The 66459-nt window shown below is 38.5% G+C and overlaps 11 protein-coding genes across 15 annotated transcripts; 6 read left to right on the forward strand and 5 right to left on the reverse strand.

Moving 5' to 3' along the window:
• Positions 1-796: 796 nt before the first annotated feature.
• On the reverse strand, positions 797-20238 carry LOC108975655 (serine/arginine repetitive matrix protein 2). Of its 4 annotated transcripts, XM_018944325.1 has the most exons (7): positions 18477-20238; positions 13194-13581; positions 10154-10588; positions 7060-7203; positions 1951-5738; positions 1804-1900; positions 797-1743 (listed from the first exon to the last, which is right to left on the reverse strand). In XM_018944325.1, exons 2-7 carry the CDS (start codon positions 13437-13439, stop codon positions 1672-1674), a joined length of 4782 nt encoding a protein of 1593 aa, XP_018799870.1. In that variant the 5' UTR covers positions 13440-13581; positions 18477-20238; the 3' UTR covers positions 797-1671. The 4 variants fall into 4 exon arrangements, with proteins under 4 accessions (XP_018799870.1, XP_018799871.1, XP_018799869.1 ...); XM_018944326.1 differs by lacking the exon at positions 18477-20238 and having other exon boundaries at positions 7060-7182; positions 13194-13667; XM_018944324.1 differs by lacking the exon at positions 18477-20238 and having other exon boundaries at positions 13194-13667.
• Positions 20239-20333: 95 nt separating this feature from the next.
• LOC108975657 (alpha-tocopherol transfer protein) lies at positions 20334-24270 on the reverse strand. 2 transcript variants are annotated; one of them, XM_018944328.1, is made up of 7 exons: positions 23514-24270; positions 23233-23324; positions 21442-21601; positions 21179-21260; positions 20831-21121; positions 20622-20758; positions 20334-20559 (listed from the first exon to the last, which is right to left on the reverse strand). In XM_018944328.1, the coding sequence occupies exons 1-7, from the start codon at positions 23765-23767 to the stop codon at positions 20433-20435; spliced, it is 1143 nt and encodes a 380-aa protein (XP_018799873.1). In that variant the 5' UTR covers positions 23768-24270; the 3' UTR covers positions 20334-20432. The 2 variants fall into 2 exon arrangements, with proteins under 2 accessions (XP_018799873.1, XP_018799874.1); XM_018944329.1 differs by having other exon boundaries at positions 23486-24270.
• A 146-nt stretch (positions 24271-24416) lies between these two features.
• LOC108975659 (protein will die slowly) lies at positions 24417-26007 on the forward strand. Its single transcript, XM_018944331.1, has 2 exons — positions 24417-25546; positions 25615-26007. Exons 1-2 carry the CDS (start codon positions 24680-24682, stop codon positions 25801-25803), a joined length of 1056 nt encoding a protein of 351 aa, XP_018799876.1. The 5' UTR covers positions 24417-24679; the 3' UTR covers positions 25804-26007.
• Positions 26008-26206: 199 nt separating this feature from the next.
• LOC108975663 (ATP-binding cassette sub-family F member 1) lies at positions 26207-29266 on the forward strand. The gene is made up of 2 exons (XM_018944334.1): positions 26207-27377; positions 27447-29266. The coding sequence occupies exons 1-2, from the start codon at positions 26327-26329 to the stop codon at positions 29063-29065; spliced, it is 2670 nt and encodes an 889-aa protein (XP_018799879.1). The 5' UTR covers positions 26207-26326; the 3' UTR covers positions 29066-29266.
• A 326-nt stretch (positions 29267-29592) lies between these two features.
• Positions 29593-35485, forward strand: LOC108975664 (copper-transporting ATPase 1). The gene is made up of 4 exons (XM_018944335.1): positions 29593-30916; positions 31963-33209; positions 33269-34045; positions 34098-35485. Exons 1-4 carry the CDS (start codon positions 29794-29796, stop codon positions 34821-34823), a joined length of 3873 nt encoding a protein of 1290 aa, XP_018799880.1. The 5' UTR covers positions 29593-29793; the 3' UTR covers positions 34824-35485.
• A 673-nt stretch (positions 35486-36158) lies between these two features.
• LOC108975666 (nardilysin) lies at positions 36159-40711 on the reverse strand. Its single transcript, XM_018944336.1, has 9 exons — positions 40072-40711; positions 39798-40018; positions 39011-39747; positions 38740-38946; positions 38072-38685; positions 37888-38011; positions 37658-37818; positions 37377-37596; positions 36159-37314 (listed from the first exon to the last, which is right to left on the reverse strand). The coding sequence occupies exons 1-9, from the start codon at positions 40338-40340 to the stop codon at positions 36427-36429; spliced, it is 3441 nt and encodes a 1146-aa protein (XP_018799881.1). The 5' UTR covers positions 40341-40711; the 3' UTR covers positions 36159-36426.
• Positions 40712-40811: 100 nt separating this feature from the next.
• On the forward strand, positions 40812-44806 carry LOC108975667 (myotubularin-related protein 10-B). The gene is made up of 2 exons (XM_018944337.1): positions 40812-41557; positions 41698-44806. Exons 1-2 carry the CDS (start codon positions 41492-41494, stop codon positions 43966-43968), a joined length of 2337 nt encoding a protein of 778 aa, XP_018799882.1. The 5' UTR covers positions 40812-41491; the 3' UTR covers positions 43969-44806.
• A 442-nt stretch (positions 44807-45248) lies between these two features.
• LOC108975668 (glutaredoxin-related protein 5, mitochondrial) lies at positions 45249-46124 on the reverse strand. The gene is made up of 2 exons (XM_018944338.1): positions 45648-46124; positions 45249-45589 (listed from the first exon to the last, which is right to left on the reverse strand). Exons 1-2 carry the CDS (start codon positions 45949-45951, stop codon positions 45384-45386), a joined length of 510 nt encoding a protein of 169 aa, XP_018799883.1. The 5' UTR covers positions 45952-46124; the 3' UTR covers positions 45249-45383.
• Positions 46125-46488: 364 nt separating this feature from the next.
• LOC108975648 (GPN-loop GTPase 1) lies at positions 46489-48138 on the forward strand. Its single transcript, XM_018944304.1, has 4 exons — positions 46489-47085; positions 47150-47379; positions 47446-47584; positions 47641-48138. Exons 1-4 carry the CDS (start codon positions 46489-46491, stop codon positions 47824-47826), a joined length of 1152 nt encoding a protein of 383 aa, XP_018799849.1. The 3' UTR covers positions 47827-48138.
• Positions 48139-50273: 2135 nt separating this feature from the next.
• Positions 50274-55387, reverse strand: LOC108975639. The gene is made up of 3 exons (XM_018944284.1): positions 52712-55387; positions 51955-52092; positions 50274-51883 (listed from the first exon to the last, which is right to left on the reverse strand). The coding sequence occupies exons 1-3, from the start codon at positions 54011-54013 to the stop codon at positions 51812-51814; spliced, it is 1512 nt and encodes a 503-aa protein (XP_018799829.1). The 5' UTR covers positions 54014-55387; the 3' UTR covers positions 50274-51811.
• A 919-nt stretch (positions 55388-56306) lies between these two features.
• On the forward strand, positions 56307-59878 carry LOC108975638 (probable methylmalonate-semialdehyde dehydrogenase [acylating], mitochondrial). Its single transcript, XM_018944283.1, has 3 exons — positions 56307-56474; positions 58032-58386; positions 58462-59878. The coding sequence occupies exons 1-3, from the start codon at positions 56445-56447 to the stop codon at positions 59637-59639; spliced, it is 1563 nt and encodes a 520-aa protein (XP_018799828.1). The 5' UTR covers positions 56307-56444; the 3' UTR covers positions 59640-59878.
• The last annotated feature ends 6581 nt before the right edge of the window (positions 59879-66459 follow it).

Consider the following 66459-nt stretch of genomic DNA (forward strand, 5'->3'; position numbering starts at 1 on the left):
ACTGTATATATAGTATGTGATCGGAAGCGGATTCAGAGTGCAATATTGGGAACTCAGAGTCCGTCTCTTCGCGGAGTTTCACTTATGATGGCAATAATGTACATATAACTTTTAACTTTTTGGAACCATGTATCCGCTCCTGCATATTATGAACAGAAATCAGTTAGAAAAAGTTGTTTCGAAATGGAAATATTGACGACAATGGTGAATAGTGGTAGCATAGTTAGCCAGTTAGCCAAAATATAGCGCTAGAAAGCTGAAAATTTCTCGAAGTTTAAGTAAGTGATTATCAGTCACAGTAAATACCAAAAGCTTTATTTAGTGGCCTCAAACGAAGCTTGGGTTACTTGAACGGGAAAGAACTGGTTTATAACACTAGTGCACATTTTTTACTTGTTTGCGCTTAGTGATTTAACGAGAAGCCGGTCAGTGTAGGCTTTTTCACTTTAATTTGCGGGAGGATTTATGGGCGTCTAGTACTCCTTCGGTTGCTTGTACGCTAACGTTACGGGGGTTCAGGTTTTATATGTTGTTACAAAAATACACGCATAAACATCTAGAACTTTGAATAGGATCTCTTTTGCTTACACTCTATTGCAACAACAACAACAACGCTTACTTATTGATATTTTTCAAATAACTTTATCGGGTTCCGCACAATTCCTATTCCTAAAGGAGCCAGTAATATCATAAGAAGTTTTCAAATCTTAGTTTAAAATTCCATTTGCTACTAATCTAATTGCTAATACTTTGGTACTTTGATATTCTGCTATCTAATCCATCGAAGTTACTTGTGAAACTGGATGCGAACACCTTGGGAAACGGTTCATTAGCATTGTGTTTGTTTCAAATTTTCGAAAGCATTCAGCAAGGTGTAATACCAAGCACTTGAATATTTCATTCAAAATATTTCTCTGTCTGTTTGGTTTTAGTGTCTGTACACCAAAATTCTTTAAAATTCTCAATTAACTAAGCTTAATCCATGTACTTATCGGCAAGTAATTGGTACAATATGTATGTATGTATGTATGTATGAATGTAATTTGAATATGTATTAATGTATGTATATACTTGTAGTTGTAATAGTTATAAATATGTATGCAAGCACTAGCTGATTTCATATTTGTAAAGTGATTAATAACTTCTGATATTAGAGCATAAACAATGTTCATCTTATAAGTCTCTTTGTTCACAAGAAAAAGTATTCGATTTTCTATGTCACGCAAGGAACCCTGCAGAGTTAACAGCAGGAGCACGAAAATAATAAAATGAAGCGTGAAATTAAAAATTCCAAATATTGCCTGCTGTCCTTTCAATGTGCCTTGGTCCGATAACGATAGATGGCATTTTGAAATGATTAATAGCTTAAGTTAATATAAACAATTAGTCCTCAAGTAGATGTGTTTTTATACAAAAAGCATTAACATATTCTAAGCATCTGGTCGCCCCAACAAAACCTCACAAATTTAACTATTTAAATGTAGATATATATTATAATATTTTACTAGCTGATTTTAAAGGAAAACTACGAGTTAAAACCGCGCTAACAAAACAGAAAGGCATTCGAGTGTTATCTAAGTAAGCTAAAAATTCCTCATAAGAAATTTAACTTAAGGACCTAATACGCGTGAGAGGTGAATCCAGCAACACGTTGTTGAATCGTCAACGGCCTCACTTGCGATTGTCTGGAAACTTTCGATTTCGGGGACTGTGCGAAACATCACGCCGCGGAAACTCGTCCAACTGAAAATAAAAGGCATGATCAAGCTCGGATTCGTGAAAATAATTTTGATCTGTACATACCTTAGAGGAACTCCCTTTTGAGCGACTTGAACTTGCCCGTCGTATTGGCACGTCCATCTCGTCATCCGTGTAGCAACTATACTCACGCGACGAGTCGCTAAAAAGAACAATGAGTTAATGGTATATAAATTCATTTCGAGAAGTTACCTTGGTTCAATTCCATCTTGAGTGTCGGGATCCAGTAATGGCAACATGTCTTCTCCTTGTTGTAGCAGATCAACACTGGTTATGGATTTGCTGCTTGTGACACCCTCCACCTCATCTTCTGCAGCTGCTGCGCTCGCGTTGTCGTCTGTTCCAGCGCCTGTGCCACCTTCACGTTTGGCTTCATGACACTCACATTGACAATCCTCCGGCTTTACATAGTTGTAATGAATTTTGCCATCCATTGTGACATCAGGTTGTGCTTGTTGATGATCATGTCCATGTCCATGACCATGTGTATGCGTTTGGGGCTGCGATATATGTTGAACACTCGATGTGGTGGCATGAACTCGGCTGCTGCTATTGCTAGTTACTACACCATCTTTGGGTAAAGCCGTGATTCGTTTTGGTGGCTTGCGCTTTTCTGGTATATTTTCGAAATCTATCCAATGTCCGGAGAGTTTTCGTTGTGTTGTTGTATTGCCCGACGTTGGTGTGATTTGTGTTTGCGTAGTCTGCACGGTAGTTGTTGTCGCTTTGCTTACAGCAACTTTGGTTTTGATTTCCAATTCGGGTTGTGTCTGCTGCTGTAGCAATTGTTTATTGGAATCCTTACGTTCCAAATTAGACGAAGTAGCACGAAGACCTTCCTCGGCAAACTCAAACCAGGACTTGCCGCTGGTATTAGAAGGTCGTCGAGGGGACTTTGCGCTTTGTACTCGTTCTTTTGTAGAGTCTTTTCGTGGTAAACTTATTCGGAGTTTTTCACCACGAACTGGAACTGAACCGCTAAGTTCGTATGTTTGTTCCTGAGGTGTAACTATTCCACAATATTCCTCTAAGTGTGAGGGATTCAGCGGTGTAGTTGAGCGTGGTCGCTCCACGGGACATGTTTTCAATTCCATATTGGCTCGATCTTTCATGGAAACAAGTGGCACACCATGTGCACGTTCCTCTGGTAACGTGGTTGGCACATAAGGAAGCTCGTCAAAAGACTCTTGCGACACGAGTCCTGTGCTTTCGTGATCTTCAATTGTGCCAACATGACGAGGCAAATGCCGGCGCTTAAGATCGGCTGCAGCTGACGAGCCGCCAGCTAGGTCCGAGTCTCGTTCGCTTTCAGATGATTCGACTGGTTCATCGGTTGAAGGCATTGATTGTCTTTCTGTTACGACGTGAGAGCCTTGTGAGCGACGTGTGGGTGTAGAGGTTCGAGGTGGTTTAACGGGTGTTTGTTTTCCGGAGCGATCTACTGGTGACTGTGATTGTGAGCGCGGTACACGTTGTGTGGGCATTGGCGAACAACTTCCAGACACAGATGGAGCAGTTGGGGGAGGTGATGGTGAAGGAGCTGTAGATGGTGGTGGTGGTTGAGGCAGTGTCGGTTTCCGTTGCTGATATTGTTTTGATAACTTTTGGTCATCGCGCTGTTCTGCAACGTGAACAATCGCATCTTCCGTGCTGTCACCATGTTTTGGTTCCGAAACACTTTGCCTTTTAGGTTTCCGTGGCACATTCTCATGATACTTTTTTCGCACATCGAAATTTTCCAAGTAACGTGAATGTCGTTGATTCACAATACCACCACCAGCATCTGCATCGTCTTCGGAAGTAGAACGTGATTTTCTGCGTGGTTCCTCATGTGATTCCTTACGACGCATAACCACGGCAGTCACTGTTGTTTGCACAATATGCTTTTCGTCTTCTGACGTGGAAATCGATTTCTGCCGCCGAGCTGAAACCTCTGTAGAGCTGCGACGCTTCGGTGGCAATTTTGTCGGCTCTTTAGAATCCTGTATCTTTGTTGTAGCATTTAATTCCACTTCTTCCTCTGAGCGACGAATTACTGTGCCTTGCCTGTGTAAAGTTTCTGAGCCAGGGCTTTCTGTTATTGTCTCTTGAACCTGCTCTGAAAGTTGGCTGGATTGACTTTCGGTTTTAGAAATACTAAATTGTGTAGAAAATATTGGATCCTGACTTCCTGAACCTAAACGTGTGGTGAAAAGTAATCGACGCTTTTCTTTTGTATGTTCATTTTCAGGCTGAACTTGTGTAATGTTTAGATTGACTGTAGCTACAGTCTCAACGATCTTTGTCTCACCGCCACTATCCACAGCGGGTAAACGATGAATTTCGGCTTCTGCTGCCATGCCATTTTCTTGCACAACATTTTCTTTAACGTTGGCCAAATTTGAACGAATATTGACTTTTATAGCACTTGCATAGCTGGTTTCAGAACCAGCTGTCTCCTGTGAGTCCTGTGAGCTATACTTGTTCACTTCTAGGCTCCATGTACGTTCTTTATTGTCATCTTCCTGTGAAAGAGTGTATATTGCATCAAGATTTTCAAGGCGTTGTAGTTTTTCCACCTGTTGTGACCGTGGTTGCGATTGGCCACTACCTGAAGATCCACTTCCCGAACCTTTACGAGGGCCCACTGGTTTCAAAGCAGCAGCGGCCGCAGCAAGCTGGCTAGCAGTTATTGCAGTTGGAACCGGACGCATCGGCTCGACATTGAGCTGTTGTATACCGTGCAATAACTTGCGTGCCTCTTTTTCCTCTGGTGGGGTATGAAGAGGTATGTGTATTACGCCTTCCACAGGTTCATCGTAATAACGTAACCTACTGGCAGGGCGAGATCCACCTCCAGTGGTAGTCGATGATGGAGTATGTGACTTACTGCGCATTTGTTGCATCTGTTGCTGAAGCTCATGCCCATCGATAGGTGACGAGCTCTTCGAAGATTTAGCATCGGCGCCTGCATTACTTCCACGTTTTCCTGGTTTAAAAATCGCTAAAACGGATTTCTGTTTACTTGGTGTAACGTTTTGTGACTGCGGCGTCGGGCGTTCTTTACTTTTACTGCGGGATCGTGAACGTTCACGGGGTGAATCAGGTGAGTCTTTACCGCCTAGTCGAAACAGCGAACTAAATGAACTCTTTCTCGAAACTGAAACAGTGGCTGGTGAAGGTGAACGACTACCATGTGTATCCTTAGTCAAAGCGCCATGTCTCGTGGGTTTAGGACTAGCCGTGGGTGTAAGCCGATTTTCATCCACAGCGGTCCGACCTAAACTTAATGAAGCAGGTTTCTTTTGACTCCGCGAATAAAGGGGAGCAATGCTGTTAGGAGCCTCCACAATTTTCTCATGGGGGGCAATACCTTTGTCGTTATACATATAGTCAGGCTTCAGGTTAATGCGTATATACTCGGTGCCGCTGGGTGTTTTTCCAATTACCATTTGTCCAGGGCTTTTACTACTTTTTCGCTGAGTCCCCATAACTGGCTTTGCCACACCACCAGCTGCAATAGCTACAGCATTGGGTCGCTCAGCTTTCTTAGTACTTTTCATTGGCGGTTTAGCTTCACCGTTTGATAGCAATGTCGCCTTCTTCTTCGGAGAACTCTCCACTGTAATACCTTCTGCCAAAACTGCCTGTGTTGGATCGTGCTTGCGTGACAGCAAAACTTGCTCAAGTAATTCAACAGTCGGTGGCTCAATTGTGGTTGAAACTCGACCGTCCACTACGTTTTCCAAAGGCTTTGGACCACAAAATGATGTTTCCAAAAGCATGCGATGAGGTGAAGGTGAACGTGAAACGCCCGATACCGCTGAGAGTCGACTCACAGCTGAACCCTGACTGCCAACACTAGATATGCGACTTGTGCGTCCGGAAATACAAAGCAATGCAGCGACCTCGGAACTGGCCGAGTCTTTACGCTGGTGTTGTTGCAAATAGCTTTGATGATCGTCGAATTTGAAGATGTGCGGGGAGGAGCGTTTTACTTGCTAAAATAAAACCAAAAACAATGTAAGTGTAAAAAGTTAAGCGGATAACGAGTAGTGAAAGAACAAAACAAAAATAAATGTGTACGAGTATGTCCAAAACCGGTTGCGACCACTTACAATTGAATTATAATTACCAAGCCAAGTGATCTTACTGACAGACAAGCAATACAATAAGTTGTCAAGAACCGCTGCAGAAATTCTGAGACTCACTGCCACGGAATAGCAGACAACGTCGTAAATGATACCCAGTCTATGTTGGCGGTTTATGAATTTACAAAACTCTGGCAGACAGTTCGGAAAGACTCAAGCGAGATAAGTAAATGAAATAAATAAAGAACAGAGAAACATTGTTGACTTATTCGATTAAGGACAAACAGTAAACTGAGGTGAGAACTACAACAAACAAAAAAATGGCAGAAACAAGAGTAGAACATGAAGGCGAAATTAAGTTATAAAAGTCTTAATGAAGCTGGCACAAGCTATTGTGCAAATGTTGAGGGCACTATGAGGGAGTTGGGGACCAGTTGAAGCCCTGATTATGCTATAAAAGCGCACTGCCTTGATATAAAAAATGGAGTTCTTAAAAATTATGACTTACAGTTATGGACAACTTCCAACAAGACCACGTATAACGTATGCTTACTTATGTGCCTATAATCAATTTTCTGGTTATAGGATCATATAAAATAAGGTTCTCTTATCGTTTCTTCAGTTGGGTAAGAGCCAACAACGCAAACAGTAACAGTGGCACAATAAAAATTCACAAAATGAATGATGTCGTGCGATGGCAAACCCAACTATGCCATTTACATGTATATAATAGTGTGTGCGTTTCCTACAATATCCATGATTTTTTGTTGCATGGGAATTTCGAAACTGTTATAGTTTTCAATTGAGCAGCTCGCTAAACAGAAATTGCACACTAAAGTAGACCAACTGATTCTAGTGCGTGTCATCAGCATTGCAATATCTGAATGATTTTAACGTTAACATTGGCGCTGCAACATTTTCTGTTTCCTCCTCATACACATATGTAAATAACTGTATATATATATGTGAATGGCATGCTCCACTTATGCTACCACATACAATTGCGAGTATTATATTGCGACAAGCTTAGAAATCGATCTGCTCTCCCCAAATTTATATAAATACTTTTCCTTTTCGCCCAAACCAGCGCCGTTCTAAAATGAAGCGACTGTAGCATTGGAGCAACTTTTTGTTTATCTTAGCGGCGCCCGGGTAACAGTTTTTTTTGAGCTCATTTGCTCGCTTTCATTTAAAGTAAAGAGTAAGTAACAATTTAATAATTTGAAATTACCTGTTGTTGTTGTATCTTCTCCTGCTCCTCCTTCTTCTGCTCCGGATCCATAAAGTACAATTCCTCGGTTGAGCTTCGCAGCTCCAGGGCGCCCTCTTCGCGAAAGCCCAGTCCGATTGTTTCCTGTAGGGTGCCAGTGCCAACCTTCATTTGATTATCATTTTTATAGCAAAAAATTTCCAACAAAAAAATCAAAACGCGACAACAATTTTGAAAACAAAAAACAAAGTCAAAAGCGCGAATATATAACGGTGATTTTTGTGGAATTTAATGTCGTTATACACAAAGCGGAGTGAACCCAAAAGTGTGCAACAAAAAGGGAGTGTAGGTGAGCGGGTGACGGAGCGTGTACCAATTTGCACATAAAACAAGGCGAATGAATGGCGTGTATATGTATATTTAATAAAAGGGATGAATAGAAACATGTAAAGGAAGAAGAAGAAAAGAGAAAAGCAAAGAAAAATTTACTTTCCAAGTGTCAGTGTCGAAAGTGATTTACACATACACACAGACAATCTTATGCATATGTATTAAGAGCGCGTGGATTTATAATTATGTACGTGTGTGTGTGTGTGTCAAGCGTTTTGTTCACACTTTTACAAGATTGAGCGCTCGGAGCATAGATGTGTTCAAATTGGTGACATATGTAAATGCTCACGTGCACGTATGTATGGGGCATTAGTGTGTGTGTGTACATTAAATGCCTTACAACAATAACAATAATAATAATCTACGGATACTAATCCCATGCGTCGTTATAAAATTATCAGCCGCGTTCTGATAAATGTGTGACTGTGGAGCTCGGCTGGGCAGCGGTGCGGCAAAGGAATGCGGGTGCGCAATTAGTAGGCATTCAAGTGTCAGATGAGTTGTAGGCGAAAGGGTTGTGGCGTTGAAATCCGAGAAACGTGCCAACTTTTTATGACGTCGTAAGCAAATTAAGTTAATTTAATTAAATTAATTAAGCCAAATTTGCTTAAAGATGCCAATTACTCTTTCGAAATGAGTCGAGGCGTGAGAACACGCTGAAAAACTGATGTCTTATTTATGCTTGGCGTCTGCCATAAAAAAAATGCTAAAATTTCTTTCAATAAATGCAGAACTTATCTTCGACTTCTTGAGTGCTTTATGGCGGTGCTCCCATTTACTCCCATTTACGCTTTAGTGAAGATCAGAACTTTTCAAAACTATTGAGTGCTGCTGCGGTAACTGCAAGTTGAGTGGGTCATGCACTTTATACTTTATACTGATTTTCCTTCGCCCACACAAGAGCAACTGTGCGAGTTTTTGCGAGTGAAGGCAAGGTAGATGTTTTGCGAAAAGTAAATTTTCCGTCGCTTGCTTTCATTTGGCTCTTGTGCACCACATGTAATACGTATATGTGTATTTGTGCGCAATTAATTTTAAGCGCTGCTGTAAAACTTCAGCAACAGGCAAGTCGTCCACCCCATTCAGGTTGCATTCACTCAGCCATGCTATTCGAGATTGGTGCATGTGTTGATGTGCCGCCAGGACGGTTGGGTGCTTTTAACGTCAGCTCGGTGAGGTCTATCACATTTAGGGCACACAGCAAAACAATCGTCCGAAAACAATTGCTGACAGTACAAGGAAAGAAGTGCAGGCGACTACACAACAAGCGCAGTGGCTGGGATATCACAATTGCAACTTGTACTTACAACCAACAAGCAATGGTAGAAATAATACAAGCTAACTGTTAATAATAATAGCTTTTCATCCTGTTTTTCCACATAGCGGAAATTCGGTTTGTTTTAAGTTGTTACTTTCTTGCCTTTGCCTTTGTTTGCACTGCTGCTTGACATTAGTTTGAGAACCGTTGAATGAGTTTACACATTTCTAAAGTGGGTCACAGTCAACAGTTTCTTGACATATTCCAAAGACAGCCAGAAAACAATCGCCTATACAAAAATTTGTGACAGAAATTATCATAAATATAACTTTCGCTAAAGTTTTAGGGAAAGACATCTCTCGACGAATAAAAACAAAACACTATAAGTCACTCATTATTCCCGTCCTGCTATATGGTGCAGAGACTTGAACGATGACAACATCTGATGAGTCGACGTTACGAGTTTTCGAGAGGAAAGCTCTGCGAAAGATTTATGGTCCTTTGCGCATTGGCCACGGCGAATGCCGCATTCAATGGAGCGATGAGCTGTATGAGATATATGACGATATTGACATAATTCAGCGGATTAAAAGACGGCGGCTAGGCTGGCTAGATAATGTCCGAATGGATGAAAACACTCCAGCTCTGAAAGTATTCGACGCGCTGGGGGAAGCAGAGGAAGAGGAAGACCTCCACTCCGTTGGAAAGACCAGATGGAGACGGATCTGGCTTCACTTGGAATTGCCAAAGAAGAAAGTTTAAGGGAAATAACAGAACACAATCGAGTATTTGTGTATAGGAAGGTTAATTGTTTTGGGTTCAGTATGATAGAGTTTAGGTCACCCGTCACTCTACACACTATGCTTTGTTTCTTTTGGTCTACTTCCTGCTATGTTCTGATTGTAGTTGGTCTACTTCCTAACTGAACTCATTAACCCACAAAACGAAATGAGCAGTAGGAAAGGTGCAAGAAAGTGAAACCCATACACCAACCGTGCACACTGCGCTAGCTACTAAAAAGGACGCGAGCGGGTGAAGCAGCTCAAAAACGTGCAGAAAAGCATGTGCGAGGGGAAAGATGCAGATGCAGAGCTTTAATGTTGGAAGTTGTGTTCTTGTTAACGATTGAAGGCAGCAACGGGAAGTAAATTCAATAACGGCAGTTAGACATTAATGTGTGCTCTTTTGTGCGACGCGACAAGATGTGGATGTGTGTGAGTAGAAATGTGTGATAATTATGGCAAGAACGAGGGAAAATTTCAAGCAAAAACTGCAAACATTCGCTCACCCACACATCCACCCATCCTACTAGAGATATCAGTTGTAGAGCAAAGCCAAACTGGTGTTACTTTGAACACCAACGGCTAGCTTACACACTAGCTCGCACTCACTCACAGCGACATCAAGATTCATGCACATTTAATATACATACATATTTACAAATCGCATTTCTCGCATTATCATCACCTGTTCGAACACATTCTCCGGACTGCTTTCCCGGCTGTCCTCTTCGTGATGCGATGACGACGATGCACGACTTAGTTCGATGCGGGGTGTGGATGGTGCGGCAAGCGTAGTGGCTCCTTTGTATGCGCCTTCAACTCCAGCCGCCAGCTGCTGATGCTGCGTTTGAGGCGGGCCAACAGTGTCGCCGCCACCTGCTGTAGTGCTGGCGCAGGTGGTCGCCTTTAAAGCAGGTGGTCGCCTTGTATTGTTGACTTCTTGTTTAGTTCTATTGCTTGGGCTGACTGCAGCGGCGGCAGCAATGGCGTCTGTTGCAACAACAGCACTTCCCGACAACGATACGCCAATACTAGGTTGTTCTGCTTGGGCATTTCTTGCTTTTTCTATTGCGGTTGCTGTGTCCGCAGATGTTTTATTAACGTGCTCGCGTGGCTCCATCTGTGCAGAAGAAAAATATGAGTTACAAAAAAAACAACAACAACGTTGTGTATTTTAAAGAGCCGTTAATTTGAGATCAACTTATGTCGAAGTGCATACTTAATGACTATTTATAAACTTCAATTCGACACAGCTGGGCTAGAGTCTCAATTTATAAAGTAAACGACAGTGACTTGCCGCAGGGGAACTCATATCGATATATGCAATTAACTTTTTTTTTTTTWTTTTATTAAAGCTTACATRATAAACAAATTATTAAATAAACTAAAGTACGCAGCGCTAGCATCAAAGGCTTTCGGCTGAAGCAATTAACTTACTTCTCTAATATTTAAGAAAACTAACTTTTGCTAGAGTTTTATTTGTAAGGCCAAGACAAGAAGGGCCTTTCAGCGCTACGCTACGGTAAATAGAATTAACATTTCATTGAACACTTATATATAAATGTATATATGCATATATATGTGTGTTCATCAGCTTCTTCACAAAAAGTTTGCCAATGCACTTTCATTTCCTATACACTTGTGAGTGGCGCTTCCGGTGTTGTCATTGCTTTATAGATTTCATCCTTGAGCATGACAGCAAACGGCGTATTTAATAGCACGACATAATTTTATTTATAGCACAACGTTCCCGCATATCTGTACACATTTTTTGTAATTAAATTGATTTCCTTCATTTTCGATTGTCGAAGCTTTCATCGCATCTGAAACTTGCCACTTTCAAAACTTTTCAATTTAATTAACTGTCAAAGGAAAATGTACAGATAACGTCACTGCAAACCACAACCGCCGCTGGCTGAGCAAAATTCACTGGTTACATATTCAAAAGAAATTTGTGTTCTACTCTTGTCACTCCACATTCCGAAGAACACACGCATTAAAGAAATTTTCAGCATCTTTAGCAAGTTCACCTTTCACTGCATTTGGTTTCATCGATAATTTGTGGTTTTCACAACTCTTTAAACTTATACTCGGCTAAGCCAGTTTAGGCACATAAGTTTGACTAAAAAGTGACTCGTCTTGTCTCGGGAGCTCTCACCCCGACACCCTCATCACTTATTGTCTTTTTGCCTACGGTTTCGAGTAGCTTTACAGTTCACTAGACGAAGTGAAAGGAATCAAATATTGAAGTGCAATATAAGACTTCTTCAGTTATCTTCGCGTTTTTATTCCTTTTCAAATGTGTTGAACTTCACAAAACACTAATATCTTGCTTTGCCTTTGTCTCATGCGTTTTGATGTTCGTGTGAGTGAACGGGCTCATGCTTTGTTGTTGCTATGTGAGAAATTTCAGTTCCCATGCACGTCCTTTAGCACTTGAGCTCATCCAGAATCCTTGGATTAGACACTTCACAGAGCGCCGAGTTTTGTACTGCTTAGGCGCCCAAATTTATACTCTTGAATTTTACACAAAACTATTTTTTGTTTGGAAGAAACAATAATGCAGACTGCCGTTGAAGGATTGCACGCGCACGAAAAATATAGATCTCAAGTTGTTTTTCAGTTTCGAGGTACACACACATTTTCGGTCAGCACGAGCAAATTTTTGGACACCAGCTCTCCATAACCCCTGCACAGGAAAAACCAATTCACGCACATAGCAGGCTTGAGGCTTTTACATGCAAACCTTTTCAATTGCACATGTATTTGTTGTCAATTTAAGTGCTTCCATTTAATTTGTATTGGATTTTTGATTAGTTAAAGTAGCTGCTAAAGCGCCTAGAAGTAGGCAAAGGGTGCAAATATGCTGATACACATACCGCTTTTACAGTAGATATGCGTGGCGGTGACGAAGGAGGTGGCAATGAAGTTCACCACTTCCAGACGAGCCCAGCGACTGCGATTCCTGTAGCTGCTTCACGCACGCACCGAACACCAACTGACAGCCAGCAGCTTGTCAGCGGCGACGACAGCTTGTCTAGCAACTGGGCAAGTGAGCTTTGCTGGGAAGTCCGCGTGCTTTTCGAATACACACCTGCTAGCGACCAGTCGCTTTAGAGCTTGCACATAACCGCGCATAAAGCGTGACATTGTCGATGGATGTGTGCGCGGCCACACAGCTGTTAGTTGCAACGTTTCGACAGCTTTTCTGTTGAATTCACAAGCTTTTGTTCAGCACATTGTCAGCTATGGCAGCGTTTTGCACGATTGCTGAAGAGAGATAAAAATATTGTGGCAATGCCGAAGAGAGTAAGCTAAACCTTTTGTTTACATTCGCATGTGACAAGCAGCCCTTCTGCGCATTGTTTTCGTTGGGTTTGCGGTGGCCTTCTCTTTTTGACAACTGCGGACACGTGACTTTGAATTCGAGTTACAAAAAGCATTAGGTGGCGCGTGTGAGTATGCAACGAATCGCCGCTGGCTTGTTTACACGCAAAATAAAATTTAACTTTAATTAAAGCAATAATTCGCGCCAGACTTCTCAGACGCACTGGCGTCTAAGCACTGTGATGGTTTTCTTTTTTCACAAGAAAACTTCAGAAATTCAAATTCTACGTAGCAACCAAGTTGTTGTACAGTGGATTATATACATACAAGCATAAGTAAAATTAACCTTTCAAAAGTATGTGATCTATTTTGGTTGTGGCATGCGACAAACGACTTACCAACATCTCGCCATTGCTATGAATGTCCTTGGCAAGCACTTCATGTTCCTGCGACGCGTTGAACTTCGTTGAACCCGAGAAAGCCGCTGCTGGTATAACCGTAGCTGCTGTGACTGAGCTGCTGCTTATCATAGCGCTTGTTGTGCTGGTGTGGGCCGTGTTGCCCGCTGCTGCCGTGTCCTCAAACGACTTCTCGAACGATGCAATTGGCGCGGCGCCAAGCCGCTTCTGTTTTCGCGCATCCATTTCGGACGCTCTGACTCCTTGGCAGTTATGACTTCTATTTCGCTGCTTTTATTGTAGATTTGTATGTGATATGGTTTGTAGCACTAGAATGTTGTACGCACAAGTGCTGCGTTTTTTATTGAACGGTTTTATGAGCATCTGGCTGTGTGTGTCGAATATGTAACATTTAGGTCATCATAGTCACTAAATATCTATTACATGACTCATGTTTAACACGGACGCAGAAAGTTTACCCTAACTTAATATTTAGTTTACATTTTTTTTCTCCACTTCGGTAGTGATTTCAAATAATTTAATCTCGCCTTTTCCAAATGCATCCACGTCGCTGCCTTCAACACAACGGCATTTAGTTTTTTCTCAATCACGTCTGCACTGAGGCGCTGTGTTGCTTCAGGCGCACTGAACTGCACGGTAACCAACCGTATGCCCTTGAGGGCAATAAACTCGAGGTTATTACCAAAGTGTAGGCAACAATGCAACAAGCCAACCAAGCAGTCGTTGTGTCATGCAACGGATGTGCATACAAAGGCTTGGTGGCAAACAATGTCGTCCACATAAATAAATAAATATAATTAAATACGAAACGTTTGTTGCTTGTGAAAATAATAAAAGCAACCAAATGTCGTTTGCTTCTCGATTTGGCTCTTGACTCGACATGTCGGCTACTTGATTTCATAAGAACGCGCTGTAGCCTGACATGTTTGCATACGCAACTGCAAACCCTAATTTCCATTAAGCACTCCTCTGGACGGCTGGACAATCCGTCTAGTATTTTGACGTATTTTTTGGAATAAATTGCTGTTTGTATAAAGAATGTAACAAAAACTGTATAAAATTAAACGCATCGTTGCAATGGAGCGCCTGTGTCTCCTAGCACGGAAGTTACTGACAGCGCCCTTTATAACTTACGCGCGGTGTAATATTCTTTCCTGGTTCCCTCTCTTATAAAATATAGTAGTAGAAAAAAATTTGTTCTTCGCCTTCTCTTATTTACTTTTATTATTTTTTTTTATTTTTAGATTTCGCATAAATGAATTACTACCATATATACTACATTATGTGGGATATTAGGAACCCTCACGAATTTTCGCATTTTGCGCTGTTTCATCATAAATATTGATTAGTCAATGTGACAGTTATTGTATTTAACTATCTGCATCCTTAAAGGCTTCAGTTTTTTGCAGGTAAGTTTTTCTGTACTATAACTGTCTGGCTTAGTTTATTCTCCGGACGAAAAAAAAATATAATTTGCCGTTATAATAGACCAGGTAAATTTAAGCGTTTTGCAGCAGCTTGGGAAAATTTAACCTCTAAATGGAATTGTTTACCTCGTCGAAAACTTTAACTAAGCGCCAATGCCTGTACCTGCCAAACCCATACGTTGCCCAATTTGCCCAGCAGACGGCGCCGATTAGCAACTCGCATACACATAATCGTGTATATATTTACACATATGTATGTATGTACATAGACCAACTGTAGCTTAGTCTAGTAACCATGAACTGTTAGCACTGCAACTGAGTCCGAGCACTGTAGGATATCGAAAGCGGAACCACCAAAGTTAGTATTCATGGTATACCAAATCGAAATTAGCACTGAGCCGAACCAAACTCAACACCCAATGTGTAGCAAAATAGACGATAACTGTGAAAAATGTGTATAAGCAATGGTACTGTGAACCGTAATTATCGTTTTCCGTAGGTGATTTCGTTTGCATGTTGCGTTAACGGCACAACCAGCTCTCATTAGTTAGAGTGCGACGGGGCGTATGAGCAATAAAATTTCTGCCAAATAACGAAGTTTATCACAAATAGCTAAGCATAAATGTTAAGCAACCCCAATCGATGCGAACGACTGCCTCGGCATTGCAACGACACTGTCTAATGACGATTTTGCCACTACAATGTTTATATCTTCTGGGGCTTATTAGTTTTCTTCACTTTTTACTACCCGGCAAACATAAATATTCGCATATTCGAACACCTCTTAATGGCTGTTATCGCGATATTACCATTCATTGTTTAGCGTGCTAATATTGCTGCTTCTGCGCAAGTAAATTGAGTAAAATTAATTGGTTTTTAATTGTTATGCCAGCCGGACATGCGAGATGTTTTGTCACAAAATAACTGCCCAACAAATCAAAATCGATTACCGCTACGTTGGCTGTGCGGCAGGTGTGTGTGTGTGTGACATCAGAAAATAGAAAAGTCATAGACACCGCTGGAAGTTTAAGTTTTTCTTGCTTGACATGTTGTCAGTCACCAATTGACCTAACATTTTCTTTGTGACTTATTTGCTTATTATAAATACATAAAGTACATAATTTAATTGCCGTTTATTGGTTTGAATATGAATTACTTCAGCGCAGTGACAACTAACTGGCTGTCACGCTTTTCTACCGCTGATAATACACATGCCACATCTTTCATATATCTTTCAATGATCGAACGCTTACGATTAGCCCCGACAAAACCTAGCACTGAAGGGCTTGAACGTGAACGAGCACAACTAAGGCGTAGCTTCAGCGCAACTTGAAATTACTTTGTGTGCAGTTAATACTGTTTGCTAGTTCAAGTTGTTAGTATTGTTGGTGTGTTATGCTTGTGGTGCTGTGGTGTTGTGGTGGGAGTCAACAGCAGAGAGCTCTTGAATGTATTAGTTAAACGCTAAATAGCCCCAAAACCCCATTTAAATAGTTGCAGCCATTGTGGTGGGAGTCAACAGCAGAGAGCTCTTGAATGTATTAGTTAAACGCTAAATAGCCCCAAAACCCCATTTAAATAGTTGCAGCCATATACCTATGAACAAGCTTTTGTGTGCGATAACCCTTTAGGGAATTCCCCTCTCATATACAGGCGGTTTTCAGGTTCTCGCGCTTATGGCAAACAAATACAGACGGGCGAGTGTATTTCTACCTTGGAAAGCTCCTCTGCAAACTTGTCCAATCCGTTGTTGTTGTAATTTGAGAATTCTGCCGGGTAAAAGTCCGCGTCCGTTCCGGTTACGTAGACCTGACTGCCGTGGAATGGTCTTGTGAATCCGTATTTCTCGGTTATGCTGAGGAATTACATACAGTTGTATGAACAGCAAAGTACAACATATCCGAATAACAACTCACTGTCCGTCATCAAAGTGTCGATCACCTTTCTGACCAGTTTCTAAAGTCAATTGGTTCAGTTTAGAGCTGCTCGAGTCTATTCAGCTTTAAAATTGTCCTACAAAGCACGTGTTTGTATATCAAATAAATATATGACACAAGCACCGCCGTACAACTGCATATGTATATGTGTACACGCCCACAATGGTGGCTTTAAGTGTACACTGTAGTGCTGCAGAGACAATACATGGAATGACGCGAAGAACGGAGGTGAGCGAAGTGTGTCATGTAGTGTCTGATTTGCAATGCACGAAAACGATAGAGACCAACATGTTTGTAACGATTCGAGTTGTTGTTATGTTCGATTGTATGGTTGCCTGGTGCAACTTATTGTCTATGCGCCTGCTGCTATACTACACAATATACAAAGGCAAAACTGAATTTGCGGGTGTGTATGCGAACACGGACCGGCTTTCTAGCAGTTGTGGGTGTCTACGCACACAAAGCCAGTGGCACGACCTCTTTGGACGACAAGCGTCAACCGCCCCGTCTTGCCAGCTGCCGGCGCATATAGCGGCTTTTATGGTAGGAAAAAGCGCACAGAAATAGAAGAAAACATGCGAAACATGGGTGGAGGCAGTGGAGGCAATGTTTGCTGAAACCGCTTACTTGTAAATATCCATTACGATAGCAAAACCCAAATACAACATCAATGAGGGGCTCGAAGCGCAAGCCATTGCTTGTTGGAGTGTGTTTTGTGTGTGTGCGCGCGCTGGGGGTGGTTCTGCTTTGGTACGCTCCCGTCGAAATATTAATGGACATTACGAAATTATTTTTCCTGCTTTTCACCTACAACGACATGCTTTTTAAATGTGTGATTGAATTTATGCTTGCTGAGCGGTATGTAGGCGCGTTCTTAATACATTTTAAGTAAGTAAATGTGTGTGTCTGTGCGCAATAGTAAAAAGTTCATACATATTTACGATGTAATATGTATGATTATTTACAAGTGGCACTATTGTTTTGTCCCCCTTCTTGCATATTTCTTTTTTCTTATGTATGCGCCTTTCTAGTTGGCATTTAGCAAGCAAACATGTATTTGTTATGCTTTGTTGTAATTATAATGCCTTACACTCATACAATTCTTTGTAATCTTCTTCTACATGCACGCGGGCGGCCGCATACGCTTGTGCTTTTCATTTTTGCTTATATTTTAGGTTAGCATGCCAACCGGCAACTCGTTACGGCGTATCGTCCCGGTGCCATCCCCACCCACAGCACCATTGCATCATCTTGTGTCGGCCGCATAAGTCACCACTGAAATACTGAGAAAGCGTGATGTGAAGGCATTTTAGTTTGGTCTGCCTTTTTGCGATGTCTCGGTGTTTGTTTGTTTTTGTTCTTTTTTTACTTTTATTTTCCTGTGAGCAGACTACATTTGACACTACTATAGTTGGCAGCGCAATGGAAAATACACGCACGGAAATTCGATTGCGCAAATATATACTTTTTGTATATATGTACATATAAGTAGATATGTATGTATATATACTCCTGGAACCGCATACATACTATATGTGCCGGAGAAACGGGGGGAAAAGTGCTGAAGTAAGAAGAATTCTTTGAATTGGTGCGAACCGAACTCAACTCAGCGAAATACAAGGGGGAGTTTTCATTATATAAGACTCCACTAAAAGCATTTTCCTTAACACTTGATGGCTTGAAAAGTAGAGTAATACAGCGTCATACACCGCACTATTGTTTCACTATTAAATCAGCGATATACTAGTCGCACAAATGTCTAAGTTAGCACATGCTTAAAGGCGGAGTACTTTTCATTTAACGATGCAAAAATGTTGCTTATTTTTCACTTTATTAATTTAATTTTAATTTTTTTAAAACTTAATTTGTCCTAAATGTTTCTATGAACGGACACTGACCGCTAACGCTGAACAGCTCGTCTACGCAAAGGTATTCACACTTCCATTGTCAGACTAGAAATACTCAGCGCTGCGCCTCTGTGCGACCAGCTACTTAGTATGTATGCTGTTCGGTTCGCTGTAACATGTTGGATGTTGCATGTTGGCGTCCAGACGACTGGCCCACAGCCAGAGAACAAGTTGTTTAATTTTCAATTTGGGACCGTGATGTGATTTAAAAGTCACGCTATATAAGAAACGCTAGCACCGTTCCTGGCCAGTCCTTAGTTGATTCTCGTGCCGCGATGTCATGTGGTTTAACAGTCCCGAGATGATGTACTTTGACAGTCGAGAGGTGATTTCGCGGGAAGCTGGCTGCCAGTTGGCGCTATTAAAGAAACGCAGGCAGCGTGCCTGGTCAGTGCTGAGGTGATTCTCGCGCCGCGATGTCATGTCTCGAGGTGATGTACTTTGACAGTCGAGAGGTGATTTCGCGGGAAGCTGGCTGCCAGTTGGCGCTATAAAAGAAACGCCGTGAAGCTCTTTCTTCGTGTAGAAAGTGTTGTCCGCACTTAAGCACCGCGATAAAACAATGCAATTTCCGTATTTTAAGGTGGTCTAAAACGCTTGCATTAGAAATTTTATGTGAAAATTACTTATGGACGAGTTCGAACAATTTTAGAGAGTTCCTATCATAATGAAACTCAGTCACCATACAGCCACTCAGTGTACTCTCTTCAAACGGTTGCAATGCAACCGCCGCTTCAGCAGACACAATGTTATCAGTGTCATTGACTGAGCCGGTCGTATGAATGGCGCCCTCGTACAGTGTGCTACATTCACGTTTGCTTTGTTCTGCAAAATTGCCTTGCACAACGCTGGTCAACTGCAATCAATATCCCATCCGCTGTGTCATTAAGCGCGGACGGTAGCATGCTGAACTCTGGCACCTCTCATGCTGGGGCAACCGCCCACAGACGAACTCTTTATAACCACTTTGGATGTTAGATGCTTCAAGTCTTTCGGTTATTAGCTCTTAAGTAATAAATACGTGTGAAGAAGGCCTTGGCATTATTAGCAGTTTTCAGTTGGCGCCAGCTTGTGAGTTTAAATGAGACACGCAGTGTAATGAACCCATCAACCGTCAATGTAGACGCACATTTTAGTTTTCATGAGATGAGGCACATATCTCTTGTTGGACCTTGTGAATATAACTGACCACTTGCTGAGCAGGAGCAAAGTTGCTTTAGGAGCGTTGCAGGTGAGGTTGCCCAATTACATTGGCATCATCTGCATACCTCAGCAGCTCGTCTCAAACTTGTTTACTTCTCCCACCCATTTGGACATATTTCTTTGTTTCTCACTTTGTGCTTCACCGCATTCGAATTTTTCCGCAGTTTTATGCCGACATAGCTCGACTTTTCTTCCTGCTAAACGGGCGTGATTAATGCACTTGGAATGCAAGCCTCCCAAAGCAACTCTTATCAGGCGGACTTGCCTCGTCACAGCTGCACAACTTCGCTTTTGCATTTATTCTTTCCTTTTTTGTTTTTGTAGTCTAACTGCCGTTGCCGCATGCAGGGCTTTAACTTTGGCCTCAGTCCTTGCTTGCTTACCTCTTCAAACAGGAAAACGAAGTGCACAACGCCGTCTGAGGGTGTCCTTCGCATGAACGAGTTGAATGAATTACGCTTCTGACTGATGAACGAGAATGCATGGATTATGTGTTTCCGTGTGTTAAAGAGCATTGCAACAATTGAAATTGTGGGCGCGCTTCGGCAAGTGTAGCCTCCTAGCAGATTGCAGATTGCACATAGCAGCCACTACAAAGAGCTATTGAGTTCGAATGCAATACTGCGATAAATGGCGACTTTTGAGTACGATTTTGTTCATAACACCCAAGCGTTTATAAAAGTAAATCTTTTCACATACAGATAAGTATATGGTATTTATGCAAATTTACAAATCAAACTTAGTCTAATCAATCTCCAGTGTTTTCAAGTTGTGGCTTATGCTGTCCGCCTGCCGGTTCGCTTCGGGAACTACAGCTTTCAGTTTCTTGCTTTTGTCGATTTTCCATGCATCGGGGTTCATTAAATAATTCCTAACAAGTACTCGAATTTAGTAGTCCTACAAAAATCAAAATTATCTTTGTCAAAATAGTACCTCTTCTCTATGAGTAGTCCCGTCCATTTCGCTTTCAAATCGGCCAAAGAGCCGGCCTTACCGCCATACTCCTCCGGCAGCATATCACGAGGAAAATGTTTGTAGGGCGTATCGGCCTTGGGTAGATGAAAGTGAATCTGTTTTTAGCAGAAAAATATCTCAATTGTCAATACGGCTAACCGTTGCGAGGGCGGTTTACGCTCACTTACCAGATTAAACACCTCACTCTTAATGAAGGGCTTCACCACCGTCAACACTTTATCCAGATAAGATGGACAATTCAATACGTGTATGGCCTTCAAACGCACTGGGTGTGCCTCTTGTACGAATTTCATATAAACACGCAGCGAGCTGAACACTGTGCGCGCAACATGCCGCAAACTGTAGCCGGCCATGTCGAAAATGGGCACCTCGCCATCACACATGCCCGCCTCGTCGGGCAGTACGAATCGCAGGTCGGCCATCATAAAGAACACCTTAATGCTGGCCGTAAAGTTAAACTGAAGATCAAACATTTATTTAACGTTAAAATACAACAACAAAATTAAATAGTGCACCTTATCTGCATCAAAATCGGTAAGACGATACAAAAGCAGCTTGTTTTTGTCCGGTGTCAGTCCAGGCAGAGGCAACAAGTCGCTGAAATAGTTATATTTAAACACACAAAAAGAAACAGTTTAAAAGCCAAACCGGTAACGGTCAAACAAGAATATGCAATATTACGGAAACCGCAGAAACGGTAAATATAGTGGTAATCATATGTTTGCAACAACTGGTTTAGTAGACAAATCGCCAATACAGCGCCTTCGCCGTTACTTACGCGACTTGCAACAGCTGCTGCGACTCTTGATCCGTGGGATCGCGTTGCAGAAATATGTGCGCATACTTGTTGCGCAGCGCATAATTGAGCTCAAGCAAGCGTTGGGCGCCCGCCACATCGCCGAACATCGAATAGAGGAAGCGCTCGAGCACCGGCTTCTCTGCAAAAGACATAGAAACAAACGAAAGCTCAGTCGAAGGCGCGAACGAAGCCTTCTAAAACAACATTGTATACACATATGTTTATATATTATATATGTGCATTTATGTACATTTGAGCGTATGTATTGTTCACGCAAAAAACGGCGCGGTTTTAGCAAAAAAAATTGCACCTAAAATTGCACTGTTTTTCACATGTTTGACGCAATTTTCACGTAAACATGTAATTACAGGTGCATTTACATATGTCTGTATATATATATTTGTATGTAGATGTATATTAAGGTAATTGGGTTGTAAGTGCAATAGAAATAAATGACACCGTCTTTCAGTATCTTCTTTAATGGAACCGGTTTAACCTACTGTTTTGTTATTATTTTGTTGTTATTCGCTTGCCATACACACTTACTTACAAAGCAAATGAAAACTAGCTGCTACAAGTCCCAACGCAGTGACACTAGGAAAATTGTAGTAACTAATTGGTAGCCTGAACAATATATACCTACTTTAGCACGACTGCGATTAAGTCTGGCCGAGGTGTGAATATACATACATACATTATATGGTACTATGTACATTTTAGCAATGCAAAGTTGTGTAGTTAAGTAATATTTATTTGAGTAAATCATAAAAATTACTATGTTGCGATAAGTATCAAGTCATCCCTTATTTGCTTATATTGGGTGGTCGCAAAAGTTTTTTCGTATTTTGTCCAGATGTGGTTACAGACGTATGTATATCTCCAATGCTACCAATCACATTGTGTTATACCATGTAGTGTTGGAAAGGTGAGATTTTAAGCTTCGTTTAACCAAAAAAAATTTAAAATTTTTTTATTTATTATTATAAATATAAAAAAAAAGTTGATTAGAAATACGAAAAGACTTTTTCGACTACCCAATATGATGCTTATATAAACATAACATATTAAGTAATATTTATGCGCAAACCAAAAACAAAAATACATAAATGTTTTGTTGACCAGTTTTATTTATAATGACTTTTGGACTGCATATCTTATTATTATTTTTTCTTTTTTTCGCTAATAAAAATTTGTATGGGATTTAATTTATATTTTAATAAAGCACCTTCGCGCGTTATTATTACTACAGGTTTATTATTTTTGGTTATGTGTGACCTTAATTAGGAAAGAGAGTAACCATTCCACAACACTGATTATTTGTTATTGCTGCACACACATTAAAACATAAACACAATTATTAAGTATTAAATTTTATTTAATTACAAAAACAGAATGCAAACCGTGCTTTAATAAGTTTACAATAACAACAATAACAACGGTTAGCAAAAATTGAATGGAAACTGGCCACTTGTCACTGGCAGTCGCGCCGTAAATGGCACACGTATGACTTTGAAATTCCCTCAAACGAGATCAAAATAAGTAAACAGAACATCGCCTGCTTAGTATGCTAGACAACGCAACGGTTTATGAGCTGGATTAGTGACTGTGCTTGGTAGGCATGCTTGTTTGCAAACAATTGTAAAAATTATAAACCATTTGAGCAACCAAGCAGTAAGTTTTTGTAATGTATTAGGATTTTGTAGTTGAGAGCTTAATAACTGTAATAGAACATTTCGAAACGCGATAGCTAAATTTAAAACTGCGTCTCACCTATAGCTTGTGGCAAGTGCGGCTGCGTCCTAATCCAATTTTCCAACACTTTGACAAGTTCATCTAATTCAGGTCTTAAAACCATTTTGTTTCTGGAAGGAATTGCAAACACCAAACCAGAGAAATTAGAAAAATAACGCAATTAGTTTTGTAAACAAAAAATCAGTGAACATCAAATTAGTTTTGTGAATTCCACGTGAGAATTGTTTCTTTCACTATTGCACTTTTTGGTTTATCCACTTCTCAAACACACATATGTTCTACGGTAGACTGAAATTTACACTTCTATGCAAAAGATGAGCAACGTTGACAAACGAACTACCGCTTGCAAGATACCCGCAGCAACTGTGCTCGCCTCCAAGCCGGACGAACTAATATGTACATATATATAAGCACGGCGACAAACTTCTACGAAGTTAGCTTGCATAGTACAAAGTACGAAATGAGCATCACGTTTAAGCCATATTTTTTGCGATTGTGGCTCCGATAGAGTCGATCCAGTGTTAAAAATTAAATGCAGCAATTTGGGCCACATCCCGGCAGTCACAATGGAAACTATTCATTTTCTTATTTTTTCCCATATTTTTAAATTCATTGTCAATTCCAAGCAAAGTTACTTATGTACAAAACGTTGTTTATTTAGCGACATTGGAATTTACTGCAGCGACCGTTACGCATGCGCGAGCACATCCTATTTATCAAAAGCCGCCCAAGCATTTGCACTCACCTGGATAGACGTGTCGATTCAATATATTTCGAAATGTAACATATTGATACTTAATTTAAAAGAATGAAAAAAATAAATAAATAAAAAATGCAATTGTTAGATAGAAGACTTGATGATTATCACGGATCGTGGAGTTTTAAATAATGATTTGGTTACGATGGCAAAATAGAGATTTAAGTCTTAAAACTTTTAAAATTACTTATAATACATTTGTACATCCTGTTGATCATATTTAATGCATAAGTATATGCATTCTGTTGAACCGAAACTCAGATGTATTCATATGTGTGGCTGTTCCCATTGGCGCAAATTAAAAACTTCGCTTATGTTGTTAACAGCGCCATCTATACTATTAACACCTAACTTTCTCGTATATTTTGTTTTAATAAAGCTTTTAAATTTTAACACTTTGGCAACTCTGAACACAAAAAGCAAACACGAGCCGCATCGTCAACTACACGCAGAAATTAAAGAAAAACATTGAAGAATACACTAATTTTTTTTAATTATTTAAGTAATATTCAATATTTATAAAAGAAAATACATTCGGAGTGGGAAAAAGGCAACAGCAGTTTAATAAAAAACAGTTTATACATACTGTATACAAAAACATAGTAACAACGTGCCGCGTGGAGCAGCACATACAGTTAATATATTTGGCAGTATATTTAAGCCGCAGCACTGAATTCGTGCCACGCGCCCCTTCCGCTAGTCCACAGGATGGTACCAATAGGTGTTGTACACGGTCATCCGGGCGTGCACCAACCACAACCAATGCCCACGGCACCTTCGGGTCCCAACACCCTACAATCTTCTTCATCAGCAACAACTAGCACTCCGTCAAACAAGAGTTCAATGTCTGTAAAACCGAACTATGCGCTGAAGTTTACTTTGGCTGGACATACGAAAGCAGTGTCCGCTGTTAAATTTAGCCCAAACGGGGAATGGCTAGCTAGCTCATCGGCCGATAAACTGATAAAAATATGGGGTGCGTATGACGGTAAGTTCGAAAAAACCATATCTGGCCATAAACTCGGCATTAGTGATGTCGCTTGGGCGTCTGACTCGCGTCTATTGGTAAGTGCGAGTGATGACAAAACGCTAAAAATTTGGGAACTGAGCTCAGGAAAATGTTTAAAAACACTTAAAGGACACAGCAATTATGTTTTTTGCTGTAACTTTAATCCGCAATCTAATCTAATAGTATCAGGCAGTTTTGATGAAAGCGTACGTATATGGGATGTTCGTACCGGCAAGTGCTTGAAGACTCTTCCAGCTCATTCTGATCCAGTGTCTGCAGTTCATTTTAATCGTGACGGCTCTTTGATTGTAAGTTCAAGTTACGACGGACTTTGTCGTATTTGGGATACAGCGAGTGGACAGTGCCTGAAAACACTGATTGATGACGATAACCCACCAGTAAGCTTTGTTAAATTCTCTCCCAATGGAAAGTATATTCTGGCTGCGACGTTGGACAACACTTTGAAGCTGTGGGACTACTCGAAAGGAAAATGTTTGAAAACTTATACAGGCCATAAAAATGAAAAATATTGTATATTTGCAAATTTTTCTGTAACCGGTGGCAAGGTAAGTGAAAATAAGTGTTAGAGCTTTGTGCCAACAAATTTGTATGCAATTTTTGTTTGCTTTCGCAGTGGATTGTGTCAGGCAGTGAAGACAACATGGTTTACATATGGAACCTACAGAGTAAAGAAGTTGTGCAAAAGTTGCAAGGTCATACAGATACTGTTCTGTGTACAGCATGTCATCCAACTGAGAACATAATTGCTTCTGCAGCGCTAGAAAACGACAAGACGATCAAATTATGGAAAAGTGACACTTAAAATTATCTGGCCGCTTATTTTGCTTATTTGCATACTTATAGTTTATTGATAAAATTAGTTTAAGAAATTATTATCAAAACCTTTAATATATGTATCTACTTTTTAAAACAAAAACTCACATATATATAAATTCATCTATTTCATTTCTGATATGTATCTGTACGAAGACGAAATTGTCATCAAAATAAAGTTCTGCACCAAGAATTCCGCGTCTGGGTTCCTTTCTTAGCAAACAAAAGTTCGAATGAATCGAACATCATACTTATCTGAACACTGAATTCGGGGGTTTCTATTATAAGTTTGCGGCAATTTCGCAATATGATGGACTTGTTTGACAACCACAAAATCCAATGTCATTTTGCAGACAATAATATTTTTTATTAGATACGGCAACATTGTTTTCTTATCCACGTGAAGCAAACTGGTGAAACTGCATCATCAGTCGTCTGCATTTTCCAAAATATCCAAATTTGTTTCGTGTATACCTTTTCATAATAATACGATAAAATAAATATTTTGCAGCATGTCAAAGGCGAAAGGAAAAAAGAAAAACGAACGGTTCGAAGATGAAGAGGATTCTGAACAAGTGAAGCCAGTGCCCAACAAGAAGAATAGTAAAAAGGGAAAAAAGGGTAAACGTGGCGGAGATTCTAGTGAAGACGAGTCTTTAGCTAGTAGCAAAGTGACCAGTATTGATGCCGATGATTTGGAAAGTATACAGTCTGGAACTAAAATGGCGCCTTCGAAAGGAAAAAAGGGAAAGAAAGGCAAGCGAAAAGATGACTGGAGTGATAATGATGACGAACCAGATGATATCGTACAAATAGGTGGTAAGAATAAATTGTCAAACGCACAAGACAGTGATGATGAGGAAGTTATTGTTCCTCAACCAAGTTCCATTGCTAAGAAACAGGGAAAGAAAGGAAAAAAGAATAAAAAGAAGGATGAATTTAGCGATGATGAGGACAGTAATACTCCAAAGTCAAATTTCCTTGATTTGGAAGAAGAAGATGATGAAGATCTTATTGTAGCCGCTAAACCATCAGCAAAAAATTCTAAAAAAGAACAGCAACACAAAGTCAATAAATTTGCCATTAGTGACGATGATGACGAAGACGAAGAGATTGAGGACGAGTTAGGACAAGAAGAAAACTCAATTGAAACGGTTAAGCTTGATTCAGAGAAAAGCATAGCGAGTACAGAAAATGTAGAAGACTGTGAAATTACCAAACAAATCCAAGATTTGCAAATTGAAGACAACGTACCTAAAGAAATTCAACTTTTACCCGATGAGGACCAAACAGAGGAAAAAGAAATCAAAGAAGCAGCTAAAGAGGATACAGTTGAATCTACTTTAAAAGAAAAAAAGTTAACCCACAAAGAAAAAAAGAAACAAAAGAAACAACAAGAATACGAAAAACAAATGGAGCTTATGACAAAGAAGGGTGGCTCTGGACATTCCGACTTAGATAGCAACTTCACTATGAGTCAAGTGCAACGTACTGCTGGTCAGCAAGCACAATTAGAACACGCAGTCGACATTAAAATCGAAAATTTCACCATATCAGCTAAAGGTAAATTATTGGTACAATTATTTTAAAACTTCCTTCGGATCGGACTGTAACCATTTGTATCTTTTACAGGCAATGACTTATTTGTGAATGCCAACTTGTTGATTGCTCACGGACGTCGCTATGGTTTGGTAGGCCCTAATGGTCATGGAAAAACTACTCTACTCCGTCATATAGCCACTCGCGCTTTTGCTATACCGCCTAATATTGATGTATTGCTTTGTGAACAGGAAGTCGTGGCCACAGATAAAACAGCGATCGATACGATTCTAGAAGCTGATGTAAAGCGAAATAACCTTTTGGCAAAGAGCAAAGAGTTGGAGGATCAGTTTGCCGCTGGCGATATGAGTGTGCAAGAAGAACTAAATGACACATTTGCAGAGTTAAAAGCTATTGGAGCGTATTCGGCAGAAGCCCGTGCTCGACGTATTTTGGCTGGTTTGGGTTTTAGTGAAGAAATGCAAAATCGTCCGACTAACAAGTTTTCTGGTGGCTGGCGTATGCGAGTCTCATTAGCCCGTGCCCTTTATTTGGAACCAACGCTACTTATGCTTGATGAACCTACAAATCATTTAGATTTGAATGCTGTTATATGGTTGGACAATTATTTGCAAGGTTGGAAGAAGACTCTACTGATAGTTTCTCACGACCAGAGTTTCTTGGATAATGTATGTAACGAAATAATTCATCTCGATCAAAAAAAACTTCATTATTATAAAGGTAATTACTCGATGTTTAAGAAAATGTATGTTCAAAAGCGTCGTGAAATGATTAAAGAATATGAGAAACAAGAGAAGCGTATTAAAGAGTTGAAAGCTCATGGCCAATCGAAAAAGGCGGCTGAGAAAAAACAGAAAGAAGTTCTCACGCGTAAACAAGAAAAGAATAAATCTAAACAACAAAAGCAGGACGATGATGAGGGCCCACAGGAACTATTGGCTCGTCCGAAAGAATATATTGTCAAATTCCGTTTTCCAGAACCATCACAGTTACAACCGCCCATTTTAGGTATCCACAACGTTACCTTTGCTTTTGAAGGTCAGAAACCTTTGTTTATCAACACTGATTTCGGTATAGATCTAACCAGTCGGGTGGCCATTGTAGGACCGAACGGTGTGGGAAAATCTACTTTTCTGAAATTGCTATTAGGCGAACTCGAACCGCAAAAAGGAGAACAAAGAAAGAATCATAGACTACGTGTTGGTCGCTTTGACCAGCACTCCGGTGAACATTTAACAGCTGAGGAATCTGCAGCGGAATATCTGCAGCGTCTGTTCAATCTCCAACATGAAAAAGCACGTAAAGCTCTTGGTTCCTTTGGTCTCGTAAGCCATGCCCATACAATTAAAATGAAGGATCTTTCTGGTGGACAAAAAGCACGTGTTGCACTCGCCGAACTCTGCCTGAGTGCTCCTGATGTTTTGATCCTTGACGAGCCAACTAATAATTTGGATATTGAGTCTATTGATGCATTGGCAGAGGCCATTAACGAATATGAGGGTGGAGTGATAATAGTTTCTCACGACGAAAGATTGATACGTGAAACTGGATGTACACTATACGTAATAGAAGACCAGACGATCAATGAAATCGATGGTGAATTCGATGACTACCGCAAGGAGGTTCTCGACGCACTAGGAGAGGTTGTCAATAATCCCAGTGTCGTTGCCAATGCAGCTGTATTGCAATAACAACCGCTTTCTTTGAAGTTAGTAATTTGAAATTGTTTTGTTACACATACTATACAAATAACATATTGAAATTATTTAAAGAAATATACTGTTAAAGTTGAATTTAAAAAGGCACCACTTAAACTCAAGATGAATATTTTTCGTGCTATGATAAAGAAATAATGTGAAATTATGCTTAAAATACATGTTATAAAAAAGAGATCGATTCATTTGAACGGTCAATGCTTTAATTATTGTTATTATATTAAATTAACACATTTTGTTTAATGTGTTAATTTAACGTGTTAATTTAACATGTTTAATAACAATGGATATATCATTAGGATTAAATTCCCTCCATAAGTAGTTACATATGTAAACAACCGTCGTCTAGCCCATTCATAATATTTTGCACACAACCCTCAATGATTAAAAATTTCAATTGCACGCACCAATATAATTAAGCTGGTTTTATATGAAACATAGATATGTGGCATCACTATTAGAGCTTTTAAATTTGCTTTGTCAAATGCAATTTATAAGCAGGTTGTCACAAGTTTCCCATTTTCAGTGAACGTATAAACTCGGCGAAAAAAATAAAAACGATGAAATTTGAAAGTATATCGCTTTTTTAGGTATTTGCTAAAAAGTGCTTTGAATCGTTAAACATTTCGTTGGTAAATTTCTAAATATCAAGTACGGAAACACGCTTTCCTTAAGGATTAATAAAGTCTTCAGAAACAAAAGTTATGAATGAATTGGGAACAGAGGGATCAGACTCAAATGCTTTGACCTCAAAGAGCGAACAAGTTTCTTTTATTGGTTTAGAAAATAACATTGGACAAAGCAATACATTCAACAATCCGACAATTGTAAAATTTCCTGAAAATAAAAGAACAATGGATAATGAAAATATCCGCCTGCCTATTGAAGGCATGACTTGCCAGAGTTGCGTAAGGAATATCGAGAGCACAATATCAGGAAAGCCAGGAATAATAAATGTTCGTGTCGTTCTTGAAGAAAAATGTGGTTATTTTGAATATAACCCCGAGCAAACGGATCCCAGCAAAATCGCATTTGAAATAGAGGAAATGGGTTTCGATTGTCCGTATACGCTATCACATCAGGCCTTTGAAAAGACCATGCGAAGGGACAGTTGTGTTGGTGCCGAGACTCAAATACGCATTATTGGTATGACTTGCAATTCATGTGTTCGGAACATTGAAGGAAATATAGGAACAAAGCCTGGTATATTACAAATAAACGTTAGTTTAGATGATAAGTGCGCTACGGTAAAGTACGATGCAAGACAATTTACGCCCACAGACATTACTGATATGATTGACGACATGGGTTTTGAAGCAACCGTATTGGAAAAAGATAACGTTGGTGACGGAATTAGTTCAAGCAAAGTTTTAACTGAACAGAATTCAAAATCGCCTAAGAAGCAACAGGTGGCAAATGTAACATCTGCGAACATTTCCCAAAAAGCTCATACAGAAGTGTCCATGGATGGGTCGCTATCCAAATGCTTTCTACATATACGTGGTATGACATGCGCCAGTTGTGTGGCAACTATTGAAAAACACTGTAAAAAGATATACGGGCTGGATAGTATACTTGTTGCACTACTTGCTGCTAAAGCAGAAGTGAAATATAATGCAAATGTTGTGACAGCGGAAAATATAGCGAAATCCATCACAGAACTGGGATTTCCTTCAGAAATCATCGATGAACCGGGCAGTGGCGAGTCGGAGGTAGAAATTGAAATCACAGGTATGACCTGCGCGTCTTGTGTGAACAAAATCGAAACGCACGTATTAAAAGTGAAAGGCGTTACTGCAGCGTCTGTTACGTTATTGACTCGAAAAGGTATGTGAACAATAATATAAATAATCTTAAAACTTTGTTGAAAGGTTTTCTTGCCAACTAGCGATAGTAATTACATACACTATATAGTCAATGGCAGAAGCTATTATTTCCAATACATTTACTTTTTGTGGGATTAAAGATTATTTCTATTAAATAGTTGTTTATTGTGTCATAAATGTTAATTAAATATAAAAAATTTAAAGGTAAAACTCTTTTAGTTAAATTGATAAAACATATAAACGATATTTGCTTCAATATTTTATAAAACGTATGGGCAACGCATTTGTACCCGTATGCGTACATATTCACAAATACATATTTGTGTATGCTTAAAATGTATGTATGTTATTTACTAAATATGTATGTAATACGTTTAAATTACATATGCTCGATAATATTAATCCTCAAATTGAGAGTAAATTAACAGGCGAATATATTTAGGTAGGAGTATGACAGAGTGTCGAAATAAATGTGATAATGATGTCTGCAAAATATTTAAATTCTTATTTTTTCAATGCCCCAATAGTGCTTGATAACAAAAGGATCGACACCCAACCGCTTATCACTGAAAATATTGCTGAGGTATTAAATTTGTTAGAAGTTATCTTAAATTCACACATAGAAGTAAGACTTTTACCTACAGTAGACTTTTTAATTAAGGCTCCCACAATTTCATGTTAACCATGAATTGATATGTATGTATGTAGATAACATAAAATTGTAATAACGATAGGGTGCCTACATCTTTGATATACATTTTCCTATAGGCTTATTTTATTTAGCAAAGTATATTGGATAATATATCGATATCATTTGCATTTGCATCTATACATTTATTTATGGGTAATATGTCATCATTAAAATGCAATTACATATCCGTTCTCATTCTTATCATTTGTTGTGACATGTGAAATGTTAAAAAAAGTGAAATATTCAATGGTTATAAACACTTTTCCTGAGCATACAATTAATATAGGATATATTCATCAAATTGGAAATTTACAAAGAAAATTAAGTTAGATTTACTTGTATCACTTACATTGTAGGTAAATTCCGCTATAATACCGAAAAGACGGGACCTCGCAGCATTTGCGAAGCCATTGAGCAACTGGGTTTTCAGGCACGTCTGCATAATGGCAGAGACAAGATGACCCACGACTATTTGCAGCATAAAGAAGAGATTGCAAAATGGCGCAACGCTTTCTTGGTGTCTCTTATATTTGGCGGGCCATGTATGGTTGCCATGATCTATTTCATGGTTGAAATGAATGACAGAGGTCACGCAGCTATGTGTTGTCTAGTTCCCGGGTTGTCAATGGAAAACCTGGTAATGTTTCTGCTCTCAACGCCGGTGCAATTTTTTGGTGGATGGCATTTTTACGTACAATCTTTTCGAGCCATACGTCACGGTACCACTAATATGGACGTACTAATTTCTATGGTCACCACAATATCCTATATTTACTCTGTGGCTGTAGTGATAGCCGCTGTGTTGATGGAGCAAAACTCCTCGCCATTAACTTTCTTTGATACGCCGCCCATGTTGTTGATTTTCATATCTTTAGGTCGCTGGTTGGAACACATTGCAAAGGGAAAAACTTCAGAAGCATTATCAAAACTTTTATCACTGAAGGCGGCTGAGGCATTGCTGGTCGATGTGTCTCCTGACTTTGACATAAAATCAGAAAAAGTTATATCAGTGGACTACGTGCAACGTGGTGATGTTCTCAAGGTAATACCGGGTGCCAAGGTGCCTGTGGATGGCAAAGTACTTTACGGCAGTTCAACATGTGATGAAAGTCTCATAACCGGCGAGTCAATGCCGGTTGCCAAACGAAAGGGCGCAGTGGTAATTGGTGGTTCAATTAATCAGAATGGTGTCTTACTTATATCTGCTACTCATACTGGGGAAAATACTACCTTATCTCAAATTGTGCGCCTGGTTGAAGAGGCGCAAACTTCCAAAGCTCCAATACAACAGTTAGCTGATCGTATTGCAGGTTATTTTGTTCCATTTGTTGTGGCAGTATCGAGCGTAACATTGATCGGTTGGTTAATTGCTGGATTCACTGATCCAGACCTTGTGCCCGTAGCTATGGAACACAAGATGCACATGGATTCACATGCAATTGTCATTAGTCATGCTTTCAAGTGTGCACTCAGCGTATTAGCAATTGCATGCCCCTGTGCGTTGGGTCTGGCCACTCCGACTGCCGTTATGGTAGCTACAGGTACAGGTGCGATCAATGGTGTACTTGTTAAAGGTGCCACAGCATTGGAAAATGCTTATAAGGTATGCGTTTGAAATACATTTTTAATTTTTGAATAAATTAAATATTTCTTCAATAATAGGTTAAAACCGTGGTGTTCGACAAAACGGGTACCATTACGCATGGAATGCCTATGACTTCTAAAATAGTTATGTTTGTCAAACCCGCTGTCTGTAGCTTGGCACGTGCGGTAACTATTATCGGTGCTGCAGAGTCGAATAGTGAGCATCCAATTGCATCTGCTATAGTACGCTTCTCCAAAGATTTATTGGGCTTACAAACATTTGGCAAAACACAGAACTTTCTCGCAGTACCAGGTTGTGGCATAAAGGTTACCGTATTGCAGTACGAACAAGCGTTGCGTCAGGCTACTATTGCTGAAAAAGTAATTAACTATGAGAATAATTACCGATCAAATCCAAGCACAGTGCATACGGAAAACGGTGCAAGCATTGAGGAACTCATACCGCAGTTGCCTACTAGTAAATCCATGGAGCTACAACAGCAACAACAATTGCTCCAATTAGACGAAACACTGTATGGCGCCGCAGCAAACACAGGAACTATCTCAAATGTATTGAGTAGTGAGATAAATGTGTTAATTGGCAACCGTGAATGGATGCATCGCAACGGTATAGTCGTGCCACATGAAATCGACAACTGCTTGAGTGAAGAAGAGTCGAAGGGACATACAGCTGTGCTTTGCGCACTGAATGGTCAGTTAATATGCATGTATGGAGTATCGGACATGGTCAAACCTGAGGCGCATCTAGCTGTCTACACACTAAAAAAAATGGGTATCAACGTAATTTTGCTAACTGGTGATAACGAAAATACTGCTGCAAGTATAGCTAGACAGGTAAGTAACAAGCACCAACGGAAAATTTTCGCTTTATTTTACGTTATTGCAGGTTGGAATTAAGCGCATCTTTGCCGAGGTTTTACCATCGCACAAGGTGGCTAAAATACAACTAATACAGGAAAGCGGCGTGCGGGTTGCAATGGTTGGCGATGGCGTCAACGATAGTCCTGCTCTTGCTCAAGCTGATGTGGGCATTGCGATCGCTGCTGGTACCGATGTAGCAGCTGAGGCGGCCGATGTGGTACTTATGCGTAACGACTTGCTCGACGTGGTGGCTTGCCTTGATCTGTCCCGCCGCACAGTGCGCCGTATACGGTACAATTTCCTGTTTGCCAGTATGTACAATCTACTCGGTATACCGCTGGCTTCAGGCATATTTGCACCTCTCGGTTTCACATTGCAGCCGTGGATGGCATCAGTAGCTATGGCAGCCAGTTCGGTTTCCGTAGTCTGCTCGTCATTAATGCTTAAATGTTATCGCAAACCATCGGCTGCTTCGCTGCGCACACCCGAATATATGAAATATTTGGAGCAAGAACGCGGCGACGACCGTGAAATCGACAAATTGTCCTTACATCGCGGTTTAGAAGACCTACCGCGCGCGAAGTTAAATCGCTCAAATAGTTCTTTGTTGTCGCGAATTTTCCTAGGGGGAGCACAAAGCCGATATGATCACAATGAAGGTAGTCTCTTGGAGACAGGAAGTGGTGAGTTCACACCTAAAATTGTAAAGACGAAGAGCATCAAGAACGTGACGGAAATGCAGAAATTGTAGAGTGATTAAAGGCAAGTGCTTAGTGATTGTCCGTAGGCAGTGAAATGTAGAAGTTGTTTTTGTTATTTTATATGTTATATTTATATATCCGAGACATATGTATATGAATTGTAGGAATAAGGAGCAGAGCGCAGAAAATTTTCCATATATTTAGGTTCCTCATTTTAAAAACCACCTCTTTTGTACCGTTTTTGTACTTTGCCTAGTTATGAGCATTTACTTTCAACATTTGTATGTATGTACATATATAACAAATATGCATCTGAGCTAAGTCAACGGATAGTGTACGACGAACAAATATTGATTAAGCTAATCTATACACAAAATTTTTTCCATTTTTTGCCTTCCTATAAATAACCAACCTGAACAATAAAATCCTTAAATGTACGATAAACTAACAAGTGTGCATATAAAATCGTGAAACATATTAAACCTTATTTTTTGTATATATACAATATAGTCATATATATACGTATTTTTCAAAACTATTAAGAATAAAGACCCTGTATCAGTGAAAATCCAAGCAAATGCGTTAATTCTACTCTTGTTGCAGCGTCAATATACATGTATGAGGTGCCTGCGAGTAGTGAAGTTTGCATATGTTTCGATTCCTATCAAATTAAGACGATAGTGCCATACAAATAAAAAGAAATTTCTGATAATTTTTATTTTTACAATTTAAAATAGTAAAAAAAAACTTACTTTAAGCTATTTTTAGTTCTAATATACATATGAAACAGCGTTTTTAAAACTCCAATATGATCGACCGACTTTTAAATACATATCTACATAGAGCCTCAAGAACAGAGATATGTATATTCAACGAGATGATAAAAAACATACACATTATACAAGTTTTAATTTCAAAATTAATCACTACAGTGTTATTTATCATGTTCAATATGAGAGAACAAAAGTGAATATTTGATAAATGCGCGAGCTGATGACTGTGGCCCATAAATCATTGAAATGTGTGGTTAAAAAGAACAGAACTACTTAAAAAGTAAAATAATTACTCGTGGCACAATTATTTCACTAAACAAAAAATTATTATTTATACAGCAGCGCAGATGTTTTCTTTCAACGAATTGTTTGCTTAAGGCGTAATGATATTACTTCCGCACGTATATATATCTCTATGTACGTATTTTTATTTAATTTTCGACTTAATCAGCCAAAATGTCAACACGTCTACAACAACTGGTGCAAAATAGTTTTTGACTTACTGCTGTTTGATCAAACACGTAGCAACTTCAACTCAAATATTTTTTACAAATAATACAAAATCAGGATGAATTTATGATTGTATAAATACCTAAGAGAAAAGGCCAACGATTAATTCCATCACATGTACTCCATTTAGTGATGAATGAGTTTAGTACCATTTTCTTTATATAATATGTTCACCTGTAAGTGAATTCATTTTATTGACTCAAAATTTTCAAATTATTTAAGTTTTTTAAACTACTGCGAATAAAAAGTGGTAATTACTAATGCAGGGCACATCATTGCTTTTAAATTTATTTTGAACCACCGCCAGTCCACTATGTGTAACCGGATTTTCCAAGAACTCTTTAAAACTCTTATCCTCCGTCGTGATTTTTTAACATTCCTCTATTATTTCCATCGGCGAACGCTCCGTGCCATTTTCCAATTTAGTTTTAGTAATCGGGTATATATGCAAGTTTTCCTTAAAGTCCTTAATGTCTACTATTGTTGTTGCATCCCCATCCTTCGGTATGAACCGCACATCCAATTTGCTAGCTAATGCATTGAAAAGCTCTTCATCATCGACCTCCGATTCACTGCCACTGCTGCTCGCGCTGTCCTCATTAGAGTTCTCCTCGTCACGTTTAGCCGAACGCTTAGAGCGCACTGCGTCCTTATTGCCGATTACTTGTACTGACAACTTGCGTAAATTTGTTCGTTCGTTGTTTAGACAAAAATCGATTATGTCTTGCTTAGTTAACGCTCGCAAAACGTCAACTTCACGCCGCCTTCGATCAAAAACATATTCCTCAGATGTGATCTCCTCCCAATTATGAGACACTTCTTCTGCGAGTGATATATCGACAACCTGCTTAATTTTTATTAAGGACTCTCGAACATGTTCGAAGTCTTCTTCACTCATCTCTTCCAAAATTTGCAACATTTTTCCTCGAAACACTTCAATCCTTTCATCCACATGAGCGGCACTAAACTTTGTTTCCTGTGAATTTACAGCGATTGAGTAACCAATTATACCATAGTTCATTCGCACTGATGCCGAAACATAGTATCCCAGTTGCTCCTTCGTACGGAGTGTGTCGAATAATGGTTCCTCAACAAACATCATTAATAGGTCCAAGATGCTTTCGACTCGGAGAGAACACGGACCTATTTGGTAAAAGTTACAAATTACAGTGTTCACATCCTCTTCATTGAGAGAACGGCAGCGTATGAAGTGAGAACCTTGCGGCAACTGGACGGTACGATTCTCAATGTATTTAGTCTAAGGAAACAAGATATTAAAAAATATAAAGTTTTAGTAGTAGTGCTTCACATTTACTATACCTCCTTGATATTGCGACAATTAAGAGTAGTTAACACGGAATTCATTACATTATGTGCTGACTCCTCTGTCAAATTACCCTGCATTAGTGTCTGCAAATATAATTCACTTGTATAGGCGTCGGAGAAATGCAACACATCATTTAATGTAAGGCTATCTAAACATTTATATTTAGTTATAATGGGCCAGCGGATGTGCTCTACGATACTTAAACGAATATCCCTAAAAAATAAACAATACGGATTTCTGGGCTAGGCTGTGTACAAGTTTTCAAGTTTCTTACTTGTTGAGAGTTCTCGGCTTGATCAACGAATTGAAATAAGATTTCTTCTGATCTGTTTTGAATATATTAAACTGATCTTCCGTTATGTGTTCACGCATTGACACCATAGCTTTGGTTATAATGCCCACAAGCAAATGCAATTTTTCATTATAACCATTCACCTTGCAATTATGCAAAATAAAATAGTAAATTAATCGTAGTGAATCTAAAATGATGTCAAGTATACATACCTTTAGTATAATGCCCTTTTCGGCAGTGTAGAATTGATACGAAAGGCCTGCAACTGTGGCTGGATACAATTCTTCACTAAGTCGGAATTTAACTAATCTCTCATAAAGCGCACACAGAGCGTCGCTGTAGACATTAATATAAATAAGTAAATTTTTCTACAATGGAAAAAAGTGTGATGTTTACTTTTTGGGATCCTTGCGCAATAGTGGTGATATAAAATAAAAGTACATGTAAGCCTCAGGAAGGAGAAACTTATCGTCTTGTCTAAACCACAATTCACATATATCCGTCTGAAGTATTTTCTTAGGGGCAGTCGGTAACTCTGGTTTTCCGTTTTCCTCCCAGTGCAAACGAAAATCATTCGAAATAAAACGATTTGGCTTCGGCAGGAACAACTCTGGCATGGGTTTTGAATTCTCCCAGAGTTCACGCCATTTTTGAGGCATTTTAACTGTGGTATATTCAGTACTGAACCATTTTTCTTTTTTGTCATATGTTATACCTTCATATTTGTGTTGCGAGGTGATCATTATATTGAATCTGAATTCGTTTAAATGCTTTACAACATCTTGAATGTGATCTTCATTGTACTCGTAATACAATTCAGTGCCAGTCAATATATCCTTGGGTGGATAATATTTCATTTTTACAGCTAATTTTTCGACATTGTCCAAAGCCGGACGCTGAGATTCGAACCGGAAGTTAGTCGCCTCAATTTTTTGCAACTCTGTGAAAGCATCTTTGAACGGGCCGCAACCGGCAAAGAGTTTAATAAAGGCAAAACTAGCAGCTAGTACCTTAAATAAAAATTAGAAAATTAAATTTAATACAGAATCGTATTTTGTGCCTACTTCGTCGAGATGCTGGAAACCGCGGTCAGTCAGAAAGATTCCGATAACAAAGGAAGAATAAATGGAATTTGACTCAAAACCGCTTTCATCGATCCCCGCTGTAAGTTCCAATGCCCACAAGCGTTTCCGTAAATAGGCACATAAACTGCCCTCTCCTTCGTATCCAATCAAATGTGAAATAAATTGATCTGGTTTTGTTTTATATTGCTATAAGAACGAGAGGTATTAATTAGTAAATATATGTAGTACTTTTAATTATCAATATACACACCTTTATCATAGACGGCAGTACCCATGTAAGTTCTAGTTTACAAATATTTTCCACTGGTTTAACAAAAAATACTTGTTCGAAAAATTCCTTTCGGAAAGCGTCTCGATAATTGTACGGCGAAAGATCTAAACCCGGAAGATCGTTACTAGGAATACCCGAGAAGTGTTTCACAACCATTTGTTCCAACTCGTCGATGGGAAGACGAGCTTGCACACAAACACACATACGATGAGCACTGTAATGTCGCTTTTGAAATTCATGTAACATTGCATGTAGATCATCATCACTTATTCCATCTTTAAGAGTTTTGAGATTACCCCACGGGAACGTGGCATGTGGGTAGCCTGGTGTAGCGTAGGCAGCTACAAGTTGATCTCGGCGAACTTCGTCGTCATGTACAATTTGCTGAAATTCGGACTCAACAGAATCACGTTCACGTGTCATTGCTTCTTTTTTCATAAGTGGTGCTTTCAGTAATGCAGAGAAATAATCCATACTGCTGTCTAAATGCTCTTCAGATACCTCAAAATAGAAGCATGTTTCTTCGAACTCCGTATGAGCATTGTCAAATCCGCCACATTTTTTAATGTGTGCATCAAACGCATTCTCCGCTGGATACTTTTCTGATCCCATAAAAATCATATGTTCCAGGAAATGGGCTAACCCTTGGTATTCGGTGGGTTCCGTGAAGGAGCCAACGTCGACCAACAATGCGCAAGCAGCCAATTTCTCGTCACCTGTACAGTCGATTTAGTTTACATTTCAAATGATGCATTGTAAGACTAACCTTCTTCTGACTCCAAGTCTGAATCACTTTCACCGTTGTCTGTTGTGGATGTGCTCATAGATTCTTCATCTTCACTACTGGTACTACTACTCTCTTCAGCACAAGAGTCTCCCGTGGAGTCATAAGATGATGAGGACGATGAAGAAGTTAGTCCACAATGCGGCACCGGTGTAGGGTCCGACACAAGCAATGCTCGAATACCATTACTCAATAATAATGTTCTGAAAAAAATCTGTCAAACTCAAAAATGAACCGAAAGTATTATAGTTTTTACTTATAATGTTTTTTGTCGCTTTCCGATTTATCAGGAATTTCCAAATATTTCACAGAAGATTCTGAATTCACCATGTCTGTGGTTGAGAAACTATTTCTAAAATATCCTCGACGAGAAAAACGAGTTGATGTACCCCGTTGTAGAAGGTATTCCGATTTAATATTTAGTGATTTCACTTGTGCTACAGGCGTGTAGCAATTGGTAAGGTCAAAAGAATATTCCAAAGATTTTTTTGTCACCAAAAATTTTGAAAATCTTCGAATAATCATAAACCTTTTCACTATCTTCTTGAATTTTGGATGATCCCTATTATTATTATTTTTTGTTTGCAGTAGCGTTTTGTAATCAAGGTTTTGAATTTTGTGAATTTGCAATTTTTTTTATTTATAATTTCTTAAAAGTAATAAAAACGTTCTGGATTTTTTTTCTTAACCAAATTTACCGCAACTTCCATCGAAAAATGAAAGCAAAGTGACCGAAAATTAAATCCTACTGATGAGTTTTTGTTCTTCTCTGTTTGCTTTGACGTTTAGTCCACGTTCGCATTTCCCACTAGATTTTTACGCTCTCTTATTTTTGAGACAACGTTCTCTTACGATTGTGCGTGACCGTAAAAAAGACTCAATAAGAGTGAAGCAAATATATTTTCATTGGCATCAATAAAATTTTCAACACCTAAATATAATTCATTACAAATATATCTAATATGCGAAACAATGTATGTAAATAATTTAAAAAATATGAATTTAATTAAGGATATCATAACTGTATTAATTTAGTGAAAATGCTACCCTGATTGCTAAACAAGGAATGTCAATGAAAGCAAATGATCAAAGTGATTTGGGAAATAAGCTAAAAGTGATTGAAAGTGAATTTTTTTAACTTCATTCTACTGAAAAGTATGAAATTCGTCCAGAAAAATAAATATTAGCATTTGAAATGCTTTAAAATTGCAAAATGTCATCATAAGTGAACCTTTGAAAATCAGTGAAAAGAAAAATGAATATAGATTTATTAAATCTTTGGTATGACGTTTGTGATGACACTACCTGAATAAAGAAAACAAAAATTGCCAAATTCGTCGGGAAGTACTATCATTACTTATCTCATGCAAAGCAAGGAAAAACGACCAAAACATTAAAGAAAATAGATTTAATCTAAAGCACAGTGCTGACGCAAAGGGCGGAAGCAGTGCTTGTTCTGGCGTTTGCAACACGCCCGCCCACAAATCACTTCGCTTTGTGACGCGATAGAACGGATAAAACCAACACTACATTGCAACCACAAACATTTAAGTACCAACATTGTGTTAACTGAATATTAAAATTCAACCAGCGTTAGTGACAATATCTATAGCATTGATTATAGCACATAGGAAGAAGGTCGACAACAAGCAGACTGAAGGCAATTATCACCAAACATGGCTAGTATATCAGACCGGAAGCGAAATACTTTTTTGAGTTATGTTGCACCCTCACCTGGAGATGTAAGTATAATACAATACTTTTGAAGTCGATTATATTCAATAGAACTTAGTCTACCGTTATGAGGAAAAATGACATCACCTCGTAATGTGCATTTTCTTTATGAGTTGCTATACTCAATAATTAAATTTCGATTTGTTAGATTCCTCGCCAAGAAGGTAGTGATGATTGGCTTCCAACAGAGCTGAGGGATCTTCATTTGGCTAAACCACGATTATTACCTAACGAACTTGTTGTAGCTTCGGCACCCGCTTATCTGTTTTCTGCTATTTTGCCTGCACCTACTGAAGGTTCTGAACTCGATATGTCCCGCCAGGCAATATTCGGGTTGTTAAGTGTCACCAATTTCAAAATGGCATTTGTGCCACTACAACGACATAAACAGGAAACACCTCCCCAAGAATCCTATCAGGAGCATCTATACTTGCAACGTAACGATGTTACCCTAAATAACATAGACTATGTGTACCAGCTGGCAGAGGGCGGTAGAGTCAGTGTAAGCGCACTAAGTGGAGGAAATAGACGCAAAAAACTCGATGCACAACAGAAAGTGATGAGTAATCGTATTACGGCCCTTCACATTATTTGCAAAAATTTTCGTTTACTTAAGTTCGCCTTCCAAAATTCAAGATCAGGCCCTGATTATGGAAAACTGATTGCTTCAGCTTTAGCGCGTTTTGCATATCCATCGCGTCATGATCTAAGTTTTGCGTACTGTTATCGCGAGCCATATTATTCCATGTTAGGAAAATCTAGTGTCACTATGTACAGCACAAAAAATGACTGGGCGCGAGAGTTAATACGATGTGGTTCAAACGAATGGCAAGTCGTAAGTGCTGATAGTGTGCATCAATTAAAAAACGTGTTGCAAGCCCCAAAGTACACCCTACCGCCCCACTTTGTCATTCCTAAATGCTGCACAGTTGAACGTTTCTTGGATTTATCACGAGCCTTCTACGATTCGCGAGCGGCATTTTGGGTATATGGTTATGGCAATGCATCTCTTGTTCGTTTAGCAGAATTGAAACCAGCAATGCAGCAAGACACGAAAGTGGAAAATGTCACCCTCGAACTCGTGAGAAAGTGTGATCCACGTCATGCGCTAAAACTTCTACAATTGACGGATCGCCTTCCTAGTATACAAGATGTGCAAAGAGCATACCTAAAGTTTCGTCGCCTTTGTACTCCGGAAAGTCCCCAAGAATTTCTGGTTCAAGATTCTAAATTTCTTTCAAATGTGGAAAAGTCGAATTGGCTCTTCTACGTATCACTGTGTTTACGATATTCATGCGAAGCTGCAGAATCGTTGCGAACCGGTACAACATGTGTATTGCAGGAAACCAATGGTCGGGACTTGTGTTGTATTATTTCGAGCCTGACGCAAATAATACTAGATCCTCTATTTCGGACAATTGATGGGTTTCAGTCTTTGGTACAAAAGGAATGGGTGTCTTTAGAGCATCCTTTTCAAACTAGATTGGGGCATGTTCGTGGTGATACAGCAGAAGAGGATGAAAGTCCCATTTTCTTACTGTTTCTTGACTGCGTATGGCAGTTGTTGCAACAATTCCCAGACGAATTTGAGTATAGTCAAACATATTTGACTACATTATGGGATTCGTGTTTTCTACCTATATTTGATACATTTCAATTTGATACTGAAGCGGATCGAGCACGTGCGGTTAATTTTGGTAACTTGGTACTGCGTCCTGTTTGGGATTGGGGTGAACAGTTCGCTGAGAAAGATAAGGTATTCTTTACAAATCCTTTCTATCAACGTCAGCGACAGGAGCAACAGAATCGTCGCTCGATAGCGATACCAGCAGGTGCTGTTATGCTACCCGGACTCGCACAAATTTCCTCAATCAAACAGGGGCAACAGCAACGCTTTACAACCATCAATCCGCAATTGTTTGTTACCTCCTCCACAATACCAAAGGACCGCTTTTTGGAACCGCAACATCGCATGGTTGATTTGGCAATATGGGAACAATGTTATTACCGTTGGATGCCTATTTTAGAAATCAAACACGGCGGTTTTCCACAGATAGATCTTAATCATCGTTTACTGTTGAGTAATATTGCCAAATTACAGCGTTGTTTAGAACTTCAGGACTTTGAAGATTTACCAGATATTTACTACGAACGGACCTGTGAAAAAAGACCTCTCATAGATAACACTACAAGAAGATGTAATAGCATTGAAATGATCGATGGCGTAGAGCGACGTCGCAAGTCTTCCTTACCGGCTACCTTAAATGGATTCAATAGCAGTGGATTGCTTCCAGAAATTTCGTCTTTTTTCCCCTTTAGCATAAATACTGGCGAATCTGAGCAGCTTATAGATATACTAACAAATAGCAATGAATTTCTGTTAGAAGGGTCATTTATGGAACGTCTATCAATCGCATAGCAATCTGATATTTGTAAAATGTCTCATGCAGCTAAATTCGGTTAAGATGCAAATCTGAAATTGAGGTTTTTAGTTAAAATACCAGTTTTTTCTTTTTATTTATTGCAATGGAGAATAGAAAGACAATTACATACAAGACATTTTTAGAAATGGCATTGGTATTTTGTAAAAAGAACTTATCTTTCATGCTGGCATTTATTCAGATCATGCAGTACCACCACACTCACATGCTATTATGCAAGCAATTCAAAATTCTTAATACATACCTTGAATGAGAACGTTATAGTATTATACACATACATACACATACATATATTTTGCTACTTTAATTTCCATTACAACTCTTTTTTTTGTTTTTGTTTAGAAACTATTCCGACTATTCGTATAACGGTTTATATTATTAAAAATTTACAAAATTGCTGAAGTGACGGCAGTTATGTATGTTAACGCAGAAAAAGTCTTACTCGTTAGACATGTATGAAATGTTTGTATTATATAGGCATATTTAAATAATAGTTGCAGTTTCCATGCAATTGAAAAAAGCATTGAAATTTTACTCTCATTAAGGTGGGTTTTTTATGGTATCGGTTGGGACCGATAAAAAATAACGATTTCACCCGACCGCAAGACAACCGTAATAAAAATGTCGCACCAATGTCGTTACGATATTGCCTACATAGGTATATAAATAAATATATATGTATATGAGAAACCAATGCGAAAATATTTATTATATTTTAATAATTCACACGTAAATTACTAATCGAAAAATAAGTAAATAATACATTCAATGTATTGTCGAAAAGGTAAATCGAAAATAAAATTGAAGTTATACGAAGTTTTATTTTTTTATTCGAAAATGTTTGTAACAAAACCACTGTGCTATTTAGTTTGTACATCATATGTACATGTGTATGTTACATAATATACAAAGTATGTCATGTTAAAATAACGGCTTTATTCTTATAAATTCGAGAAGGTTTAGTGCATTTTTAGCGAACCTAATATTTATTCGAAATCTGTTGAATAATTTATGTACATTTTCTTGTAAATGGCACCACGTCGGAAGAAAAGTGTTCCATCCGTGCAACAGCTGCATCATCGCGCTGCTTTCTCGATCGCCATTATAATTGCTAATATGGTATTTAGCGAGCATCGCCAGTATTGTGTGGAAATATTAGGAATTCGTAATCCTACTCAAATTTATGTGAAAATCTTGGAGCTACTTGCTTTTGCGGAATATAACCACCGTCAGAAGAGCATCTAGAAAATACTTTGAATGCGTGATCACACTAAATTCAACACAATTTTATTTATATTTAACATTAGAATAGAATAAATGTTTAATATATCGCAAAAGTTACATAAATATCCAACAACTTTTCCAAAGTGCTATTGATAATTCGAAGATTTTACTATTGGTCGGGTTTAGTATCTTTTGGAGAGCTCTTTTCTGCGTTTTTAGCTTCTGTCAGTAAGAGTGATTCTATGCCAACCTTCTTTAGCTCCTCTATCAAATCGCCACTTTGGTGCATTTGCAATAGAATATCACAACCGCCTACAAATTCGCCATTTATGTAAATCTGAGGTATGGTGGGCCAATCGGAAAACTCTTTGATGCCTATGAATAAAATGATTGATAAGAAATAGTTTGGAAAGCACTGTAAATTAAGGCATACTTTGTCGCAGTTCATCGCTTTGAAGTACATCATGTGCGTCATATTGTACACCATGCATTCGCAGTATTTGCACCACTGCATTGCTGAAACCACATTTTGGTGTTTCGGGATTACCTTTCATAAATATTACAACCTTATTTGTATTTACAAGCTGTTTTAAAGTGTCCTTATTGAATGTTGGCTGCTTGGTGGTGCTGGTCGTACCGGTAGCTGTTGACGCACTTTCATATCGTTTAAACACAGGCATGCGTTCTGCAAGTACGCCTTGTCGAAAGAGCTGACGTAGGATTAATCTTCCAGACATTTTCTCTTTTTTTTATTTTTAATTTTTATTTCAGTTTTAATTTTGTTAAATAACAAACAAATTTCGAACACTTCCGATTTCTTCACCTATTTGACAGTCAGCTGTTTTGGTTTTGCATATGTTCCTTAATTGAGGTTATATATAACTTTGCCACACTTACTTAATTTTATAAGATATATATAGAATTGAATATGACGATATTTTTGATTTTAGAAGTAATTATATTAAAAAAAAAGTCAAACAAATTATCAACGCCCAATAGATGCATCAAAAATTATAATAATAATAGATTGGGCAGGTGTATCCAAAAAAAAAAAAAAAAAAAAAAAAAAAAAAAAAAAAAAAAAAAAAAAAAAAAAAAAAAAAAAAAAAAAAAAAAAAAAAAAAAAAAAAAAAATAAGTGGCAGTTCACTTATTATTATATAGAATTTACCAGAACGGCATCTCTTGATCTCGCATTTTACACCGCGTTTTTTGTTTGCAAAGTATATTTCGCAATTAATATAATTTCATATATTTTAGCAAATATATTAAATAATGGCGAGTTCTAGTTTCAAGGCTAGTTCATCAACTAGTGAAGAAGCATCAATTTCAGCCGGGCATGAACCAGTAGCGACACCAGTATGCATGATTGTGCTTGGCATGGCTGGGTCTGGAAAGACCACATTTGTTCAGAAACTAACTCAGCTTTCATTTAATCATTTCAAGCCGTATGTGATAAATCTTGATCCTGCATGTCGTGAAACTCCTTACCATGCTAATATTGACATCAGAGATACCGTCAACTACAAAGAAGTTATGAAGCAGTATAAACTTGGTCCGAACGGTGGAATTGTCACCTCATTGAATTTGTTTGCCACTAAATTTGAAAAAGTGGTGGAATTAATAAGGCGCGCTGGACAGCAGGGTCACAAGTTTTGCATTATTGATACACCTGGACAAATCGAAGTATTTACATGGTCAGCTTCCGGCACGATAATCACTGAGGCGTTAGCTACCATGTTTCCAACTGTTGTAGTTTATGTGATGGATGTTGTGCGTTCTATTAGCCCGACAACATTCATGTCGAATATGTTGTATGCCTGCTCCATATTGTACAAAGCACGCCTGCCTTTCATTGTGGCACTCAACAAGGTGAGTGTGGTAGAATGAAAAAGCAAAGTCGATATCTCATGAAATTTTATTGTATATTTTACAGATAGATGTGCAAGATCATGATTTTGCTGTCGAGTGGATGAGCGATTTCGAAGCTTTCCAGGAAGCACTAGAAAAAGAACAAAACTATATCAGTAATTTGACAAGAACCATGTCCCTTACACTCGATGAGTTCTATCGCAATCTACGAACTTGTGGGGTGTCGTCGAAAACGGGCATTGGATTTGATCGATTTTATGATTTAGTGGGCGATTGTGCGAAAGAATACGAACGGTAATGGAAATTGTTCTAAAAATGTACAAATTTGATTTTAATTATGCTTTATTTGTTTGTTCGCAGGGAGTATAAAGCAGAATACATCAAACTACGAGAAGCGAAAATAGCTGAAGAGGCGAAAATCAAAGAAGATAAATTGGTTGCGATCGCAAAGAGCAAAGGTGAAGGAAGCGAAGTACCTTTGGGTAGTTTTGTAGAGGAAGTATGTAATGATTAATTTTGAAATTATGTGCATATCATTAAATGTGTTGTATTTAGGTTGCTCTTGGACGAGAATTGTCTGATATTTATTTGAAGCATCCTGGAAATGAGAGTTCAGAGGACGAAGAGGGTCGAGAAGAAGAAGCACCTACCTTTAATGCAGACCATGTGGAGGAACAAAACTTCAATCAGTTCGTGAAACAGCACACGGACGCTCAAAAGGAGAAAAATATACAGAAATGATATGAGAAGTGCGTGAAACAATAATAGTAGTTTTAATTATAATTTATATGTATGTATATATACTTTATTAATGATTTAAATTGAGTAGATCTTTAGGCGCAAAAGCTAACTTATGTTTTGTATTATGCGTTACAATTTTCCGGCTTATAAGGTAATTGAAATTTACGCACGATATACATATGTAGGCTTATATTTGTAGTTGTGTAGTATTACTTCTGAATTTGTGGTAATCTGTAAATTTATAAATGAATATGTATCCTCTACAGAATATACATAAGCTACTGGCTTTGTGGTAGCGTAGTAAAAAACAAAGCACTGTGTAATTATTTTAGAAACAGCAGATATATAAAGCTTAAAATTTCCTTTCATTTGACACTAAAATCATTAAAATCGGTTCAGATTTAGCCGAGTTATGACCATTCAAAGTCGTAACTACTCTGCTCTGCCGACGTGGGCAGCGCTGCTGGGGATCTGCGATTTTTGCAAGTTACAAAATTGCCGATTTCTACCAGGCGACCATAAACGTGCAGCAGGTGGATGCCAGAAAAAATTGCCTGGTACATGTAGATATGTATTGCCCATTTTTACCAGACCCCCGAAAGTATGCAGCAGGGAATGCCAGAAAAAAGTGGCTAGTACATGTACATTTGTATGCGGCTGGCCTGCAGGTATGTATGTGTACATGTGGCCCAACGGAAGCGACATGGATAACGGTACCACCCAAGGGGAAGTGCATAAACCGGAACCGGAAATACATTAGTCACCAACCCAAACCGGATGTAAATATCCGGAAACGGATGTTCACAAACCGGAACCGGAAACACATCAGGCAGCAACTCCAACCGGATATAAATTACCGGAAACGGAAGTCGCGACAACCGGATGCTCCACCTCTCATATCCTGTTATTTACTTCCGTTTCCGGCGATTCATTTCCGGTTTAAGTTGGTGCATACCGCATTTCCGGTTCCGGTCCATACACATCCGTTTCCGGAATTTTACATCCGGTTTGGGTTGGTGACTGATGCATTTCCGGTTCCGGTTTATACACTTCCCCTTGGGCGGTACCGTTATCCATGTCGCCCACATGTACACATACATATCTGCAGGCCGGCCGCATACATATGTACATGTACTAGCCACTTTTTTCTGGCATTCACCTGCTGCATACTTTCGGGCGTGTGGTAAAAATGGGCAATACATATCTACATGTACCAGGCAATTTTTTCTGGCATCCACCTGCTGCACGTTTATGGTCGCCTGGTAGAAATCGGCAATTTTGTAATTTACAAAAATCGCAGATCCCCAGCAGCGCTGCCCACATCGGCAGAGCAGAGCAGAGTATGTGAAACAAAGAGACTTTGAATGGGAATAACTCGGGTAAATGTGAACCGATTTTGATAATTTTGGTGTCAAATGAAAGAAAAATTTCATACCTATCGCACTGGCTCATGCTGAAGTCGATATGATAATCTGATGAGGACTGGTTATATTGTTTATAATTTCAACAAATATTGAAGATGTTTTTGGGTTGTGTGTCGTAACAAAGCCAAGAGCGGAACAGTTCAAACACATGATTCATTAGCTACTACAAAATACAATTATTAGAGAGTTTACAGGAACATTTTGTAAGTTGTTTCATTACCCTTGGTCCACTGTGGGAACACGTTTTTAAGCCAATTAAAACAAATAAAACCAATTTTTGATTTATTATTGTGTTTATATGTATATATTTGGTTGGAAAGGGTTTTATGTACTTTAAATTGTATTCGCTGTCAACTCTTTTAACTAATCAAAAATAACATTTTTGCTGTTGTTGTTTTGTTGTTGTCATGTGTAGGGACTTCGGCGAGATGAAGGTCTCCTCCATACATATTTTCAGAGTTACACACGATACTTGCGAATTACAAACTGCACTTATATATGTATAAATAGAAACATGTGCGCATACACTATTATTATTGTTTTTGTAAAAGCGGCCAACGAAAGTCGTACATATATGTATTTGATTGCTGCCAATTTCTTTGCTAATTACATTTATGGTTTGTGTGATCAGTGGGTATGCATTTAGCTAGGTTTATATTTTCAGATGTAGTACTTATATATATGTGGTGGTGTGTGTTTGTGTGTTGTTGTCAACAATTAGGTAACCACTTATTTCATTTGCTGCTTGCATTCGCTTTGCTAATTTGCTGCATTATCATTATTAGTATCAGCATATATGTAAATAACTAAGTAAGTAAATATGTAAATATGTATGTGTGTGTATCATTGATATAGGATACTGTGTGTGTGTATGCACTTTACTTATAAATAGTTTCGTGTGATGTTGCACTTAAATTTAACATTTATTCAAACTTATGTGCCAATATTTGTATGTAGGTATGTATAAGCAATTTATAGGTATAGTTATGTATGTGTGGCATGTGGCATGCGTACGAACAGTAATGCAAAATGCAAATCAATCACATACATTTTTACAAACTACAATATACATGTACACATATGTATATCTCACTTGATTTAACACTTCTTTGCATAAATAGTTTACATTTACATACCTAACGGTTTATATGCGCGCATATGTGTGTGCGCAACTTCTGAACTAACTTTAAATATGCCATAAGAAGCGCACATACACCCATACACAAAAGTTTGCACTCCCTCCCTCCACTGTTATTGGAACAATTGCAGAATCCTGAAAGTAGCTGCGAAATGTTGCATGATTTCCAAGGTAGTTACCGTTACGGAAACTCGAACTATGTAAATTAAGCGCGCGAAGTATTTTTCAGTTTTTTATAATCTTGAAATATCAATAAATATTATAAAAAAAAATGGGCAGTAGGCGTCTAGATCAAACACCCGCTGTTATGGCAATGCGAACTTTTGTGTGTTTGCGTATGTGTTGGTATCTCTGTACAGTACATAAATATTTAGTTTAGTTGTTGTTGCATGTGTTTTGTATATGTGCGTGTTAACACTAATTACGCTTGTCTACTTACTATCACATCGTCTTACAAAAATAGTTTTCAAATTTCTGCTCTTCTTCTGTTCGATAACTACACTGTTTCAACAATACAATTTCGAGGCGAATACAGTTATACAGTTGTGTGTGTGTGTGTGTGTGTGAATATACATATACATATGCGGCTGTACCCGTTTAGCGTTACATACATATAAAGCCATTGGATCAGCGCGAATTGAATATCTAAATTTAGTTGTTGTTTTTTACAAGAGTTCTAAGCCTGATTTCACTTATGTACTTATGTGTGTGTGTATGTTTGCAGATGGCACAAGCAGGTTAAAGGTATTATAGATACTGGCGTTGCATGTAGTCTACTTTGAGGCGTGTCAACTGGCGCAAAGAAAAATGCATTTTCTCGTATGCCTGTCAAATACAGCGGACGTTTGCGATATTTACTTTGTCTTTATACATATTTATATGCAGGCTTACGTTTGTATGTCTATACTACTTGTGATTTGGTGAAGTTTTCAATTTAATACTCAATTACATAATTTTCTCTAATTACATTGCATACGCATTTTTTCGGGTTTCTGATTTTATACAGTGGGACCTACAAATATAGCACTGCTGTGCATGCATACGCGTATGTATGCATGTAATTTTCTTAAGCTTGCATAGCTAGCCTGTTTGTTCGCTATATGCTATATGCAATTAGGTAATACTAATGGTTTCTTGCGTGTTATCAACACATCTATAGGTAATACCTTCACTTAATAATGCTGATTGTGTCCTGTGTGAGCTTTGCTTACTTGGGAGAAAATAAACCCTACGATAAAACAAATAGTAGCGAATCTGTTTACACGGCACAATACTCCCGCTTCCACTTGCGCGGCAATGGTGGTCACGACCGATCGTCGTTTTATTTGCGCCCTCTTTAATGGCAGGTTGTTCCGGCTGGGAACATGTGGTGTGTTTGTGTTTGACTGCCAACAAAATGTGTGTGGTGTTGTTGGTGCCGCATTTAATCCTCATCGGAGAGATTTGCATTAGTCAAAAGCGTTGTGTTATCGTCGGCGCAGGCCTTCTCCACATCCTACGAATAAACACAAAGAAAATTAGTTAGAAGTTTGTAGCTGTGCTGCTCCGGGTAACCGATATACTAACGTTGCGCTTTCGCTTGCGCACCGATGAAACGATGGCGCGCTTGTTGCGTGCTATCAAGCAAATTGCAATGATTAGAATCATGCCAATTAAGGCGAAGCCCAGCAAAGCGGGCAGCAGAACGCTATCCTCCTTGTAACCCTTTGTAGCAGCGCCATGTAAGTATAAAAATAGATATGTGTATATGTATTAATGACTTAAGTATATAAGTATATGTATGTATATGTGCAGGTGCATAGGCATAAGTGAGCATAAATTTTATAATAATAAATTATTCACACGCTTTTAATAAAGAACTAAGGTCATAACTCCAACAAAAAGCATGTCGTTTGCGTAAGGTTCCATAAGAAATGCATGGCATTAAGAAATAATATATGTTTCTAAAAATATAGTCTTTGAGTTTGTTAGCTGCCCTTTTATAAGTTCAAAAATATTTTGCAAGAAATCATATGGTAGTCGAAAACGTCTTTTCGTACTTTTTCAATAGATGTCGGTGCAGTTGAAAGTTTTACACTGATGGAATAATGAATGAGAAGAAAAATATGTATTTGTTAGTATAAATATAAAAAAAAAAAAAATAAGTTGAAGTTTTATTAGAAATACGAAAAGTCTTTCTCGACTACCCAATATTTAGGATCTTAATTTTAGCAAATTTTCGATCTAGGGACAATTTCAAAAGCGCAACACTAATTGAGAGTTTAAAGCAAGTCCACACTCATCATCTACAATTATTGTAATGTCAAAACGGGATTATGCTTACAGTCCATTGGAAATATGTTGACGGATCAATGTATGGCCAATGCGATTGAATCCAGGCTGCGTTCTTTGTTTCCGCGTTCACCTTAATAGACTCCAATACATCGGTTCCACTGAAATCAGCGGCAATGCCAACGCCTTCGGATGGCGCTTTATTGCTGTTTTGGTTTTGTGGTACAATTTCTGAGTTGGTGCGCACCAGCACGGGCGGTATGATCGGCTTCTTTGCTGTAGATTTCAGCAGCGGCAATTGCATTATGCGTGTCGTAATGGTGGGTATGGTGGAGCTTTGATTGGAAATCGGATTAGCATTGGCTGACGATGCCACCGCCATGGAGGCAGCCGCCGGTGCATGTGGGGAATATATGCTTGTTGTGGAGAAGGACGTTGTTGGACGTATTGCGGCTGTTGGAATATTTTGAGCTATGCGACTGGGCACTTGAACGCTATTTGCATTGGAGTCCAGCTCTGTATTGCTGTTGCTACTGACTTCATCCACATTCTGTGGGAGCTGTGTACGTTGTGTGGTGATTACTACGATCTTGGGGGGCTGAATACTGTCCGATTCGAACCGAACTTCTGTGACGAAATTACTGGTTCCATCCGACGCCTTTTTGACTGTTGCATTGTTAGCTGAGATATGCACATCCTGCAGTGCATCCTTGCTCAATTCCGGCATTGTAGTTGTGAGGAGTCCATCCTTAGCCTCAATGGCCGTTTGCGATTCAACGTTTGCCGAAGAAGTTTTTCCATCAATAGGAGGAATAGGCTGTTCTTTGTCTGAACCATAAGCAATGGGTCTTATTTGAGTCACATTTATATTTGGCTGCGCCTGTGTTTTATTGACGCGCAAAATTATTTTCTCCACGCCGTCGCGATTGATAATTTCCACCTTTTGGCCAATGCTAGCGGCGCTGTTCTGTAGCGGCGCATGTTGTGGACTGACAATGCCATTTGCACCGGCTTTTCTTGGTCCGCCGCTGTTTCTATGCAACCCATTAATGTTGCCTCCGTGTATTAGTGCTGCCTTTGTCTTCAAGAACCATTCCGTAGGGTTGGGCAGGCATTCGGCTGAGACCAAGAACGGTATCAATACTGCGCCCACAATAACGGTACAAATGAAAATCAATCCCAAGTAAGCGAAGAATGAACGTCGTCTGGGTCGACGCGCCTTTCCTTTGCGTCCAGTATTGGAACTGCAGTTACTGCCGGCACTAGATAGCTTGCCCTCAATTCGAAAATCATCATTTTGTGGCAGTATTGTATATTGCAGGCTGTTTTCGCCATGCCGCACCGTCTTGTACATGTTTAGGATGCAATTTCCGGCGCTGAGTTGGTGTGAAAAGACTGGCTAACGTACACTTGTTTGGTCTAAGTAGTTTGAGAATGCCTTAGCATTGCGAGGGTGGGTGAAATATTATTAGCTTCAAATTTGCTACACACACACATGCAGCTCAAAAAGCGGGTGTCGGTGGTTGTAACGTAGTAACCACCACGTTCACCAATCGCTCTATTCGTTATTGATTAAACAATATTCTGTGGCACGACAGGAAATTAAGTAGAAGAGGGTACAATGAGCGGCTGTTTTGTAAGATAACTGTGATGAATTGCTATAAAGTAGGCGGATTTCGCTTTGAGGGCTCCCTCCGAGCGCTTACAGATTTTTTTCGTTAGTCGCCAGTCCTTGTGTGGGGCAGGTTGAGACATTCAATTATATTACCACCTTTTTGCACTAGATTTTGGAAACTCGTTTCCAATACCGAATACACTTTTTGTTAAAAAGTAATTTCATGACCAGATGGAATGTTGTTGAAGGACGATTTTGTATGTTTATCCTTTTTAATACTGAATGGTTTGTTTTCACTACGTTAACTCCAACGAGAAGTCACAGTTTCTTAACACAATTAAATGCAAACATTTCTTTTTTCAGTTTTCTTGCAATCACTTCTCACTGAAGTCTATTGTGTTTCGGAAATTTTCCTAAGCAGTAATTCTTGATGTCTTGCAATCCCAACAATTTTCGCAAATCACCAGTCGCCAATTCGTGTCAAATATGCTAATTTTGTGTGTACTCGTCGATAAGTGTTCACTGGCAGCCACTTGAGTTGAGTATTTGACAAATACTTCGAGTTTTCTTTTTCTACTCGGCAACGAAAAATCAATAAAAAGGACCTGTGGACGTATTACTTGTATTCCTTTCCGCGCTCACAATAAATTGCAGTGAGAGCACCTTATTACAAAAGAGAGTGTTACTGCCTTCGCTCCAAATTGAGTTATGCGATTTGTCATCAGGCATTCTGTGCTTTGGCCGGCAGTTTTTGACTCACTTAACAAATGCGACTGGCAATGCTGCGTTTGTTATGGCACATCCTTGCTCATAATGTAATGTTATTAGAGTAGCTAGGACTTACTTCTTATGGTGGCTGTGCGAAACGAACTGATGTGAAACGAATGGGTGTCTTTTTCAGGGATAAATAATCAAAAGCCGTTGTTGTGGTTAATATTTTCGTATTACTAACTAAGAAAGCAATCAAAAAACTTGTTTAAGCCAATCTATAACCTGAACTAGCAAGAATTCTTTTCACAAATAAAAAAGTTTCCATAAAAGAACTTGATTTTTATCCGTTGTTTTGTATTGGCTATAGTGATCGGATCTAAACAAATTCTTTGGAGATTGAACCATTCTTCTTCTTTTTTACTGTCGTGGAAACAGCTTATGCGGTTATAGCCCAGTTAACAACAGCGCGCCAGTCGTTTCTTCTTTTCACAAGGTGGCGCCAATTGGCGAGGCCAGGTCCTTCCAATGGAGTGGAGGCCTTCCTCTTTCTCTGCACCATTGCCTTGGAAAATAGCTCATGAAGTTTCTTGAAAAACGAAAAAGCTTTACATACAACTCCCACGGAGATTAGACTATTGCCTTGGAAAATACATCATGCCGCATTTCTTACTCAATACACCCTGTTCAGGGTATAAACGCGTAAAACCTGCCAATTGTCGCACAACTCATAAACAAGATAATGACAATGTTCCATTTGTTGGCAGGCCCCCATTTCTCTAACACATGGATATGTAGACGCGAACACGAGCCTCTGCTATTGTTATATATACATACATATACATATGTGCTCATATTAGCTGCTTATGATCGCTCAATACTCATATGTAGATGCACATACAGATATATACATATGTATATAGTGTATACACATATTATCTGTGATCGTCAAGCAAAATAATAGAGACGCGTGCAATTATTTATAGATTCAATTTATGAATTTCTTGTTTGAGATAAGCAAGCAAGTCAAACGGAGCGCGGTACGGAAAATTTTACTTTTAAAGGCCATGCTAGTTAATATTCTTTACACTGACTCCACGCAAAATCATCACCAATTTGAATATTAAGGAGTTTTCACATGGAATGCTTTGATGGCGCATTCAAGAGCAACACCACTTTTCGCGCAGGCCTTTTCTATATGGTTTCGTATACGTTAATAAATAAATAGTGACTCTCTGAGCGAGCTACCGCCAAGTTGGCCCCTTGTCGTCGTCCGCTCACTCAGCTGCCGCTGTTGGCTGGCTAGAAATCACAAATCGCTGTTCATGTGGGCGCTAGTCGCAAGAATTTTTAGTTCTAGTGGAGCCATTGTGCGGGTTGCTTCAGTCACATTTTGTCAGTACTTCGACAAAACACAATTTGATTTAATATTTCTGCTGTGACGTGGTTAATTACTGTAAAGATGTCTTTGGCTCGTTTAATTGGCGCTGAGGTGAGGCTTTTATATTAAACGGCGTAATATGAAATGTGCATACATGAATATAATACTAATAATAATAATTGTATGAATGAAGTTGTCTTTGTATTGTAAGCAATTAACATCCAGCCGCATTATTGAGATATCAAAAATTCAGCTCAACAATTGTTATATTGGTGTTTATTTTGCTCGAGGCAACGCGTGGCAGTGAAATCATTATCACAATAATGTTATGTAACTTATTTGTGGGTAGAGCACGACCACTGCTTGCAGTTGCCTGGCGGCTGGATGGAAATATTCTATGTATTGTTTTTGTGTTTTTAATTGAGTAAATAGATATAGCATATGTTTAATTATGCTTACCTTGCTGCCGACTAAAAGAGCGACATGTGCTGAGTGCCTGGTTGCCGGTCGGTAAATTATGAATTCGATTTTCGCGCCGGTCAAAACTGAAATTATAGAGGTATAAGTACTTAGTACATAATTGATAATAATAAATATCAAATTTTAGTTAGTCATTTGCGAGAAAGAAATAATAAATAACAGATCTTGGTGTTATTAAATTTTAGAATGTGAAATTAGCAACTGGCGAGATTTGAATTGCAGCACTAGCAAACTAACTGAAGCAAATTGTTGTACTGCCCATAACGATATTTTCCTGCAGGGCATTCATACATACTATATATTACTTAGACTCTTTATATACATATGTGTATATAGTATATGGAAAAATGATAATAAACCGGTATGTACGCCAGTTCACAAATCAACATAACAAGTGGAAAGAATACGCTATGTATGCAGATATAGTCAAGGTCATGTACATATATGTATATATACCAAGTATAATACATTATACATATATATATCTGTTACTTTTGGTTTAACAATTTGAGTACGTACAGCTTTTTTTTATACACTACTGTGATCAAATTGATAAATGTGATAGTGTAGCATTATGTGTATTATGCATTGGAGTAAACTTTTCGCTGCTTGAGAGTGCTTACTTTTTTATTATATACTCTATGCATGTATAGTACATAATATTAGTATATTCCTTCATTGATAAGCTTGTGTGATGCGATTTAATGCATTTACCCAAGGAATTTGACTTTTGCTCTTGAGTCCGTGCAATGTCAAATCAATTAAAATTGAAATCAACTAAATTTGTACACCTCAACAGTTCACAGACCTGACAGTTTCGGAATACATTTAGCTTTTATTTACTATTTATAAAATGAAAGGTGAATTGTGTCCATTTCATCTCCTTCAAAGTTATCCCCTCCCGATGGGATACATTTATGCCAATGAATTTTCTAGTCATCATAGCACTTGGAAAAATCCTCTGCCGCTATGACAGATCCTTCTTCGAATCAGCTTTTACATCCTCAACTGAGTCAAAACGGTGTCATCGGTGTCATTTTGGAATTTCCTAAAATGACAATTTTAAGGTGTGGGTTGGATGGAACTCAGTTTTGTATATGATGGCAATGAATCAAATACGGTCAAGGACGCCTCCCTAACGTTAATATTCTGCAAAATATACTAATTGCTTTTCATTTTTTGTTTTAGTTCCGTTTGTTGGCCAAGCGTGGCTACGCTTCTTCTCCAGCAACTACAAAAATATTCATCGACGGCAAATTTGTGGAGTCTCAAACTAAGGAGTGGATCGATTTGCACGACCCCGCTACCAATGAGGTCATCAGCCGCGTACCCAAGTGCACACAGAGTGAGATGCAAGCAGCTTTGGAGTCCAACAAAAAAGCATTTAAATCGTGGAGCCAGCAATCAGTGTTATCACGCCAGCAGGTTATGTTCAAATTACAAGCATTGATCAAATCGAATATGGGTGAATTGGCTAAGAACATAACTAAGGAACAAGGCAAAACACTTGCCGATGCTGAGGGTGACGTTTTACGTGGATTGCGTAAGTTTTTTTTTTACCATTCTTTCTACTTTTGCATTAACAGGCAATATTTTTAATATTTTATAATTAAAACAGAGGTAGTTGAGCACTCTTGCAGCATTCCCTCATTAGCCATGGGTGAGACTGTGGCTAACGTGGCACGCGATATGGATACTTATTCGCTTGTCTTGCCTTTGGGTGTCACCGCTGGTATTGCACCTTTTAACTTCCCCGCCATGATTCCACTATGGATGTTCCCTGTTGCCATTACCTGTGGTAATACCATGCTTCTGAAGCCTTCGGAACGAGTGCCGGGTTCGACGATGCTATTGATGGAGCTGTTAAATGAAGCAGGCTGCCCACCTGGCGTTGTTAATGTCATTCACGGTCAACATGATGCTGTCAATTTCATCTGTGATGCGCCCGAAATCAAAGCCGTTTCATTTGTAGGCTCTGATGCTGCAGGCAAATATATTTATGAGCGTGCTGGCAAAAATGGCAAACGTGTGCAGAGTAATATGGGTGCCAAGAACCACGGTGTTATTGTGGCCGACGCAAACAAGGAGAACACCTTGAACCAACTGGCTGGTGCCGCTTTTGGTGCTGCGGGTCAACGTTGCATGGCACTTTCCACTGCTGTGTTTGTTGGCGAAGCACAGAAATGGATTCCAGATTTGGTTGAGCGCGCCAAGAAATTGAAGGTGAATGCTGGTCATGTGCCCGGCACTGATGTGGGTCCGGTCATCAGTGAACAATCGAAGAAACGTATTAATGATCTTGTTGAATCTGGAGTAAAGGAAGGAGCTAAACTCATTCTAGATGGACGTAACGTCAAGGTACCTGGCTATGAAGCAGGTTACTTCGTTGGCCCCACCATCATCTCTGATGTTACACCCGATATGGAGTGCTACAAAGAGGAAATATTTGGACCCGTCTTGGTAATTTTAAAAGCCGATACCCTCGACGAAGCTATTCAAACCGTCAATGCAAATCCCTACGGCAACGGCACAGCAATCTTCACCACTAATGGCGCAACTGCTCGCAAGTTCGTCAACGAAATCGATGTAGGTCAAGTAGGTGTGAACGTACCCATACCCGTACCTCTACCCATGTTCTCGTTCACCGGCACACGTGGCTCCTTCCGAGGAGATCACCACTTCTATGGTAAAATGGGCATCAAATTCTACACACAAACCAAGACCGTAACTCAATTGTGGCGCGAAACCGATGTGACGCACACGCAGGCGGCGGTAGCCATGCCCACGATGAAGTAGACCAAAATTAGAACCTATATAAAGTGATAGTCCAGGACATTCGTCTTCCTATTTAAGATGCCTTAGTGTCAATGACCGATTCAGATATATTTTTGTACGCTTGATATTTTCAAAACAATCCATACATGGAAATGCTGCATTTATTTTTTTGTATATATTAAGAATTTAAAGCTGCTAAGAGCTTGTTTGTTGCATAAATGTTATTAAGAAATAAATATATGAATACATACTGATATTAATAGAATGGTTTCATGAAATAAGTATTAAGGCTCGTGTAAGAGGGGCACACGAAGGCTTCGATTTCGTATGCACATACGTGGTAGTGGAATCAACGTTTTAAGATATTGGGAAATCGATTTCTTGCTGTGACATTTGATATTTTATTGACACGAATAATAATGGAACGAAAAATATGATAGCATAAATAGTGTGTGCGATCTTCTGAAAACTGCAATCAATAGTCGTAAAAGTCATCAGACTGTCATACCCTTCTATTCAGTTATTCTAAACATATATTTAGCCCATGGCATTCTTCGATCACATGATGGAATGATATCCAATTTTATTGCCTCATTGACACTGTCAAATTTGTATATACTCATAAATTCATTGGATCATCGCAATGATTGTCCGATCTTCAAAGCCATCAAATGGCATCGGAAATAAAACCAAAGGATACATGAAGTGTTTTTGCGAAGCGCCTTCGTTATAAATTTGACATTATTGTCTGACATTTTACTAAAGGAGTAATTTTCGCCTCATCCCTTTTCTCTGAGGCGGTGTGTTGCTTGCCAATCTGCGAAAGCAGTGAAGCGCACATTTTGCGGATTTCATTGCCGATTAGGCTGTTGTAATATTTTATTGGATAAATTTATGATTTCAGCTGTGTAAGTTAGTGAGACCGAAAAAGGGAGGAATCGTAAGAGTCCTAGTGTATTGCTTATTAGTAGACGTTGATTACGTGAGAAAATATAGTAACATTCATAAATGTCAAAAGTCTCATACACAACTCCTCTAGTAACGCGAAAAAACATATCTCATTTAGGTAAGTAAGAAAGTTAGAAAGTATGTTATCGATTTCTTTTTTATTAAAGTAGTGATAGCTTTAACGAAATGCAAACTTTTAATCAAGTAGTATTGTTATATCGATTCCTTTTATTTGAGAATGTTTTAATACACACCGATCGGTGTTTACTTTCTATCAAATAGCTCCAATGAATTAAATGAAATAAGAATAAAAGACAAAGCTAAAATAAAGCAGTTAAGGTAGAGTTAAGTTCGGATGTAACCGAATATTATATACTCTTGTAACTTGCAAGGATCAAAGCGGGCGAAATACCTTATAGAGTCGAGGACCCTTTGGCTTATATTTAGTCAAGTCCGAAACCAAGTCAATGTCGTATTTGTTTAAATTCTTCCAAGGGTGATGTCCTATTTTTTTACATTTCTCCGAGGTTAATGACCGCTTTGTTCATCTTTTATGAGGCCAATGACACTTTTGTTTATATTATATTTAGTCAAGTCAACGCCCTTTGTTTACCAAAGCAAATAGTAACTTGTTTTATTTTTATTAATATGTATAGCTCACAGGGTATATTAAGTTTGCAACGTAGTTTCTAAAACTCGGAGGAAACGTCGGAGAACTATGTCTATACACACATACTATTATCAGAGAAGAATTCTCTCCGAATTTCAATATATATTACACACTGTTCAATATATTAGGTATATTAGATAAAAAGGCAGCCATAGGTGAAATTTTAAGTTTTACTCAAGTTAGCCACCCGGATTTCAACTCGCCTCGTCAGAGTGAAATATTTCCACGTGCCACAAACATAAAAATACATTCAGCACTAGAAAACAATATAAAAAATCGAACAATTTCATTAAATTGCCTGACGACGTAACAGCCACTCTTATTGAGAGCGGTTTTTACGACCGTGTGCCTTGAAATCCTTAGAAAATGAGGAAAAAACAAAAGAAATATATTGCCGTGTGTTTTGTGGTTTACAACTTCATTCGTTTGGCAGCATAACTTTGAATACAACGTTGCAAGTATTAAAATCTAATGCACCTTTTCGTAACGTGGACAGACTGCCGATGAAGACATTTTTGTCGCTTATATACCTTCTGCGCAGCTGCCTTCATTTTCTTTCTGGCCAAACTTGATTAGCGCGAAGGATGTAGAGCATTCCCACCTGTGGCGCAACCACTCAGAAATAAGTGTACCGACTGTGTGCTAAACAATAGCAGAGATAATTAAATAGTCAACTAGGGCGCATGCGCGAAGGCGTCAATGTTTTATTACACATAAGCAGATTGTGAAACAAACTGATTCAGTAGCGCATAATTACTTTGACACGCTTCGAATCTTTAGCTCTGCGCAAATCAAAGCCATACTTTGACGACTGCTTTTGTTTTACGAAGATAGTACGAATGGCGTACAGGCTTGTATATAAATAGATATTGTAAAATTAAGACAGCTAGCTTAATTTTTTAATTAGAATGAGTTAAAAATCAAATACCTTCTACGGTGTGACTTTTCGAAAAACGGAAGTTTTTGTTCAACAATATTTGGCGGCTTTTCTCAGAGCTCCAACTGAATAACAAAATTATGCAGAAATGTCTAACTAAAAGTTTATAACTCGAAATTAATTATGATTATAGAAAAACAATGCAAGCTAATACATTCCATTTCGATGTCCATGTTAAATGCCCAAAACTGCTAACCATAAATCTACACAAATTCCACTTAGCAATAATAATTTTAAAGAATTTCCATTCAAGCGTGAACACTTTAACAATGATTATTTCGGAATATTGCGCAAAATCTAATTAATCCGATTAAACAACGCTAAAACTATTCCCCTCATCAGCGTTTGGCGAAACGAGCTATTCTCTTATAGCATAGTTGTTACCATGCCATACACATCTTAGTATAATATAATATAATAGAGTGTGTAATTATGGCTTATGAACCGGCGAGGGGATAAATAAAAGCCAATGATATTATCCAATATTGTTTGCTCGTTTCGTTTGGACATAAGAGCTGTATATTCATATATGTATGTATGCAAGTACCTTATATAGTATATTCATCAAAGTGGAAACTTAAATAAAATCCTTCACGTCTGTAAAAAGGCCACAATATTTTAGCAAAGGCCATTACTCGCATGTGTATGTAACAACATTATACACTCCCCCTCGGTTATTTTCCGCGTTCCATCACCGTTTCATGAAATACGAAAACGGCAAAGGCCAAAATCTTATTTCTCCTGCCTTTTCTGAAGGATTTCCTGCATTTTGAATGCATTGAAGCACGAAATTAAGAAAGTTCCCACAAGCTAATAATAAGTCGAAATCACAAGAACACTCTCATATTTTTCATACACATGCGATTAAGAAGACAGTTGTTTGTGTTGTTGAACAGGATAACATATCCCGTCTGTCCCGTCTGTCAGTTTTGACGGACATCAGTCGATTTGTCGTCAAATAAATTATCAACTCAGAAAGGGTCATTGGAAAAGCATTATAATGCACATATGTAAGAACAATAATGATGTACATATGTACATAAGTATATACATACTAGCATATTAAATGCTATATATGTACTATATATAGTATGTGGCACTTAATTTAATCCCACAACAAGTATGGCGGTACAATATGTGCAGTTAATTTCAATATGCAATAGTTTTTGCTTGAATACTGTGCTAGAGCTGCCAGTATAGCGAGTATAATTATGTGCATATAATAGCATAATTACAGTGCAGTCGCGCTTAGGTTTGCATGCACAAATTTATACTTTTGTTAGTCCACTCAGTAATGAAGCGCACTTTGAGCCAATTTTGATGCGCATATCTTTAACGCAAACAAATAAATGAAATACAAAATGCTCGACATGTGTAAAGTGTAACAACGTGTGGCTCGTTGTCAGTTGCCTGACACCCTCCTCCATGTGTACATTTATGTTGACATCTTCGACATATGATACCCAAATATAGGACGCAGCGCGCGTGGGTAGCACAACGCTTTGTGATAATATCGTAGAATTCGACAATTTTTCATCCCGGCACGCAGTGTGCCTTACCGTAATTTTTTACTTACTCGCAAGCCAGTAATTTTTGTATGCATTCCAATAACTAATTGCATGAAATTGTCAGCCCTCTATCAATTGGCTGACCATATGGCGCACGTGCACCGACGCTGCTGGCAATTGCAATGTATTTTTTATTGCAATTGTCCTTTATCTAAAACGTTTCAATACTCTTTTAATGACATCGAACTAACTTATTTGAGGTGTTTCGCTGGGACATGCATTAAATTGCTTTTGATTATTTGATTAGTTGCGATGTGGGCAGTGTGCCTTCTAATGACATAATTTTTATGAACTTACACATCAGATACATATGTATGTACATACTTACATACATATAGTTACGTCTGTGAGAAAAAGTGCATTTTTTTTATTTTATTTCTAGTGCCTAGTGGTAAAAAAAATGTTTTTCATCAGAAAGTGTATTCATTCACAAATGATGTGGAGTTCTTTTAAAAGTCCGATTTTTAAATCAGATTTGGATTTGTAAACAGACCTATCTAATTTTAGAAAGTTTTGTTAACATTTACACTTATAAAATGTGATTATATTTGACTGAAATGCCCAGAAAAATAATTTTAAAAGAGCAATCAGACGACAAATCAAAAGTCGTGAGAAATTTTTTAAGTTTAGGAGATAAATATCCCAAATCCAATAAAAAATCAAGGTCGAAAATGTTTGAGGAGCCGGAGCAGGAGCCTGACGCCGTCGATACAGCACGTACTTGGGCCTCCTGTAATCCGATAACAGTTAAAATAACAACAAGAGGTGCTACTGTTATTAAAAGGCATAGAAACTTCTCAAATCGTCCATTTTGAAGTTAAAAAAAATTAAATTTTTTTTGAGTATTCAGTAGTTGGAGTTAAAAAATATTAAAAAATTTTTAGTATTCACTGGTCCCCATTCCCTTAATAATTTTAAGAAATAATGTATTTCTTGTTTTCACCAAAGCGGCACATTCTTTGACAAATTAAAACGATTAAAACTTATTTCCTGTCATTAATTTCTGACCTAGACACACATTAGAGCGCCCACACATTTGCATTTAAAGAAGTTAAAAAATGCAGAGGCAACTCGAGAGAGCCTTTAATAGACTCGCTACATAATAGCTCGTACTATTACGGAATTTATTTAATAATTGGTCAATGAGTGTCCTCGTCGTACTGCGCTGACTGACTTACGTCCTTTCACAACAGGCCAGCCAAAATGTTAACCAGCGATGCGTGAAATTAGTGGGACATCACGGATACACGGATATTTGCGCAGTGGTTCACTCGCTGACTATTTGAAAAGTTTCTTTAAAAGACCTAATGATTTTTGCTTTGCAGAACTTCCGTAAAGGAAATTATCTTGGGACATGCTTATTGCAGGAAGGAAGTTGAGGGTACGTTTAATAACAGTTCCTGCTGATGTGCGATGTGTTTATTTTGTGGTGGACTCGATGCCTTGTGTGGGAAAGTGATTTCGTTTTGAATTCAAATAATATATACATATGTATGTATGTAGAAGAAGGGTCATCCCCACGTATGCATGCATGTTCATGAGAAAAATGCGCGCAAAAATTAGCTTTCGGAATTATGGTTGCACAAGTGAATCTGAGTTGTTTTTATCAGTTTCTGTGGAACAATTTTGCGTACTTGCCAATACAAAAGATTGTTTAAAACAACAGGGTTTCATTTACAAGGGAAATGTATTAAAAAATGTTAAATTTTATTGCTTTGGTAACATTCGTGCATATATTTTGTAAGAAAATGCCGGCTCACAGGGATTCGTTTCCTTTTTTACACATTACCAGGGCGGATATTCAATGAACATGTTTTCAATTAAATATGCATTTATGTATATAGAAACATGCTCATATATTAGTATGTGTAGTACATGTGCATATTTAATGTAATAAAAATTATGTAAACGGTATGACTGACAAATGATTATGTGTGTCCGCTGTCAAAATATTAGTCTCACTAAATAAAATGTTCATATGAGAAATTTGCCTGGGATCGTATAAAAAAACAGAAGAGAAGTAAGTTGTGTTACTATGAAACAGTGAAATTCACGCTTAATTTATGCAACAAAATTCAGGTACGAGCATGAAATGCATATTTATGAGTGATGGAATGTCAGTCAGAAACTAACAATGATTTCTTGTATTTTTTTTTGTTCGTGGCGAAATGTATCCTTTCGCTAAAGGTAAAAATGAAACGATGATCATAAAAAACGAAGATGGCACGCAAAGTAATTAAATTCTTGTTAGCTATGGCAAACCCAATATCGGCGTGAAAGGGTTACATTTGAGTGTGTCACATTTTTTATGACATCATGGCAGCATGAAGAATTCATTGAAAGCAAATGTACGACGGCTCAAAGTCAGTTGAGACATGAAAATACCAAAATTGCCGTAGGCAAAAAAATATTGTTGGTTATGTCAGTACAGATTATTAAATGTAGTCAACGAAAAATATTTTTGGAAATGAAATTTAATGATAACCTAATGGTTTGGTTATACTGCTGCATACTTTACTTAGTTTGAAGAGTTAATAACATATGCTACTATCGGGTGATTTTTTAAGAGCTTGATAACTTTTTAAAAAAAAAAAACGCATAAAATTTGCAAAATTTCATCGGTTCTTTATTTGAAACGTTAGATTGGTTCATGACATTTACTTTTTGAAGATAATTTCATTTAAATGTTGACCGCGGCTGCGTCTTAGGTGGTCCATT

The sequence above is a fragment of the Bactrocera latifrons genome, unplaced genomic scaffold (genome assembly GCF_001853355.1).
Source record: "Bactrocera latifrons isolate USDA-ARS-PBARC rearing strain unplaced genomic scaffold, ASM185335v1 scaffold_68, whole genome shotgun sequence".
Lineage (NCBI taxonomy): Eukaryota > Metazoa > Arthropoda > Insecta > Diptera > Tephritidae > Bactrocera > Bactrocera latifrons.

Bases quoted from the DNA above. Each gene is read 5' to 3' on its own strand.
- LOC108975659 (XM_018944331.1), top strand. From the start codon at position 24,680: ATGGTACCAATAGGTGTTGTACACGGTCATCCGGGCGTGCACCAACCA. The intron at 25,547-25,614 runs GTAAGTGAAAAT...TTGCTTTCGCAG, and splicing joins TTTCTGTAACCGGTGGCAAG to TGGATTGTGTCAGGCAGTGA.
- LOC108975664 (XM_018944335.1), top strand. From the start codon at position 29,794: ATGAATGAATTGGGAACAGAGGGATCAGACTCAAATGCTTTGACCTCA. The intron at 30,917-31,962 runs GTATGTGAACAA...CTTACATTGTAG, and splicing joins TACGTTATTGACTCGAAAAG to GTAAATTCCGCTATAATACC. The intron at 34,046-34,097 runs GTAAGTAACAAG...ACGTTATTGCAG, and splicing joins CTGCAAGTATAGCTAGACAG to GTTGGAATTAAGCGCATCTT.
- LOC108975639 (XM_018944284.1), bottom strand. From the start codon at position 54,013: ATGTACAAGACGGTGCGGCATGGCGAAAACAGCCTGCAATATACAATA. The intron at 52,093-52,711 runs GTAAGCATAATC...GCTGCTACAAAG, and splicing joins CAACATATTTCCAATGGACT to GGTTACAAGGAGGATAGCGT. The intron at 51,884-51,954 runs GTTAGTATATCG...GTTTATTCGTAG, and splicing joins TGCGCAAGCGAAAGCGCAAC to GATGTGGAGAAGGCCTGCGC.
- LOC108975668 (XM_018944338.1), bottom strand. From the start codon at position 45,951: ATGTCTGGAAGATTAATCCTACGTCAGCTCTTTCGACAAGGCGTACTT. The intron at 45,590-45,647 runs GTATGCCTTAAT...TTTTATTCATAG, and splicing joins AAGCGATGAACTGCGACAAA to GCATCAAAGAGTTTTCCGAT.
- LOC108975655 (XM_018944325.1), bottom strand. From the start codon at position 13,439: ATGGATGCGCGAAAACAGAAGCGGCTTGGCGCCGCGCCAATTGCATCG. The intron at 5,739-7,059 runs GTAATTTCAAAT...GTTTTATTTTAG, and splicing joins AGAAGATACAACAACAACAG to CAAGTAAAACGCTCCTCCCC. The intron at 1,744-1,803 runs GTATGTACAGAT...TTTTATTTTCAG, and splicing joins CAAAAGGGAGTTCCTCTAAG to TTGGACGAGTTTCCGCGGCG.
- LOC108975638 (XM_018944283.1), top strand. From the start codon at position 56,445: ATGTCTTTGGCTCGTTTAATTGGCGCTGAG. The intron at 56,475-58,031 runs GTGAGGCTTTTA...TTTTTGTTTTAG, and splicing joins CTCGTTTAATTGGCGCTGAG to TTCCGTTTGTTGGCCAAGCG. The intron at 58,387-58,461 runs GTAAGTTTTTTT...TAATTAAAACAG, and splicing joins TGACGTTTTACGTGGATTGC to AGGTAGTTGAGCACTCTTGC.
- LOC108975657 (XM_018944328.1), bottom strand. From the start codon at position 23,767: ATGTGGCCCAAATTGCTGCATTTAATTTTTAACACTGGATCGACTCTA. The intron at 21,602-23,232 runs GTGAGACGCAGT...TGTCTTTTGCAG, and splicing joins GCACTTGCCACAAGCTATAG to AGAAGCCGGTGCTCGAGCGC. The intron at 20,560-20,621 runs GTACTATTTTGA...AGTACTTGTTAG, and splicing joins GGACTACTCATAGAGAAGAG to GAATTATTTAATGAACCCCG.
- LOC108975663 (XM_018944334.1), top strand. From the start codon at position 26,327: ATGTCAAAGGCGAAAGGAAAAAAGAAAAACGAACGGTTCGAAGATGAA. The intron at 27,378-27,446 runs GTAAATTATTGG...TATCTTTTACAG, and splicing joins TTTCACCATATCAGCTAAAG to GCAATGACTTATTTGTGAAT.
- LOC108975667 (XM_018944337.1), top strand. From the start codon at position 41,492: ATGGCTAGTATATCAGACCGGAAGCGAAATACTTTTTTGAGTTATGTT. The intron at 41,558-41,697 runs GTAAGTATAATA...TCGATTTGTTAG, and splicing joins TTGCACCCTCACCTGGAGAT to ATTCCTCGCCAAGAAGGTAG.
- LOC108975648 (XM_018944304.1), top strand. From the start codon at position 46,489: ATGGCGAGTTCTAGTTTCAAGGCTAGTTCATCAACTAGTGAAGAAGCA. The intron at 47,086-47,149 runs GTGAGTGTGGTA...TATATTTTACAG, and splicing joins TCATTGTGGCACTCAACAAG to ATAGATGTGCAAGATCATGA. The intron at 47,585-47,640 runs GTATGTAATGAT...TGTTGTATTTAG, and splicing joins TGGGTAGTTTTGTAGAGGAA to GTTGCTCTTGGACGAGAATT.
- LOC108975666 (XM_018944336.1), bottom strand. From the start codon at position 40,340: ATGATTATTCGAAGATTTTCAAAATTTTTGGTGACAAAAAAATCTTTG. The intron at 38,947-39,010 runs GTGTGTATATTG...TCGTTCTTATAG, and splicing joins TACTGCCGTCTATGATAAAG to CAATATAAAACAAAACCAGA. The intron at 37,315-37,376 runs GTATAGTAAATG...TTGTTTCCTTAG, and splicing joins ATTGTCGCAATATCAAGGAG to ACTAAATACATTGAGAATCG.